The following is a 56,271-nucleotide window of genomic DNA, read 5'->3' on the forward strand; positions in this document are numbered from 1 at the left end:
GATGCCGGAGGCGGGAAGCGGGAGCGGGAACACGCTGCTGCCCTGGCAAGCTTAGAGGGGCGGGCGGAGCAGGGATTGAGCGCCTACTGTGTGCCTCAGCGCTTTCCAAAAGGATTTTCGTTAGATCTTCACTGCAGCGCTTGCCAGAGGGAGTTAACGTCCCATTTCAAGAGGAACAAGCTGAGCCTGAGAGGTCAAGTCACTCGCGAAAAATTGCACAGCCAGGATCAGCGTGACATCCCAAATCAGTGCTCAGTTACACCGAAGAGAGCACGACGAACTTGAACCACTTGTTGGCTGAGTCTTGTTCTTGCTCGTGGTGTGTGTAAGCACACAGTAGGTTCTCAGGAAAATATTGGAAGACCGGTAATGAGCTTTACAGCTCAGCCATGGGAACACCCGCCACTAATCCAGCCCAACCCTCGGGGCACCGGGTTTCCCCAGTGACCTCGGAAGGGAACACTTGCGCTGGGCGGACATCTCAGTTAAACACAGGCATTCGACCTACACGTGGTGGCGGACCCCCAGCCCTACCAGAGGACAGATCGGGTTCAAGTCCCCGCTCTGCCGCTTTCAGGCTGTGTGACTTTGGGCAAGTCACTTATCCGCCGGAACCAAAACTAATCTATTTATAAAATAAGATATTAACACCCACCCCCAAGGGTTGTGGGGAGGATTAAACGAAACAGTGTTCCTAATACACTTACTAAGTGCCCAAGTATCTCGCGTTCACCACACACTCTTCGGGCGCTGCACCCGCACGGGATGAGACCCAAACACAAAGCCTCCTCCGCCCCAGTGCCCACGTCGCCCGCCCCTGGATGCAGGGACCGATGGGCCTTCGAGTGACCCTCGTCCGGCGAAACCCGAAACTTTGGCCGCGGTTGGTCCCGAAAGCAAATATTCAAATATTCCGAAAATGGTGCATGGCTAGGGCTGACATTTTTGCGTTTAATTTTCTTCAAGTTTTATTCTTGTCAGTAAAAGTAATTCGTTAGAAACTCCTAAGTGAGACTTCTCGTCTTTTTCTTAACTTTTCGTATGAGCGAAGTTCACAAAGCGGACCAGGATACCGGCTTTTGGCAGTCCTCGCGGGGATCCCGGTCCTCGCAGGAATCCGGGTCCTCCGGCCGGCCCCGACAACCCCTAGCTCTCGGCCCCCTCCCCCAGGCACGGAAGCAGCGGAGACGGGCCTCCTCCCCGCCGCGCCCGTTTAGAGCTTCTACGTCCTGGCAGCCCTCCGGGATTCTTGGGTCCTCGCCGGAGTGAGGGAGGTGGAGGGCTGCAGCCCAGGGCTCAGCTTCCCCGACCTCCCCAAACGCCAGTGTCGCTGGGATTAGGGAGTAAATCCCTGACGCCAAAGACCAGGTCAAGGACAAGTTCTCCCCCGTCCTACTCCCCCCCCCCCCGTCCTGGGCGGGGATTCACCCCCCCCCCCCCCCCGCTTCCCGGATGAAAGGTACTAAATAGACGCGAGGGGAGGGGTGGCGGCGGGTCCTGGCCCCTTGATGTTCCGGTTGAACAGGTGCGGGTGAAAAGGAGGCGGTCCCGGCGGAAGAGTCGGCCAGGGGGGCAGTGCGCGGAAGAGGGGGGCAACCTCCTCCACCCTCAAGTACCCCTGCCGCTCTTCCCCTCTCCTCTCCGTCTGCCCCTCCCCCGCAGGAAGCGTTCCCGGGCGCAAGGTCTTTGAAGTGTCGCTGAAGCCCTCCGGACTGCCTTCTCCCCTCCGCCACCCCACCTCCCGCGGAGGGAGCGTGACCTTTGGTCCCTGAGGGCGTCCGTCCCCCCCTTTAGGAAGTGGGAAGGGGGATCAGACTGCGTCCCCCTGGTCCACTCCGGTGTTGGGATAAAGCCATCGGGCTGACGCCCCTCACTTCTTCCCAGACCCAATTTCAGGCTTTGATCCTTTGGGGGTACTGTGTGTGAGTTTATGTTGTGTGCTGGTGTGTGTGCCTAGAGGTCAAGTGTAACTGTGCTGTTTGCAGGCACTTCCGTAGTCGTGGGTCTTTAACTGGCGTGGGTCTATAAGCGTGCCTGCGGGGTCGGACCTGAGGTTTGTGTCTCTGGGAGAGTCCGGTGGTGTGGCTGGATGAGGCTGGGGGTGAGTTTGTGTGTCCGTGGGTGCCTCGGTGTGCCTCTAAGGGGTCTGAGTCCCTGTGCGCGCGCGCCTGAGTCTATAAGCTGGATCGGAAGCTCCCTGAGGGCAGGAATCTATACCTGTTTTGTATGTTGTTTCACTGCTCTATCTCAGCGGCTGCACACAGTAAGCATTCAATAAATATTTGTGTAATGAACAAACGTCTGCGTGTGAAAGTGTCTACCCTCCAGAGGGGCCTCCGAGGAAAGAGCCCACGAACGGCCACCCAAAGAGCACCCCCGACACGGAAGGGCAAGCGGCCCACGTAGCTCCTGTTCCTTCTAGCGCCCCTTCCTCCGATCTCCACCTCTGAGTTTCCTCGGGGTTCAAGAGAAGAGACGAAGGCAGGGGCGGAGGGGTATGGAGAATCGGGGACCCCGGCCCGAGACGCAAGGGCAGGCACAGGGAGAGCTCAGGCGCAACAACCGACAGCCACCGAAAGAAAAAGAAAGAGGGAAAATACGCGCGGAGCGAGCGAGCGAGTGAACGAGCGAAAAGCTCCCTACCAACCCAGGCTTTGTTCCCTGAACCTAAGACTTTACCCGGCGGCGGGCGGCGGGCGGGCCGGGAGCGAGCGAGCGGAGGCGCGCGGCCATGGCTGCCGCGGCCGGGCAGGGGGGCCGGGGGGGCGGCGCGTGAGCGGGCGGCGCGGGGCGGGCGCGGGGCGGGCGCGGGGCGGGCGGGCGCCCGCGATGTGCCACTCGGCGCCTCCCCCGCCGGGCCCGGGCTGTGCGGCGGCCGGGCGGCCCTGGTAGCCGGGCGCGCGGCGCGGAGGGGGCGAACCCGGCGCGCGGGTCTCATTGTTGCGGGGGGGGGGGCCCGTCGGGGCATGAGGGCGAGAGCACGGCGGGGGGGGCGGCCAGACAGAGCGAGCGAGGAGGAGGAGGAGGAGGACGCCGAGGAGGAGGAAGGAGGAGGCAAAGAAAAGAAGCGGCGGCGGCGGAGGAGGAGGAGGAGGGAGCGAGGAGGCGCGCGGCCCCCCGCTCCCTCCCTCCCCCCCTGACCCCCGACCCCCGCCGGCCGGCCCCCCGCCCCAGCCCCGGAGGGAGCTCATGGGAGTATGAAGGAGATGGTAGGAGGCTGCTGCGTATGTTCGGACGAGAGGGGCTGGGCCGAGAACCCGCTGGTCTACTGTGATGGGCACGCGTGCAGCGTGGCTGTCCACCAAGGTACGGGGGTGGCCCGCGGGGGGCGGCGGGACCCCGGGGGCGGCGCGAGCAGGGAGCCCCCGGCCGCGCCCTCCGGGGACCTCCTGGGGCTCGGGCGCCCCTCCCCCACCCCACCTGAAGGGAAGGGAGGCGTCAGGGGGCTCCCCCCGCCCGGTCCTGGAGGACCGGGTCAGGCATTGTTTTCTTGCCTATTGTTCCAGTCCCGCGCCCCCCACCCCAAGTTGAGGGAGTTTGGGGACAGACTAGGGGGCAGTGAGTGCACTCTCGGCGCCCCACACCGCCAGTGTCGGGGCTGCTGGGGGAATGTTTACCTGCGAGGTGTCCCCTCCCGCCCGGTTATTTTGGTCCCGGCTCCCGGAGGGAGAGGTCAAGGGGGGGTCATCCCCCCCTCCCGCTTCCGGATACTGGGAGGAGCGGAATTGGGAAGGGAGGAGAAGGGTCCCAGGGGAGAAGGGACTCCTAAAATCCTCCGGGAAGAGCTGCGGATAGGAGCGAGGTTGTGCAGGGGGCCGGGAAGAGAAGAGGGAGGTTTGGAGTTTCCCCCAACAGCACATGGTTCGGGAGTTAACTCCTTGAGGAGTCTTGCCGAGGGCGCAGGCTGGCATCTCCGGCTTGTCTGGCACAGCCAGCTGCCCCCCCCCCCCCCTTCCCGGGACAGCCCTTAATGCTATCGCTGCCCGCTCTTCCCGCCACTCTCCTATTGGTTACCTGCACTTGCACCTGCCCTTGGCCTTGCCTTTTGACCTGTACCTATTACAGTTACAGGCTTAAGATGAGGTCCCTGGACCCCCTACTTCCCCACCTCTTCTCTTACTGGCCCTTTAAGAAATGCCCCCCCCCTCCCCATAACAACAAAACGTGTTTGACTGTTGTAAATGTTGTCCCTCTGGTTTCCTCTATTCCTGATGATGAGGACTCTTCCCAGGCAGGAGTTGGGAAACAGGTCCAGAAAGAGCATGGGGTAGGGAGTCTTCTAGAAGTTTAAGGTCAAGGGCTCAGACTTCTCACCCCTGCCAGGAGTGTTTGGTTGTGTGGTTGAAGGCTGGCCATGTGCTGTGGGGCATTCCTTGTGGTCCTGCTGTCTAGTGAGTGATTCCAGACAGGGGAACAACAACACCCCCCCCCCCCACACGCAACCCTTAGAGTTACCCTCTTCCCCCAGTTGCTCTGGAAAAAACCAGGGCTGACTTGGCAATTCTTCTCCGCAACCCCCAGCTTGCTATGGCATCGTCCAGGTGCCAACGGGACCCTGGTTCTGCCGGAAATGTGAATCTCAGGAGCGAGCAGCCAGGGTGGTGAGTTTGAGACTCCCTCCCCACTTCTGTACACCTGAGCGTCTCCTCCCAGTTAAACTAGGGGACGCTGAGGCTGAGGCTGGGGTGGGACTGTCACACAGGACTTCCTGTTTCCTGCACATCTATCACCAACCCAGCTCTCCCGCAGCTCATCCTTCACTCTGCGCCACCTCCTGCACTGAGCTTTTTATTTTTGTTAGTTTGTTTGAACTTTTTATTATGGAAAGTTTCCAACATGTGCAAAAGTGGAGGGAATACTACAACGAACCTCCTGTCCCCATCACTCATCTCCGACAGTTACCACTCATGGGCAACCCCGTTTCTTCCAGATCCCTACACATCCCCCGTAGACAGCTTATTTCGTCCTGGGGCCCTCTGAGTGTGTTGAGGAAGGGCCCAGCTCAGCAGATCCCCCACTCCTTTTTGGAACCCCCCTCCAAATCCCTGTGCCCCCTTGCATTGGCAGAGGTGTGAGCTGTGCCCACACAAAGACGGGGCATTGAAGAGGACTGATAATGGAGGTGAGGGGGTCCCTGAGCCCCAGAGTTCATCGGTTGAGGTCAGCAAGGCCCCCTGAGCAGGGTCTGGGAAGTCAGGAGTGGACTGCAGGGGGGAGGGGGGCAGGGTGGGGATGGAGGTTGGAGTCTGATGGGAAGGCTGTGGAGGAGGGGACTGTCCGCAGTGTGGGGTTGTGAGGGGCCAGGGTCTGAGGCTTGCCATGGCAGCTGAGGCCAGCCCCCCGCCACCCCAGGCTGGGCCCACGTGGTATGTGCCCTCTACATCCCGGAGGTGCAGTTTGCCAACGTGCTCACCATGGAGCCCATCGTGCTGCAGTACGTGCCTCACGATCGCTTCAACAAGGTCAGCCGCCCGTGCCACGCCCTGTACCAGCCCCCGCTCCGCGCCCCGGCCCACCGTCCTTGGGTCCCTCCATTTCTCTCTCTCCATCCAGTGTCCTTTGATTCTGTCCAGCTGAAAGGGGGACTCAGGAGGTGGGTAGGCACCTGCCACTGACTGGCACGTGCTTATGCTCTGGGGCTCAAAGTGAAGCAGTAGCCTCCCTTGCGGTAATACTGCATGGTCCAGTGGGTGGACCTTAGCAAGCAGTTCACTTGCTCATTGGCTGGACACGTTTTACTCAGTGCCTACTATGTGCCCGAACCTGGGCTGAGGTACTCAAAACAGATGTGGTCCCTGCCCCATGGAACCCACACTTCTGTGTGGGAAGGCTGTAAATATCAATAAACAGGCAAATAAAAAAAAAACGCAGTTTGTGGTAAGTGCTGTGAAGAAAACAAACAAGGTACTGAAATAAATACCTTGTGGGGTGGGGGGGGGGCACTTACATCAGATAAATCATCGGCACTTACATCAGATAAATCGGTCAGGGAAAGCGACATTTAGGCTGAGGCCAGCCTTGAGGAGGATGGGGTTCCAGGTCCAGGCAGAAGGAACAACGTGCAGAGTCCCAGAGGTGGGCATAAGTTCCCTGTGAGCAAGGCAGACATAGTCCCCGGCCTTACAGGGCTCCCCGCCCAAGGACGGTGCCATCCAATCTAGTCTCCACCGGCTACATGTGGTGATGTAAACTAATTGAAATTAAACACAATTTAAAATTCAACTCCTCAGTCACACGAGCCACCTGTCAGTTGTTCAGTAGTCTGTGTGGTTCGTGGCTACTGTGTTGGACAGCAAGGTAGGGAAAATTTCCATCATCGCAAAATCTCCCACTGGATGGCACCGACCTAGGATCACGGGGAGAAAATAGAGTGGAGGAGAAGGCCAAGGGATCCCTCAGGGAGAAGGGAGGAGGGGACAATTGCACTGTGTCCTGCAGACCTGCTACATCTGCGAGGAGCAGGGCCGGGAGAGCAAGGCAGCCTCAGGAGCCTGTATGACCTGTAACCGCCATGGATGTCGGCAAGCTTTCCACGTCACCTGGTGAGACCCCTGCCCGTCCCGCACCCCCTCCAGGGTTCTCCGGGATCCCTGGCCGGCCGCATCGACCCGCTCCGAGGTTTGCCATGGACAACTGTCTCTTTGGTGGTGATGGCGGCGATTTCGCCGGATGGTCTGGGCCTCACCCTAGCGGTGGTCCTGGAGGGTGGGAAGAAGGCGGCTGGTCTGGTCTGTGGCCACACCCTTCTCAGGCTGACCTTTTTCCGGTTAGTGCCCAAATGGCAGGCCTGCTGTGCGAGGAGGAAGTGCTGGAGGTAGACAACGTCAAGTACTGTGGCTACTGCAAATACCACTTCAGCAAAATGGTGAGTCTCCTCGGCCAGGGCACGAGTGGGTCAGTCAGCCATACCCTCTAAGTCAGCTTTAGAGGGTGTGGGCTCTGGGCCAGGCCGGTGCGTGGCACTGGTAGGACAAAGGTGGAAGGAACCCAGCGTCTGCCCCGAGGAGCGTGCCACTGGATAAGGAACAGATTGAAGCCCAGCCCGAGGTGGGCGAAAGAGGGCTGAACCAGGCAGCCCGTTCCAGAAGACAAGGCTCAGACTCTGCCTGTCAGAGCCTGGGAGGTTTTAAGGAAGAGGCAGCATTTGAGCTGAGTGGAGGTGGAAGCAGTAAGAGCCGACATCCGAGGGGGTTACTGTGCCCCAGCCTCTGTCTCAGCTCTCTCCATGTGTCGTTTTATGTGGTCCTCCCCACAACCCGAAGAACTCGGTGTACCGTATCGTTCCAATGTACGGATGAGTAAACTAAGACCCACACTTAGGTTGTGCAACATCCCACAGCTAGTGTGTGGGAATCAGAACACACAGTTTGACTTGCAAGCTCCTTGGGGACCTGCCAAGCAAAGACAGAAAGAAATGAGTCCTAGGGGGAGGGACTGGCATGGGCAAAGTCCTGAGATGGAAAAGAGAACTTGTGAACAGAACACGGTGCTTGGTGAGGATGAGGCAGGAGGTGACCGGACGCTCAGGCAGGGCTGGAGCGGGGCCTGCTTCTGCCCTAGGCTTCAGGGGCCCAAGGAGTGGCTGGAGGAGGGGTTCTATTCCATGTTTGTGGAGAGACCTGTATGTTCCAGAAACTAGGGGGTATCCTGGCAAGGGAGGCTGCAGCCGGACTGTGAATGTAGCTTGGACCTCACCCCCAGGCCACAGGCTCGTAAGCAGGAGGGTAACATGATCAGGTTTGTTTTTTAGGAAGATTGCCCTGGCAAGCCACTGTGAAGCTGGATCCGAAGGGCTGAGGCTGGTGGCTGGGAGACAGCTGTGAGAAGGGGGGGGAGGGCAGGGCTGGAGGGGGGAGGCTGGACTCTAGAATGATTTCTAGGTAGACAGGCTCACATGTGGGGGTGGCTGAGAAGGAGGATTTCAGGGTACTATGTAGGATCCTGGCTCTCAGTGCTTGGACACCTGGGAATGCTATGAACAGGGGGTGCAGTGGCCTTCTGTAGGGTTGGCATGTCCTGTTCTGGCCTCGATAGTTCCATTTCATGCCCATCACCCCGGTGTAATTATTAATAGTTCCCCCTTTTGTTTTCAAAAGTGTCCTGGTTTGGATCATAAATCATACGGTCACCTTGGTTTCAGGGTTCGATGAGGACTTAGGACAAGGTAGGGAGCTCAGTGTGGCTAATAGGAGGTGCCAAATGGGGATGTTCGGCATTGGTGGCTGTCTGTCCCCCAGGCAGGGTAGTGGTGGCAGGCCCAAGTATAGAAGGCTGGGCTGGAATCCTCAAGTGCCCAGCAGGACGTGGTGGGGCAAGGTGTGATGGGGTCCGTGAAGGGGAGAGTCTAGTGCTTGGCGAGGTAGGCGCGGTACCCACCACGGGGGAGCAACCAGGTGGGACGGAGCCTGCAATTAGTCCTTGGATTTGGCAGTTGGGAGGTAGTGGGTGACCTTAGAGGAAACACCTGCAAGTCTGGCACAGGTGAAGCTGTCAGGCAGGGGGCAGTCATCAGCAGTGAAGGGAAGGAGGCGGCAGGCCCTGGCTGGGGGGAGAGGCAGCACGAGGATCATGTATCTGGGTTTTTGCTGTTGCATATGTTTACTTCCCCCTTCTTAGGGGCATCAGGTCCTTTGGGACGGAAGGAACCACTGTGTTTGGTGGAGGGGGAGGGCCAGGATCAAGAGAGAAAGAGCTGGTGGCTGGAGGGAAGTGTCTGGGCTGGTGGGGAGGAGGGGTATGGGGTTCAGGGGAGCAGGGACTCCCCGTGAGGGCCCCCCTCTGTCCTCTACCCCAGAGAAAGAGGCAGACCTGGGCCATGGCTCAGGCTGCCTGAGAGGGGTCGAGAGGCACCCTGGAAAGAGGAGGGTGGAAAATAAGAGCCCCAGGTCCTCGTCCTACCTGCAGTGGTACCTTGCTGGGGCCAAGACGCCTCTAGCTCTTCTGGGCCTCGGCTGCTGAATCTGCATTGGATAAGCCAGCTTGGGAAGCGCTGGCATTTAAGGCTAGAGGATGCCTTTTGCTGAGCAGAGCATCACTGAAGATACAAGGTCCTTTTAGTGACAAGGCGGGTGGGAAGAACTGGCCCCCGGGATCATTTGACTTTCAGGAATCTTCTCCTAAGCTATCGAAAGGAGGGTTTGGCATTTCCTCTCTATTCTTTCCCCAGAAGACATCCCGGCATGCCAGCGGGGGTGGCGGAGGAGCAGGAGGCGGTGGTACAGGGGCAGGTGGCAGCGGCTTTATTGCTGGCCGGAGAAGCCGGTCAGCCTCTCCGTCCACCCAGCAGGAGAAGCACCCTTCCCACCATGAAAGGGGCCAGAAGAAGGTAAATAAATGTCTTCTTCCTCTCCCCCTCCTGCCCACACTTGCAAACACATAACTTTTTTAAGAAGCCACCACAAGGTGCCCCTGTGCCCCCTTCCTTCTTCTGAGGCCACTGAGGGCCAGCAGGAGGCTGAGAAAGTGACACAGGAGGGGCATGGAGGGTAAGATGAGGGCGTGGCTTCTCTGGGGCTCTCCGTATCTCCATGTCCTCCCCGTGACGTGACAGTGTCTCCCAAGCCCTCAACACATGGCCCTGCACGTTTGCAGACACCTCCACAGTCTAGCCGTGTGTCAGCCCAGTTTTGTATGTCCCCTCGCGCCATATATCACGGTGCACCCGGTCCCCAACCCTCTGCACGGCTCCGCGCCCCAGGTGGACACCCTCACAGGTACACGCTCATGTGTGTGGTGCTCTGTGTCCCTGGCGTGATAATGGGACAGGCTATTTTTAGCAAGCAGTGAGGATGAGGGGGAGGGGCTGTTGGCTCTCAGAGCGACCTGCCTGAGCCGATCTCCTCCAGCCTAAGTCCCCCAGTCCCTCCACAGGGGGAGATGATGCCCACAAAGGCCATCCCTGAGAGGCGACCCCTCTCTTCATGCACATGTCATGTTTATCCTCCCCCAGACTGTCCCCCACAACCTGTATCTGGTCACTTCTCCCTCCCCAGAGTCGAAAGGACAAAGAACGCCTTAAACAGAAGCACAAGAAGCGGCCTGAGTCACCCCCCAGCATCCTCACCCCGCCTGTGGTCCCCACTGCTGACAAGGTACTGCTGCCCACACCCAGGAGGAACGGCCACGGTAGGGGAGGGAGGCACGCCGCGAGGGTCAGAGTGAGCCAGGGACTGTGGGCACTGCCTCAGCAGCTTCTGGTTAATGTGCCTCTACTGCCCACCCCACCCCACCCCTCTCCATTCCCCTATTCTAGCCCAGCGGGTGCCTGTGCTCCTCAGCCCCACCAACCACTGACCAACCAGGAGGGTAGGGGTGGGGTGGGGTGGGGGGTGCTGCCCTGCCTGCTGGCTGCCAGATGTTTACATCTGCCTGTGTCCAGACAGAGCCTCAGCCCTGAGCTGTTGTCTGCGGGCACCGTACTCAAGCTGGTTCTCCAAGCTCTGGGGCCCATTTCCCCAGAGATAGGCAGAGAGGACCCCTTCGCTTTCCCCCCTCCCCCACATCAGGACCCTGCCCAGAGCCTGGCTCCCAACCGAAATCCATGGTGGCATGGGGCAGGCCCATGGACAGCACCCCAAAACCCCCACTCTTCCCACCCTTCCCAGGGCTTGGTATGTCAGGCCTGTCTCCAGAAATGGGCAACATCTGGAGGAGCAACCGGCAGGCCCTACCCGAGGCTAGGGAGTCGCTAATCCAAGCCAGAGCAGCCCTTCCTTCCCCTCCTTCCAGCCACCGCCCCCCACAACCCACCACCCACAGAAGGAGCACAGGGGCCTGGAGAAAAGCTGCTTCTTCCTGTCACCACTAGGACCCACTCACCTCCACCTGCCTGAGGAGGTTGGCGGAACTCTGGGCATCTTAGCAGGAGGCTCAGGTGTCAGGTTTCCAGGGTGATGTTGTGGCAACTGTCCCTCCCGGTAACCCCCTCCCAGCCTGCTTTCCAGGGCTCACCTGGAAAAGCTTGTCATTCCTGCCCCCTGACCTTTCCCTGGGGCCTTTACGCAGGTGGAAATATGGCCAAAGATATGGGAGTTCCCAGTGGCCAGCTGTCCCCTTGGACATGTAGGAGCATTCTGCCCATCCCCCTCCACCCACCCCAGCATTTCAGCTACCCCTCCCCCTAGCCCCTCTCCTCCCTTGCTCTCAGAACCACATCTGGCTCCCTTCAGAACTCCAGCTGTTGAAAAGAACAAAGAGGAAGACAGAGACCAGGCCTCCACCCAGGGAAGGGTGGCTCTCATCGCCCTATCCATCCTTCCTCTAGCATTTGTTCATGTACTAAATACCTGGTCTCTACCAGGAGGAAACGCACCATCCCTGGCAGTAATACGAAGCCTTAACTCACTCACTCACCACATGCCAATGTCACTTCTAGAACAGGGGGATGGATGGAGTACGTGGGGATTATTAGCTCATTTCATCCTTAAAGTAATCCAATGAATTAGGTGTTTTGTTTTTTTAACCTTGTCCGATAAATGAAGAAGCTGAGGCACAGAGAAGTTAAGTAATTTACCTAAGAGCACACAGCTAGTAAGTAGTGGAGTCGCGATCTGAACACAGGCAGTCTTGAGGGCCTGTACTCTTAACCTACCACAGGACACTGTCTCTGCGGTATAATAATAGCAGCCACTGGCATCAGAGCCGTCATCATTATTGACCCCATACTACGTATCTGGCTCTGTGCTCCTCGTGACTCTCCAAAGAGGCATAGTTGGTCTGGTAAGGACACAAGCTCAGCGAGGTTGAGAGACCGAATAACGTAACAGCAGTCGATGGTAGAGCCCACGAGGCTCATAGCCAGCTCTGCCTGACCCCAGAGCCCATGCTCCTCCAGCCACTACCCTGCTGCCCTCAGAGGGGTTGCTGGAAGCCTCGGACACAGGGACTGTGTATTTCAGAACAGTGTGGCAACTGTTGACGTGGCTGATGTGAGTGCACAGAGCTCTGGAACTAAGGGATAAGAGTGACTGGGTCCACCCCAGGGATCCAGGTGGCCCCATGGAAGAATTTCATGAACTTCCAAGTTGAATTGGGAAGGATGAGAAGTTTTCCGGGGACAGCGAAGCCAGGCTGTCCTGGCAGAGGGCTGGGCACTGCAAGCTCAGGTGGTTTAGGAGGGGCACAAGCGTGGCCAGGAATCGGGGTATCTGCTGGGGTGCAGCTCAGGGTGTGCGGGGAGGGCAGGGTGGCGACTGGAGGCCTCAAGGATGGGGCCGGGGCAGTGGTCCCTCTCCCCAGCACAGGCCCATCCAAGTCCAGCCCTCTTGGCACCACTAAACGTTTCTTTAAAGGATGAATGATCAGATGGGCACATCAGTACAGGCTTGGGGACTATTTTCACTCTCCTCTGCCTCAGGTGAAGGATAGACCAACTCCTCTCTCCTCACACCCACTTCCCTGTTCTGGGCTCCCCACCCACAAGTCCTTTCCAAAGCAAACTTGGGCTCTCCCTGTAGAGCCTGAGCCCTGTGTTCTCCTGCCCCACTTCCGGGTTTGGGTGAGCGGGGACAGCGGGCCTTGAGCCTTCCCTCTCCTCCTTTCTCAGGTCCCCTCCTCAGCCTCCTCCTCCTCCCACCATGAGGCCAGCACTCAGGAGACCTCTGAGAGCAGCAGGGACTCGAAGGGGAAAAAGTCTTCCAGCCATAGCCTGAGTCACAAGGGGAAGAAACTGAGCAGTGGGAAAGGTGTGAGCAGTTTCACCTCCGCCTCTTCCTCCTCCTCCTCTTCCTCCTCCTCTTCCTCCTCCTCTGGGGGGCCCTTCCAGCCTGCAGGTGAGTGTGGGCATCCTGGAGGAAGCTGGGGGTGGGACAGCCTTCAGCCAGCCCAGAGCTTCTCTAGCAAGGGCCTCTGCATACTGGTTTGCATCTCATTTGCTTCTTAAATTGGTTAAAGATGGGAGATCCCCACCAAATGACTCCTCTCCAAACCGCCCCCCCCCCCCCCCCCCGCCAGCCGGTCCCTCTCAGGTCCCACTCCTCTGCTGCCCTAACAGTATGCACTTGTTATCCCCTTGTGCCATAAGGTGGCATTTTTAAAGTGTCAACACTAATGATCTCCTATAATCTCTACAGTACAGTGAGATCAGTTAGGCAGGAGTTCTTCTCCTTCTCTTTTATCACATGTGGGAAAGCCGGAGCTGGGGACACTTGTCCCAAGACATAGAGACAGCGGCAGAGCTGGGACAGGAACGGTGGCTTCCCCAATCCCTGCCCAGAGCTCTCTCCAGCTAGTGCCCTTGGGAGTGGGGTGGGAGGGACATGGGGCCCAGCTGTAACTCAGTTTTCCCTCTGTGCAGTCTCGTCCCTGCAGAGCTCTCCCGACTTTTCGGCATTCCCCAAGTTGGAGCAGCCAGAGGAGGACAAGTACTCCAAGCCCGCAGCCCCCACCCCTTCGGCTCCCCCCTCTCCCTCAGCCCCCGAGCCCCCCAAGGCTGATCTCTTTGAGCAGAAGGTGGTCTTCTCTGGCTTTGGGCCCATCATGCGCTTCTCCACCACCACGTCCAGCTCGGGCCGGGCCCGGGCCCCGTCCCCTGGAGACTATAAGTCTCCCCACGTGTCGGGGTCCGGGGCCTCAGCAGGCACCCACAAGCGGATGCCCACACTGAGTGCTGCCCCTGCGCCTGCTGAGGAGACCCCCGAGACAGGCCTGAAGGAGAAGAAGCACAAAGCTAGCAAGAGGAGCCGACATGGACCAGGACGTCCCAAGGGCAGCCGGAACAAGGAGGGGGCTGGGGGTCCAGCTGCTCCCTCGCTGCCCAGTGCCCAGCTGGCTGGCTTTACTGCCACTGCTGCTTCACCCTTCTCCGGAGGTTCCCTGGTCAGCTCTGGCCTGGGTGGTCTGGCTTCCCGCACCTTTGGGCCTTCAGGGAGCCTTCCCAGCCTGAGCCTGGAGTCTCCCCTGCTAGGGGCAGGTTAGTGACCCTTGGACATCTCAGGGCCCAGCCACTCTAGTGAGGGAACAGAGGCATAAACATGCAGTGAGAGGGAGATGATAGAAGCTGCTCCGAAAGACAGAGATAAAGGAGGGAAGAGATAGTCACCTCTAAGACACTCCCCCATACCCATCATCTGCAGGCTTGTCGTGAGAGAGTTTGGGGTAGACTGCCAACAGGACCTACCTAATAGAAAAGCCAGGACTCCCCCAGGTCTGGGCAGGGCAGTCTAATAAGCGGGTACATCAAGCAGACGTCACAGGCAGATGTGACATCTTTGTAGCGAGAGCATTAGACTGCTGTGTGTGGCCAGACCCAGGGGAGTGTTCTCTCTGGGGAGGGGCTGCCCCAGCCACCTGGTGGAGGAAGGGCGAGGGGGAATGGTGACTAAGCTTCCCTCTGTGTCCTCCTTCTGCCTGTAGGCATCTACACCAGTAATAAGGACCCCATCTCCCACGGCGGCAGTGGTGGAATGCTGCGAGCTGTCTGCAGCACCCCCCTCTCCTCCAGCCTGCTGGGGCCCCCAGGGACCTCGGCCCTGCCCCGCCTCAGCCGCTCCCCATTCACCAGCACCCTCCCCTCCTCCTCTGCTTCTATCTCCACCACTCAGGTGAGGCCTTACTCCTGGGTTCCTCCATCCCTAGACATGTGGGGGACAGGCTGCCTAGGACCCCAGGTCTCCATGGGGGAGATTGAGAATGTCTTCCTCTCACTGGCCCTCTCTCCTCCCCAGTACACCTACCTGATCCCCTCCTCCCCCGACACAGTTGTGCCCTAGATCCAAGAATAACCACCAGGCTGGACTATACCTCCTTTCCCTCAGGTGTTTTCTCTGGCTGGCTCTACCTTTAGCCTTCCTTCTACCCACATCTTTGGAACCCCCATGGGTGCCGTTAACCCCCTCCTCACCCAGGCCGAGAGCAGCCACACAGGTACGTGTCTCCGATCCCATTCCCCTTTCTTCCCAAAGACCAAAGGGGCACCCGTCACCTGCATGTCACCCCAGAAAGGATGGGAGGGCTTTCTGGCTGCCCCCTCCCTCTGGCCGTTGCCCACCCTGAAAAAAAAAAAAATCCACACACAGCAAACCAGGGTATACTTTCACGTTAAAATCCCCTGATGGGACGGGTAGGACCTGGCAGAATTAATTACTACTGCTCCATCTCACAGAAGAAAAAGGCTTAATGACTTGCTCAAGGCAGTTCAAGTAGAGAAGGGCAGAGCTGGAGCTCAATTCTGGTCCTGACTTCAAGCCCCGTTCTCTGGTCACTGCAGCGTAATTCCCCGCTGGCCTCTTAGTAAGTCCTTGGGATGGGCGTCTAGGGAGTCCACTAGCTGGGCAACCTGCTCTCCGGGTATTTAGGAGTTAAGGGGGAGGCTCACAAGCGCCCCTCCCTCTCCCGGGAGAGTTGTCCCAGCCCCAGAGAGCTGATTGGCACAGAGACACCACCTGGCCGGTTAGGGGGCGGAGCCTACCTCCCGGCCGCCAGTTCAGGTAAACTTTCTAAAAGGGGCCGAATCCGACTCCAGAATTAATGACCCGACAGCGCAGGGTGACTACATTTTCCAAACCGCACATTGGAATTCTGTGGCCCAACAAAAAGGTTTGGCAACCCAACTTGTGAGTTTATGAATGTGAAAAGTCGCACAAAACTATAATAGCTACAGTTATTACGGGCTTGCTGCAGGACAGCTAACACTTCACATTTATTACCTTATTGTTAATCTTCATCACAACCAATTCAGAGATTGTAGTTGCAGGCCCAAGGTCACAGAGCAAGTATCGGGCCCAAGTTCAATCCAAGACTGTGTAGACCCCGAATTTCTATAACCCTGAAAACACCAGGGAAGAAATTGGGAGGGGGTTCCAAAAGAAGCCAGGCAGCGGCCGCCTTTGTGCCTAGAGAAAGGGGAAGAGACCAGATCCCTTGGCTGTGCCTCCCAAGGGGCCAGGTTTCTAAGCCAGGGCTACCAGCGTCTTAAGAGCTAGAACTGCCAGTCTGGGGTTGGGGGAGATGCTGGGGGAAAGGGGTGTGCGGTCAAGTCCCAGATCCCGCACCACTTCCCAGGCGGGGACCGTGAGGCCGACGGCACCCCTTCCCCGCTGATCCCTGCTCCCCTTCTCCTTCCAAGAGCCAGACCTGGAGGACTGCAGCTTCCGGTGTCGGGGGACCTCCCCCCAGGAGAGTCTGTCTTCCATGTGAGGGAGGGGGCGGCGGCTTGGGGGAGGGGCTGGGAGCGGGGCTGGAGGGACACTGAGGGGAGGAGAGGGCGGAGAGAAGGGCGCCAGGAGAGGGTGGGGTCCAAAAGGGGACGACTGGAACCCCTGAGGGAGGAGGAGGGAGACAGGAGTGGGGACGTGAGGTAAGCCTGACCCTGGTTTTCTCTTCTGACCCCAGGTCCCCCATCAGCAGCCTCCCCGCACTCTTTGACCAGACAGCGTCTGCATCCTGCGGGGGCAGCCAATTAGACCCAGCAGCCCCCGGAACAACTAACATGGAGCAGCTGTTGGAGAAGCAGGGCGACGGCGAGGCCGGTGTCAACAGTGAGGAGGGGTGCAGCCGGGCTGGGAGACCTGCCCTAGGACCCCCAGACTCGGTCACCTTTTTCTCCGAGGTCCCCAGACCTTTTAAGATTCCGCATTTGGCCCCGCCTCGGCCTTAACTCTTGGCTACCCGGGCCTGATCTGTATTTAACCTTTGCTAGGCCCCGCACCTGGACCCGCCACCTGTGCACCCCGCCTTCGGCCCCCGCGGCCTCCTGGCCCTTACCTTCCTTTGCTCCAACTTCCTCCGGCCTCCACAACCCTTATCACAGCTTCTACCCGCGAACCTCAGGCCCCGCCCCCAGTCCTCACACCTCCGGCTCCCGAGGTCCCGCCTCTCCGAGCTCACCCAAGTCTCGCCGGCAGGCGCCTTGCCTTCTCTTTTTAGGTCTCAGACCGATTTCCTCCTCCAGGCCCCGCCCTCCAGGCCCCGCCTCCGGTTCTCTCGCCCCGCCCCCAGGCCTGGCCTCCCGTTTCCAGGCCTGCGGGCTCAGGCGCTCTCACCCTCTCTCCGCAGTCGTGGAGATGCTGAAGGCACTGCACGCGCTGCAGAAGGAAAACCAGCGGCTTCAGGAACAGATTCTGAGCCTGACGGCCAAGAAGGAGCGGCTGCAGATTCTCAACGTGCAGCTCTCTGTGCCCTTCCCCGCCCTGCCTGCCGCCCTGCCTGCCGCCAACGGCCCAGTCCCTGGGCCCTATGGCCTGCCTCCCCAAGGTAAGGGGACTCCCACCCAGTCTGGGAGTAGGGGCCTCTGCCGGGCGATGCGACGTGGCCCTGATTCCAGCCCTTGACCTCCTTCCCTGCTCCCCTCCCTCAGCCGGCAGCAGCGATTCCTTAAGCACCAGCAAGAGCCCCCCGGGGAAGAACAGCCTTGGCCTGGACAACTCTCTGTCCACGTCTTCCGAGGTGGGCGCCGCGGGGAGAGGCAAGGGGGGGGGGGCAGGAGGGGAAGCGCCAGGGCCTTCTGGTCTCATCTCCACCCTACAGCTATTGGAGGCTGGGCAGTGAAGTGATTGGCTGAGCAGTTGGTTGACTGATCCGTTCATTCCTTCAATAAATAATGATTATGAGGTGCCTACTTTTGATGCCAGGCACTGGCTACGCAATCAGTGAGCAAAACGGACGCAGTCCTGCTCCTGAAGGTAGACTGTAAATCCAAGAAAATGATAATCACGAACCAGGAAAGGGGCTAAAGTGGAAATAATTTGAGGGTGGTGAGGAAGAGTGGGGGTGGGGTTCTTCTGGAGTTATGAGGTGGTTAGGGAAGGCCCCTGAGAAGTATTTGTGAAGGGCTTATTACAGTGCCTCACACAAAACAATCCCTGTGTAATTGGTGGGGGTTGGGGTACCGGTCGCTATTGTTATGTGGTGGTTGCTACTGGAATCGAACTGGCTTCTTAACATACTTGCGCAATCACCATCATCATCATAGCGAATATTAATGACAGACTCCCCCTCTGAAATCACCTCCTGTGCTGAGGCTTTCAAAGCATTGGCTTGTTTAGCCCTCACAATAACCTTGTGGAGTAGGGACTGCCATCACCCCCCACGTTGTGAGTAAACTAACACAGAAGCCAGTGAAGCCATTGAATTGTGGACCGTAGAGTTTGAACCTGAGCCTTTCACTCCAGCCACTGCTCTCCTGCCTGCAGAGTTAACAGGGCCTGTCTAAGAATCAATGGCTTCACCCACGTGTGGGAATAACGAGATGGTACAGGTCACACATTGAACCCTGGCTCTGGTTCGCTAGATGGCCACCACCATCGTCACTGTTCATGATTAAACCAGGATTGCAAGGGGTGCTGGGCCCCCAGGAAGTGATTTGTAAACGTGATTTGTGAAGGACTCTTTGGATTCTTAGCCTTTATCCCTGGGCCTTGCTTCTCTCTCCTGGGTGGCTCTGCTGGGTGAGGTGGAGGGGGGCTGTGCTCTGTGAGAATGCTGGTGGGTGCTGGGCCGGGGGCCAGAGAGGTCATGCTGGCCCCCTGCCCCTCTGACCCCTCCCTTCCCCCTCCCTCCCCAGGACCCACACTCAGGCTGCCCCAGCCGCAGCAGCTCGTCGCTGTCCTTCCACAGCACGCCCCCACCGCTGCCCCTGCTCCAGCAGAGCCCTGCTACTCTGCCCCTGGCCCTGCCCGGGGCCCCTGCCCCGCTCCCGCCCCAGCCGCAGAACGGGCTGGGTCGGGCACCGGGGGCAGCGGGACTGGGGGCCATGCCCATGGCTGAGGGGCTGTTGGGGGGGCTGGCGGGCAGCGGGGCCCTGCCCCTCAATGGGCTCCTGGGGGGGTTGAATGGGGCTGCCGCCCCCAACCCTGCGGGCTTGAGCCAGGCTGGCGGGGCCCCCACGCTGCAGCTGCCAGGTTGTCTTAACAGGTGAGGGAGAGCTCAGCCTGGGGAAGGGAACGGGGAGGCTGGCTCTGGGAGGGACTCCCCCAAACACCCACAGTCCCCCTTAAAGGAAAAATGTTCTCCAGTCTCACAAGGTATAGAATCTAGTCACTTCTTGGTCCCAGGTACTCCCCAGATGTTAGATGTGAGTGCCCTCTGGATGGTAGCTCTCCAGGGACAAAGTCGCCGGTTTCTTTCTTGCACCCCCAATCTTGATTTCCCTTTTGGGAAAGCTCTTCCATCTGACTTGTATCCCTCCCAGGGCAGTATCTGAGCTCGCTCTGTTTCTCCTTAGCCCTCCAAAACCGCACATCCCTGCCTTTCTCCACCTGGGTCTGAGGGAGTCCGGGAACTTGGCGGGGAGGGGGGAGGCGTATGTCCCTGCCCCTTTCCATAGTGTGTGTTTTGTGCCCCTGTCTCAGCCTAACCGAGCAGCAGAGACATCTCCTGCAGCAGCAAGAGCAGCAGCTTCAGCAGCTCCAACAGCTCCTGGCCTCCCCACAGCTGACCCCGGTAATGCCCGCCCCTCCCAGCCTGCTCCAGCTCCGTGGGGAGGGCCCATGTCAGGGGCTGGGCCAGCCTGGGCCAGGCCGGCATAGAAGGAGGGAGGGCAGCCCCAGGCTGGGCCCCTGTGGGGCATGTGGGGGCAAAGGGGATGAGGGTTGCTCTCAGGCCCCTGGGCATTGCGGAAGGGGTGCTCCAGTGGCCCCAGATAACATCCTAGTGACAAGGTCTGGAGAGTGGTGGGTCCTCAGTTACTGAGCATTTCCAATCCCAGCCCCAAGGATCTTCAGGGGGATCTTCAGGGTCTGTGGCTGAGCAGGTGACACCCTCTCAACCGGAGCAGCCCCTTTTGGGTCTGTCTTACGTGCTGGGTTCTGCTAAGATTTCCTGTGGAGAAAAGGAGTTCTTCCTTTTAAAAAGGAGAGAGTTGAAAAAATAGAAAACATAATCGTTTTCCCCTAAAGAAACATTAGAAAGATACACAGGAAACCAATTCAGCTGGTTACCTATAGGGGCCCGATGGGAACAGGGGTGGGGGCAAGATCTCTTAAGGTAAACCTTGATATTTTGTTTTGGTTTTTGGAACACTGAAAATGCCTTGCCTGTTTAAAGCAAAAATAAATGAGTCTTAAATGAAACAAAACAAAACAAAACAAAACAAAAGGTGGGGGGGCTGGAATACTATTGACCTAGCTTAGTTATATCTCAACTTGGGGTCGTGCCACCCCTAGGGCATTTGTGGTTGTCATAACAACAGGAACTGATTCAGTGAGGGGGTGGGGCCAAGGATGTTAAACATTCTCCAGCACTTGGCCAGTAGTGCCCCAGTTGCCAAACACTGATGGCAGTGACTGCTTTCTGATCCAGATGGGAAGATTTGAGTCCCCAGGTAGGGAGATGGAAACAGAAACTTGACGGTCCCCCAGGTCTCCTTCCTCATAGTTCCAGGGTGATGGGATGGGGCCTGGGCCAAGCAGGGCAAGCTAGCCCTGGGGACCACTGGCCCATGAGTGGTGTGGCCCCCTTGCAGGAACACCAGACTGTTGTCTACCAGATGATCCAGCAGATCCAGCAGAAGCGGGAGCTGCAGCGGCTGCAGATGGCCGGGGGCTCCCAGCTGCCCATGGCCAGCCTGCTGGCAGGAAGCTCCACCCCGTTGCTGTCCGCGGGCACCCCTGGCCTGCTGCCCACGGCGTCTGCCCCACCTCTGCTGCCCGCCGGAGCCCTGGTGGCTCCCTCGCTTGGCAACAACACGAGTCTCATGGCTGCAGCAGCTGCGGCCGCAGCAGTAGCAGCAGCGGGCGGACCTCCAGTCCTCACTGCCCAGACCAACCCCTTCCTCAGCCTGTCGGGGGCGGACGGCAGTGGTCCCAAAGGAGGGGTGAGTAGGGGGCCCAAGGCCGTCCTCCTGTCTCCCTTCTCCGGGATGGGCAGAGGTGGAACATCAGAAGGTACATCATTAGATGTGTCATCAGAAGGAGGAAGGAAACTACCCCTAGGCCAGCAAAGTGCCCTGCCCCAGACCCCAGGGCCTGGGCTAGATCCACGATAAACTCTGAGCATGGGCTAACAGAAAAAGGACCAATTAGAAAATAGTGTTCCTCTGGGAAGACCAGTTAGAAAAGTCTGTTTCCTCTCTGAGTGGACCAGTTAGAAAAAGATGATGCTCTGGGTGGCCCATTTGGAGAAAGGTCCTCTCTTTTTCCTCTTAAGGTATACAGGCAGAGCCCAGGGTGCTGGTATTGGCTGGAACGTACCTGCTTAGCTGGGTGCCCTTGTGCAGGGCAACTTGCCCCCCCTCCCTGCTTCCCCCCCTCCCACACACATGAACACCCACGAAATAAAGAACACGTTAGCCCAAGAGCCCAGGGCAGGGGCTTCAGCGGGGCTCCCTCACTGTACCCTACAACAGCTTCCTTGACCCAGGCAGCTGTTCTCAACTGGGTGTTAGGACCAGACACCTCCTAAACCCCCAGCCTCCCTTCCTCTCTTTCCAGACCGCTGACAAAGGAACCTCAGCCAACCAGGAAAAAGGCTAAATCCACCCAGCCCCTCCTGACCCCCAGATGGAGGGGGCAGATCTTGGCCTGAGGGGTCCTAGCCTGGAGCAGGCACCTGCACCCAGACACTGGAGAGCCTCAGCCCAGATCATGTGCCGAGGCCTGGGGAGTGTGGGGTGCTCCTGGTGCCGAGGACTGAGACGGAGAGGGATGCCCCTTCCATTGGCCCCCTCTCCCCCTGCACTGACCCCTTTGTGAGGGGCTCAGAGGGAGGACAGGCTCCAAGCCCACCTAGGAGCCCCCACTCTCAGCAAATGTTTTGAGGTCCTCCAAGAGCAAAGTGGGCCATGGCATAAGTGGGGGGTTGGTTGGACCTTCCACATAAAATGGATCAGCACTTGAGTGGGGAGAGGCGGGGAGGGATAGGCCCTGGGCCTGCCCCTGCGCGGAAATCTCTTATGAAAGGAGTAGTCCTGCTTTACCTGCAGTTTCTTCCCAACTTGGGCAGGTGGCAGAAGAGATCCCTTGGACTGTGTCTCACCGGTCCCTTGCCCCTGCGCCCCAACAAGGGTTACAAGCTGAGCTTGGAAAAGCCCACAGACTAGGGAGCTGAGGAAGGGGCAGGATGGCATCAAACTCAGCCCAGGCCTCCCCACCTCTCTGGAGCCCCCAGTGACGGGCTGGGGAAGGGCAGGGGAGGAGGCCCAGCCCCCTTTAGTGCCCTGTCCCTTGTTTGCACTATTGGATTTAGGAGTGCGGAGGGTGGGAAGATGGAGCTGCCTGACTCAGAGAGCGTGTGCCTGTGAGCCTGTGCATGTGTGTCTGCGTGCGTGTGTGTATGTGTGTATGTGTGCTCGCGTCTGTCTGTCTGACTCCCCCTGGACCTGGGGCAGCCGAGGGCAGGGATAGGAGCAGTGCTCAGATGAGGCGGCACCAGAAGGGGGCTCCCAGCTTCTGTTTGCACCCTCCCCACCTCACCAACTTTGGTCCCTTTCTGGGGCGTGAATGGTTAACAAAACCAGAACAGTACTCCAATATTGGAGAGTAACCGGGGGCTGGGGGCTTTGAATCAGGGTAATATCCTGCCTTCCCTCCCCCAGACCCCACATGGTCTCAGTGCCCCCTCAAACCTCCCCTCTCCCCCCCCCCCACCGCCGCTGATGGTCTGTCCTGCTTCCCTGGCACGAAGGGAGTCCCAGGGATGGGGGGATGGGGCAAAGGGGGGGGGGGGTAAAGTGCCACTTCCTTTAGTGAAAACCTCCCTCCCTGAATTAGCCAGCTTGCTCCCCTGCACCCTACCCCCACCCCTGCCCCCACCAACCAGGGGAGCCTTCAGCTTGAGCTGACCTGACAACTGTCCCTTCACCCACCAGCTATTCCCCCCCTCAGGGTGTGGGGGCAATTCTCACCTTAAAGAGCCCCCACCTGCTCAGAGCCTTTGGTGGCAAAGGCTGAGTGAGGGGCCAGTAGGGCAGCCAGGAGAGAAGGGCAAGGGTGAAGCCTGTGTCTGTGTTTCAGTTGCACTGGGGTTGGAGCCAGGAGAAGGCTTTTCCAGCTTTCCCTGAAGCTCATGTCTCGTCAGTGTTTGCATGTGTGGATTTTTTTTGTGTGTGTGTTTCCGTTTGGGTTTTTGTTGTTGTTGGTTTTTTTTTTTTTTTAAATAAAGAAAAGAAGATGTGTATATTTTTGGCAACGACAGAAACGTAGTGCAGATATATTTTTGCCTGTGCTGCTCAACTGGTTTTTTTCTGATACTGAAAATAATATTAATATTCCTGTTGATAAGACTTTGTAAGATGTTAGGGAGCTGATAAAGGAGGGGGTGGGTGGGAATCCTTCAGAGGCAATTTCTTAGGCACTTGCAAGGGCTTGGGGGGAGGGGGGAAGGCAGTTGTGATGACCTCAGAAATACTCACTTTTTATTAATGCTAAATATCAATTAGGAAGAAACGATAGAATTCAGCATTTCATTCATCTTCATCTATTAAGCTCTCTAATTCCCTGCCCCCGAACCACTGAAAAGAAAAATAACCTTCAGAGGTTCTTAGAAGAGTTGCCCATTCACACTCACACCCTTGCCCAAGGCCGGCCCTCTAAGAACTGAAGTCAACTTCTGTTCTGGATGCTGAGGAAAGTAAACCCGCTCCAAGGCTGCTGGGGCAGAGAGTGAGAGGTCCCTATGATTTAGTGCACTGGAACCAAGACCTCCCCCCTCCCTCCCAGCACCCGAGAGTCTGGGGTTCTCATCTCCAAGAGTCTTTTGTTTTCCAGCTTTCCCCAGGCTGGGGTGCAGCACCAGGTAGGTTAGATTTGAAGAAGGGACCCAGGCTGGGTATGGATTGCTGTTGTCCCTCAGTTTGGGACAGAGGGGCATGAGAGAGAGAGAGTACATTTCCTTCTTCGGAGGGAGCTTTATAAGAAAGTTCTGGAGATCTTCAGGGTCCCAATGCAGGGGGAATGGCTATACTGACCTCACCCTCCTTTCCCAGCCTTGGTCCCTTTTTCCAGGACGAATTTGGATGGGGAGTGGGAAAAAGACACAGATTTGTATATCTCTACCTAGCAGAGCGAAAGGATGTGGTTTGCTGGGCGGAAATGAAGTCTGAAAATGCATGAGCAGAGCTTCGTGTGTAATCACGCTCAGTGTGGAGGTGTGAGGGCTGTGCATGCAGAACCCCTGTCCAGCTCCGAAGTCACGACTGGTGCATGAATGTCACAGCTGGAAGGGACCTGTCTTTAGGGGTGGTTTGAGCCAGTTCCTTGCTTCACAGGTGATAGCTCCAAGCCTAGGAGGGGCAGGGGCTCGGGCAGAGCCAGGACCAGCCCTCAGGACCCAGGCCTCCTGGTCCTGGGCTCTCTTGCCCCCCACTGCACCACCTCCATGTGGCTGTCTGTCTGTCCCTGTGTGTGTGAGTGCAGGGCTGTGCCCAGGTGGGAGGGTATCTATGTAGCACTGATTGTCTTAGCTCAGAGCTGATGGATCCTTTCCATAGACAATGACACTTTAAAGATTGCTTTTTTTTTTTTTTTTTTTTTTTTTTTTAAGTTTTTCCTATTTGTGTGTGTCTTCCCCTCAGGCTCCTGGGTCTGCTGCTGCCTCCTGGTGCCCTAACCTTGAGGCCGAGAGCACCCCACCCATTCCTGTACTGAGGGCTAGGGAAGTACTCCTGGGGAAGGCCTAGACAAGTGAGGGGAGCCAGAGCCAGGGCCAGCTCTGAGAAAGGGTAACCTCCACACTTCTCTTTCCCCCCTGAGCTGGAAATGCAGACAACTTTTCAGAGGCACGGGCTCCCCTTGGCCAACTTCGAGCATCTTCCCTGGTGAGCGGTGGGCCAAAGTTAGGAGTAGGCAGCTTGCTCCCAATTTTCCTCTATATCAATGTATTTTTCCTGGGGCGAGGTGCCCAGAGGGATTAAGGTCCCTTCAGTGGGGAATGTGGAGGGGGCAGGGCACAGTACCCTGGCTCCCTCCAGTCACATCAATCTGGATTCAAAGTGTGTCCAGCTCCCGACCACTTTGACTTGATCTACTGAAAAGTTGGGGACTGAGGGGTGCCTTCATTGTCCTTTGTTCACTTCCTCCAGCCCAACTTGGGACTCAGGTGGCAGGACTGGAGACCCAAACCCTGACTCCCAGCCCCATTTCCCTCTGTCCATCCCAGCCTGTCTCAATGTAGCAGACCCTTCCTAGGGGAGCAGGGAGGGGAAGCCAGAGTTTGCAAACCCAGGGGCTCCTTTTACATTCTTTCTAGAACCTCCTTTATATCCTCAGCCCGAAAGGCAATGCCCCCTCCTTTCACTTCCGAGCCTGGAATTGTGCATAACCCGGATCTTGTATCTTTGTATAACGGATGTTATTTGTACGAAGGGCAGTTCGTAAACAGCACTTGTTCTTTTAATAAAAGAATGTTTTACAAAAAAAAAAAAAAAAAATCCAAAGACCCCTGCATTGTCTGGCTTTATTGAAGGGAAAGGGAGGGGCGTGCCAACTGTGGGATCCTCGGGAGGGAGGCGGGGGCGGGGGGGGGTCGGTTCCATTTCTCTAAGCACTTAGAACGAGTAGTTCGCGCACCGGTATGCTCCAAAGACCCAAATACCTGTGCCCACCCACAGGGACGTGATGTGTACGCCTGGGCCAGGCGGGAATCTGTTGAAAAAGCAGGTTCCCTGGGTGAGGAGACGGAGCCGCTGCCTCGGCCTCCGCCAGAGAGGCCGGCTCCCGGGAGGTCCCCGCCCACACGGGGACGCCAGGAAGGCGGAGGCGAAGCTCCCCGCCGGTGGCTCCGCGCGCACGCAGCAACCGGAGCGGACGCCGGGACGGTCCCCGCCACACGCCCCCGAGGGGGCCGGGGAGGCTGCGGGGCGGGGCGGGGGGGTGGGGGGAGGGCGGCCTGGCTTCCGGCGGCGGCGGGCACCGGACCGCGCAGGCCCCGGCTCCCACCCGCGCGGAGCCCCGCGGCGTCTTCCGGGCCGCGGCGGGCTGGGCCGGCCGGGAGGGCGGGAGCGAGAGGTGACCCGGGCGCGGGGCGGAGCCGGCGCGGCGCAGCGGCGGGGACCGGCATGGGTGGCGTGGGGGCGCCCCTGCGGCTCGCGGCCTGGGTGAGCACCCCGAGCCCGCGCCGCCGGCCGCCTGCCCACCCCCGCCCCTTCGCCCCTCCAGGGCCCCGCCCCGCTGTCCCGCGTCTGCGCGTCCCCAAGTCCCGCTTCGCCTGGCGCCTTGTGGCCCTCCCCCGCTGAGCGCAGGCTGGGTGCCCCCCGCACCTTCCAGCAACTCCACTTCCTGTCTTGTGACCCCTTTTTCTTACTCTCTTATTTCTGCTACCTCCCCCTTCCCCCGCCGGGTCCTGTCGTCCCTCCCAGATGACCCTTTTGGAAGTCCAACGCTTTCCACTGACTTTTTCTTTCTTTTCTTTTTGTGTGTTTCCAAACCACCGTCTAGTCATGCCTACATACCTTGCAGACGCTGAATCAGAGGCGGGGCGTCTCCTCCTGGCTGGTAAGTACCCAGTTTCCCCTTACCTCCGCCCAAGTACCCCCAGTCCCAGAGACCCTAAAACTAGAGATCAGAGAAGGAACGAGAGAGTCAGCCCTGTTTCCCAGACTCCAACCTCAGAAAGCCCTGACTGTAGCCACCTTCCCACTGGCTCAGGGGAGGTAGGGTGACCAGAGGGCACAGGGCAGGGAGCCAGGCTTCCACGCTGGGAACAGCAGTGCCTGATAAACACAGCCCCAGGTGCAGGTGACCCTGCTTAGGCTGGCAGGATCCTGGCCCTTCCCTTCCTAGTCCCCAAGTGGGAGCCTGGAGTTGAAAGGAAGGTAGCTGGGCCCAGAAGCCAGCCGGAGCGCCTACATGGGCTTGAAATCTCTTCCCTGTCTGGAGCTCAGAGTCCTTATGGTGTCCTGTGGGAACCTGGGGGAATGTCCTTGTGGGGTGGCATCAGATCAGCCTCTTGCAGAGGAAGCCTGCCCTAAGCCACTGGGAAACTGGACAAGTCCAAAGGCAGGAAAGTGCTTGCTGGGCATGGGGCTGACCCCAAGCCCTTCATCTTCCCTTGCCGCAGGCCCGATGGTTCCCTAAAACGCCAGCCAAGTCCGTGGTGGCCTTGAAGACACCCATTAGGGTGGAGCTGGTGGCTGGGAAAACCTACAGGTGGTGTGTGTGTGGCCGCAGCAAGCAGCAGGTGAGAGACCCCTACCCCCTGTCATTAACATATGACACCCCTGGTTGGGACAACAGGTATCTCCTGGGAGCTCCTGCCCAAGACCTTCCTCTTCCTCCCGCCCACCCATACGCACACAAAAAGGGAGGCTGGGGGTGAAAGAATGCTGTCTGGCCAGCACCACCACCCACAGCCCTGAGCTCCCTGTTCTCTGTATCCACACTTTGACACAAGGCCAGAGAAACTCAGTCTCTCTGAATTCTGAGAGGGCTCTGCCCTCTTCTGGTGCGACCCCTCGGAGGCGTGGTCTGGACTCCCCCCCCCCCCCCCCCCCCCCCCCCCGCTCAAAGGAGGGAGGCTGGGTTGTCTTTCTCCCCCTCTCTTCCCCCTTCCAGGAAGCATCTGAGCCAAAGGTTCCCAGGCTTTGGACCCCAACATTGGGAAGACCCCCAGGTGCCCCTTGCCAGTGTCTTCTGCAAAGCCTCTAGTGATGGGGCTTCCTTGGTCGCCTTGCCTGCTCTCACCTTCCTCTCCTTTCCGCCCCAGGAGCCTTCCTTCCAGCAGGAACCTGACCCACATTCTTAGCCTCTGAGCCCCTTTCCTTCCTAAACTGAGCTCTGAACTGTGCGCCTCCAAGCGGTGTCATGTGGTGCCCCAGCCCAGGGTCCCAAGTCCTACTTTGCCACTCTCTTGACCCTGAGCGGGTCCTCGTGAGGGTGGAGCAGCTCTAGGGAATGCCAGCCATAGTGTGGCCTAGCACAAGTCTGGCACTCTGCCTTCTTGGCTTTTGCCCTCTGGGACAGGTTGCTGGGTTTTATTTGTATACTTCTCTCGTCTCCTACCCTACCCTAGGTCAGGAGGCCTGCCTAACTAGCAAGTCAAGGCAGGCCTCAGTTTCCATTACCCAGTCTCTGCTTGAGCAGCTTTCGGAAGGATGGGAAATATATTCCTGCAACAGGCAGCCAGTTCCCCGTGGGACATCCCCTTCCTCCCTGTAACATCGACTCCCTGTAACATGCGCCCATGTTTCCTGGAGCCGAACAAAACTGATACCCCAGTCTTAAAGCATTGTACATGGCAGGCTGTCTCCCACACGGAGAAGTTTTTACCCATAGAATATGTGGATGGAAATGAATTTCACGAGCCGGTGGAGACCCCGAGACATTTTACTTTATTATTTTTTTTAAGTTTACTTATTTTGAGAGAGAGAGAGTTGAGTGAGTGAGCACACAAGCTGGGGAGGGGCAGAGAGCGAGGGAGAGATGGAGACTCCCAAGCAAGCTCCATGCCGTGTGGGGCTCGAACTCTCGAACCTTGAGATCACGACCTGAGCCGAAACCAAGAGTTGGGACACTTAAGCGACTGAGCCACCCAAACTCCCCATCAGAGATGTTTTAGAAAAACCTATCAGTGGGGTTTTAACTGCTCAGTCAGTTAAGCATCGGACTTCAGTTCAGGTCATCATCTCACAGTTTGTGAGTTCGAGCCCTGCATCGGGAGAATTTGAGCTCCGAATTGGGTAAGTTTGAGCCCCACTTCGGGTGAGCCCAGCTTCTCTCTCTCTCTCCCCCTTTCTGCCCCCCCCCCTCACTTGTGCCCCATCTCTTTCTCAAAAATTAAATAAATAAATAAACCTTCAAAAATCAAAAAACCTATCAGTGCTGTTTCACCTTGAAAATTCTGCCCTTTTATCCTGGCCCTCTGGATCCCCCAGAGACTAATGCATTAAAGACTCCTACTTACCGAACGCTTCCTACAGGCAAAATGCAAAAGAACCATTATTTGTTTTACTGCCTAGGGACTGCTCTCCTATTACCTTCACACTGCAGATGAAGGAGGTAAAACTAGGGGGCCCAGGCAGTCTCATTCAGGAGCCTGAGCCCTAAACACTGTGCGCTATTCAGCCCAGCAGGTGGGGTTGCGTCTCTAACTTCTCTCTTTCCCTTACCAGCCCTTCTGTGATGGCTCCCACTTCTTCCAACGCACTGGCCTATCCCCACTCAAGTTCAAGGCCCAGGAGACCCGTGTAGTGGCCCTCTGTACCTGCAAGGCCACCCAGAAACCCCCGTACTGCGATGGCACTCACAGGAGTGAGCGGGTGCAGAAGGCAGAAGTGGGCTCCCCGCTCTGAGGGCGTGGCTCCCAGGCCTCTGACAGGTACCCCATTTGTGGGGAAGGAAACTGCTGAACCCAAGAAGGGACCACCCAGGGACCCCAGTACCCACTGCTGGCTTGTGAAGGGCTTGCTCCCAATACCTGAGGTCTCTTGGGCAGCCGGGGAACATGCCCCTGGTTCAACGCCTGCTGGTGAAAATGGCATTAAACAGAATACCCACCCAGAATGGTGCTCCTGTGGTCGCTGGCGTGAGGCGCGTGGCCTACCCCAGCTCGGGATCTTAACCTGGGATGGGGCATCCCAGTGGCCATAGGGAGGGAGCAGCTCACTTTCATTCCATACGGGGTCTCCCAAGGCAGGCTGAGCCCAGAGACGAGAGACACGAGGAGGAGGGCAAAGGACCCCCCCCCCCCGCCACTTTCCCTGTCCCCCAAAGAACTACAGGTCCAGAGAGTATGCAGCATTTATTACAAAGCCAGGAGATACAAATGTCCCAGGGCAGGAGGGTACAGTCACAGCACCTCAGACACAGGACAAGGTGCAAACACAGACAAACCTGATGGGGGGGGGGGGGCTCCCAACCCCAAACACCTAGGTTGCAAGGGAGTCTAGCCTCCTCACCTCCTCCCCGATCTGAGCTATGTACACTGGAGGGAAAACAGGTGGGCAGGAATCTGGTGGGGTCTGCCCTTCAGGGGGCAGTCCACTGACCTCGCGGGACGGAGCAGAGGTCAGAGCCTACAGGCTTCTGTCTTCTTGTGCTTTTAGATGCCTCTGTCGCTCTTTCTTGACTCTGCCTCAGCTGGGGGTGGGGAGGGGACTGGAGGGCTGCTGGCCTTTGGCACAATCTGGGGTCTGTGCTTGTCTGAGGTTAGCCCCACTCCGCCTCTCCACGGCACTCCAGGCCCCCAGATGGGACTTTCCTCCCAGCCTTGCTAGTCAGAGTTTCGGGGTGGGGTGGGGGGCAGGGGCAGAACGGGGTGAAGCAGTTCACATTGCTAAAGCCACAGTGGAATTTCAAGGGCTGAGGCCTCCCGTGGCCCGAATCTTCTCTTCCACGAGATAACGATGCAAAGGCCACACACACAGGAAAAAAAAGAAAATGGCAGAACTATCTATTCTTTGCACAAAGTTTCCACTGCAAGAGGAGGAGGTAAGGGAGATGCCATCTTCACCACCCACTCACTCCTCAGAACCAGGGGATAGACTGCATTTGTAAAAGGCACTGTCTTAGCAAGTCTCTGGACATTCAACAATGGGGGGGGAGGGTGCTGGTGGGGCCGGACAGCAGCCAAAATGGGGAAAGAGAGAGGGTAGACCCCGTTCACAGCCGGCTGGAGTTGTGCCTAAAGCTTTGGGGGCTGGTGGGGCTCCCCCAACATCCCATCTGCCTTGGGAAACAGGAGGATGGAGTAGAGCTTTACTGAGCCTCAAGTGGCCCTTCGGGTCCACCGCCAGACACCCCCCAAAATAAGAGCAGGGCAAATTACACAAGACCCCCTAAAAATGAACACTCCACCCCCCACACATACACACACACATAAAGTTTGTTTCCTGTGGCATTTAAATTAATCTGGTTGGTCCATAGAAAATAAGTATGTATATTTGGTTTTTCCTATGTACATATATATATAGATTTATTTATAAAACCCGCCCCCCACCCCTAAGGCGGGAGGAGCTGGGGCAAGTAGAAGAGGTGGAAAAGGGGCCCAGAAAAAGTGGAGGGGTGGAGAGGCATGGCTGGAAAAGGAGGGAGAGGGTCCCTTTCCTCAAGTTAAGGGGGGCACAGGAGCTCCGTTGACAGTCATCTTGCGCCCCCTGCTGGTGGAAGATGGTGTCTGCAGGCAGTTCGAGGTACCCCCGTTGGCAGCTGTGGTGGCCCCACTGGCTGTCGCAGGGGGAGTAGGGGAGGTAGGGTGGGTAGCCGGGGGCCCATGGGAGCTGGGAGAGCCATGGCAGGGGGTGGCTGGGCTGGGAAGGGAGGAGGAGGTGGCTGGCAGGGTGGCAGGGCTGGGAGCCTTGTCGCTGACTGACTCACACTCAGATGCCCCGCTGGTGTTGGTGCCCTCCGAGGGGGTGGGTGCTGTGGGCAAGGTGAGCCGCTTGCAGGCCGGCTGGACCCGATACTTGAGGGGGAGAGGGCCATTCTGCAGGGAGAGGGGGCAGAGAGGCAGTGAAGGGGAGGGTGTCGGGAGAAAGAGGCCACCAAGGAAGCTACCCAACCCTCACCCCACAGTGCCCAGATAGAGGAACGGGGTCCGGGCCTTGGAGAGGAGCAGATAGGCAAACAAGACTGACCAAGCAAGGCCAGAGATACAGGGGCACACAAAGACCCAGAGAGGCAGACAGAACGTGCAAGGCCAGAGACCGGAGAGGAGGCTGGAAGGCAGGAAGCAGCATCCGCTCCTCCACGGCCACCCGACCCTGCTTTCTGCCCCAAATCAGGGCATGTCATCTGCCAAAGGGTCCTTTTTCCCTTTAGAGTGTGGGAGGCCATCATCGGAAGACGGCTGGAAGCGGCCGGCCTGCTGTGGCAGACCACCCTGGACGTGCCCAGCTCATGGGACAAGGCATGAACCGTGATTACTGGTCACTATGTGGTCACTGTGGCCACAGACCAATGCCAGACCCTGCAGGGCTCCCCTCCCGGCCCTGTCCCCGCCCTGCACCGTCCCGCCCAGCTCACCCGCCGCCAGGGATAGATGTAGGCTATATCCATGAGAGTGTAGTACTCCTTCAGTGGCTCGTCCTCGTATAGAACCTCCACCTGGAGGAGGAGATGGAGAACACCATTACCCGGTTCAGGTTCAAGGCTCCAGCCATTTGGCAGAGAGGCTCCTAGCTAGGGGTAGGAAGTGGGGTGATGGGGAGGAGAGACTTGCAGGTATTCCCTTACTACTTTGGGGTTTCGTGGGGGGGTTTGACTTCCCGGTCAGGCTTGTCCCAACCGAACTCCAGACCACCAGACGGAGAAGGAAGGATCCAGAAAAGATACCCACATCATTAACAACCCCTGCCTCCCGCCACCCACACAGCTGTCTGAATCCCTCAATCTCTGGCAGGTCCTCTAGAAATAAAGGGGGGGCGGAGGGGGGGGCAAAGAAAAAGCCCAGGTGAGAAAGATCTCGCAGAGCACTGGCTCTTGCCCAGGCTGCAGTGGAATGACCCTGGACGCATTAAAAAAACACATGCTTGGGGCAGCTGGGTGGCTCAGTCGGTTGAGCGTCCGACTTCAACTCAGGTCATGATCTGGCCGCTCATGAGTTCAAGCCCCCTATCAGGCTCTGTGAGGACAGCTCAGAGCCTGGAGCCTGCTTCAGATTCTGCACCCCCTCTCTCTCTGTCCCTCCCCCCACGCACGCTCTGTGTCTCTCCCTCTCAAAAATAAACATTAACAAAAAATTAAAAAAAAACAACAACACATGCTTGGATCTCACCAGAGATTCTGATTTAATTGGTATGACATGAGTCAAGTTTTAAAGCCTCCCACACGATTCTGATCTGCAGCAAAGTTTGGGATCCGCTGTCCTACAGCCTTGATACCCAAAGTGTGGTACACAGACCAGTAGTATTGGCAACACCTGGGAACCTGCTAGAAATGCAGAACCTATCTATGCTTTAACAAGATCTTTAGAGAACCAGTGACATATTCGAATTTGAGAAGTACTGTCCAAGACCTCCAGTGGAATTTCAGACTGGCCTTCCTTCAGCCAGGTGGCCCCAGACAACCCCCTATATTTCTGCACACATACCTCTGCCACAGTTCTGAACATGCAACCATGCACATGTGCACACATATGCACACACACACACACACACACACACGTACACTCCGTCTTGGTTCCCGTGCATCTCTGCACACTGGCTTCAACAGACAAAGACTACTCCACCCTAATCTTGGTTTCAATTACCCTTCTGCTCAGCTCAATTACACAACCACGCAGGTCCTCGTGTCACCCAGCCTGCTCAAAACAGTGGCTGGGATGCACAGATTGCCAGATGCAGCCACACAACAGGCACTCGGTTTCTGAGAGGGCCCAGGGACTCACCTTGTATTTGCTGGGCACATCCATCTTGTTGCGAAGAAACTTGGCGAGATGCATGACGGTCATGGCTGCTGGGCATTGCAGGAACCGCACCCCTGTCTGCTGAGGGAGAAGCACCCAAGGGCTGGGGTCCGCCCCAGGCACTCTCTCCCAGTCCGCATCCCACCCCTAGGCAGGTCCCCAGCACTCACCTTCTCCTTGTCCCCATCCCCATTCTCCAGAGGACCTTTCTTTTCCTCCCGGTCCCTGGGGGAGGAGAAACAATGAAGCTAGGGAACCCCTGAAGCAGGCAGGATCCCCCAACACACACATCCAGAAGACCTTCCTGGAGACACCTTCTCCTGCTAGGGGAAGGGGGCCAGGGTGGGAGAGAGGGGCGACCCAACCTAGGACCCCCAAAACCAGGCGTGGCTCAGACTTGCCTGACACCTTCATAGAACTCGATGGAGAGGCTGACAATCTCGTTGTCGCTCAGAGCTCCCTTCTCCTGCTCCAGGACCTCGCCGCGGTCCTCATTGGAGCCGTTGGGGACTGCAGAAGGAGAGAGAGCTGAGGGGCTGGCCTCGGACGGGGACAGGAGCCCCACCAAGGACCCTGGATCTCACAGCTCGCGGGGGGGGGGGGGGTGGGGGTGGTGGTGAGCGCAACCATCCTCTGGGCCGGGGCGGTGACGCGGCGGCACGTGCAGGGCAGGCAGCCCAGGGCGGCACCACCTGCTCAGGGGAACAGGCAAGCGAACACGCTCACCTTCAGTCAGGGGGTACGCTGCATAGAAATCCCGCCGTCGTTTCATCTCATCTGGAAGAGGAAAGCAGGGTGAGGATGGAGCACTAGGCAGGGAAGCGTGGGGCCGTGGGCAGGATGAAACGGGGGTAGATACCTTTAAAAAGCCCAGGGACCAGTTTATAGACGATGTCTTGCAGGGTTTTGTCAGATCTGGAAAAAGCACGGAGTCCCGTCAGCAACCACCTCACCCTGCTCTCCCCAGCCAGGAACCCTTATTCCCACCTCCCCTCCTTAGATCCGGGGCACAGGCACCAGGGTCCCCGGAGGCACGGTCTTTACCCCTCTAGTACTTCTCAGCCTAGACAAGCCAGATAGGACACAGAGGGAGGGGAGGGGCCTTGCTTCTCCCCCACCTGCCACCTTGGCTATAGGATGCAAAGAGGGCTGAGGGACAGAGGGCAGATGACCCAGAGAGTCGGCGTGGGCGGGAGGGACAGTGCCGGGCCCACCTGATGCTCAGCAGCGGCCTGGTTTTGTGGACCTGCACATCACACATGGGGCAGTACTTGTTGGTCTCCAGGTAGCGCACGATGCAGGTTTTGCAGACTTGGGGGTGGGGGGTGGAGAAAGAAAGGAGAGTCAGAGCCCCCTTCGTAATCCAGGACCAGCCCCCGACGGCCTCTGCTCAGATTCAGGTATCCCTTCCTCTCCACCTTTCCCCGCAGCTCAGCCCATTCAAAGGCTCAACGTGGTCCTGGTCTCACCCCTCCTCCGTCCTTGGGGGAGGAGGGGCCGTGGGAGTGCGTGCGTGCGGGTGTCAGGCCAGTGTCATGTACCAAGCAGAAGGGGAGCCCCAAGTCCGATGGAGTACAAAACAACAGCCCGCCTGCTGGACACCTCCCAGGGTCCTGGACCTCTGCCACCAAGCCCAGTGTGCACGTGGGGGGGCACGTGCATCTTCAGGGGCTGCAGCTCCAGCCAGAGGATGGAGGAGGGAACCGAGGGGTCAGGTAGGTGAAAGCTCCTGAAATAAACCTCCGGGCTAACCCCTCCCGTCTCCCCCCTGCCCCTCAGGAGTCTCTCTGCGGCCAGGGGCCGCCACGGGGTGCACGGACGCGCGTGCTCTCCAGGGCAGGGCCTTGTGCTCTGCCCTCCCCAGGCAGTGCCCCTCCGACCTGGCCAAAGACTGCCCATCCTGAGCAGCGGCCCCTCTGCCCAACTCACAGGAATGCAAGCACTCCACGATGGTAGTGGCGTCGATGAAGTACCCCCCGCAGAGGGCACACATGAGGTGAGGGTTCAGCTCTGTGATTTTGATCCGTGTGGTCCGATGCATGATGCCGGGGTGGGGGGCAGGGGGCCTGGGGAGCGTCACGCTGAGAAATGAAAGTGGAATCAGAAACCCAGAGGCCCAAGAGCCCCTCCCACAGTCCACACCACCCAACGTCTGTCCCGAAGCGCAAGGCTTTTGCTCTCTGCCTCCGAGGCCAGACTGGCCACGTGCATGGGGTGGGCTCCTCCTGGCCCCTCTTGAGTATTCACCGGGTACGGGGGCTCTGGAGACGCGTGCCTCCTTGAGCGACACCATCGGGCTCCATCTCAAGAGCAGGAGGAAAGATGAAGTTAGACCAACTCTCCCGAGGAGGCAGGAAAATTGAAGAGAACAGAGTTTTTCAAAATGTCTCTGATCCCAATCCACATTCACTGAAGTGGGTGCTAGGAGCTGAGGACACTTAGACCCCCCCCTACCCAGGTGCAAGGCCCCTGCCTCGGTCTTTCTACTCCATCCTCCCCTCCTTCCACCCCATCACCCTTCCCCCAGGAAGGCAGTCCCGGAAACACTGTGGCCACGGGATACCCTAGGTTTAGAGGGAGCACCCCACCACCTCGTCCTCCTAGCTCTACATCCAGACTGGGCCCGGAGTGGCTCCCTGGAGGTCCACCATACCCTGGCCATGCAGGGTCCAGGCCTGGCGCTCAGGCAGGAAACACGGAGGATGGTCCTTACACGCCCGAAGTTGGGAGCACGCAGCTCCAGCCTGACCCCAGCCCCGACCCTGCAGGCAGTGGCAAAGAGCCTGGGCAAAAAAGACTGCTCTTGCCCCTTCTGCACAGTCCCCGCTGGACGGCCCACTGTGCAAGTCCCCCGGTCCCACACGCAGTCCGGGACCTCCCTCCCAGGCACACACAGCAATTTCTCCACGTGGACACTGCTGCCACTCCGGCTGCCTGTCCCCAGGCTGTCCAGTGACACATCACAGGCTCTCAGAGATATGCCCGCCAAAGCTGGGCAGAAAGTTCTCTCTGCAGCAGCCCCGAGCACCCAGCCAGGCCTTGGCAGGGACCTGGGAGGTCAGTCAGAGCCCAACTCTGAATTGGCTGATATGCCTAACTTCTCGGTATAAAAACCAAACCTGCCCCTAGAAGGGAAGGCCCTTCCCTCCCTCCCTCCCTCCCTCCTCTTTCCCAGAGTAAAAGCCCAAGGCGTGGGGCTTGGGAGAGTGGCCAAGCCCCAATGACTCCTTCACAACATACACCCTTCTCTCCTTTCCAGAGAGATTTCTAAAGCCACCATATTGGGTTTTCTAGGACCAGAAATTCACAGCCAGGATCAACAGTTTCTATAGAGACCCCAGGATGAGTTTGGCCAGGACCCAAACAGCCAACAGAGGCTGGCCAGAGACCCAAAGAGATGGAGAGACAGACACAAAGGCCACACGCGGGAGAGACACCAAGTCTGCAGGGCAGACAGAGGAGACCAAGCAAGCCGAGAGAGCCAGCGGAGACACAGCGGCCTAAGGAAGGAAAGGGGCTCCTGTCCCAAGGAGGGCGGCCTAGGCCGGCCTCCCTGCAAAGGTTCCCCCCTTGACAATTACGCAGAAGGCTTGCTGGCTACTCCACTGTTTGGTCGTTTCCATAGTAACCCTGTCCCTGGCAAGATGCCCAAATATTATTACAACCATCCAGAGGAGAGAACAAACTCCAAGTGGCTGTCTCGCTGAGTGTGTGTAATATCCATTGGATGTGTACGTGATGTCTGGGCTTCCAAAACTACTTTGTACGACTGCTTGACCTGTGCGTGCGTGCGTGCGTGTGTGTGTGTATCCAAATGAACCTCTGTGTGCATGCACAGACAGAAACAACACATTCTGGTCGATGCTGGTTGCTATCAGCGCATCTCACACCCGGCTCTGTCTCTCCCTCTCACGTACGCACGCGTACGTACACACAAAACACACAGGCGCTTCCCACTGCCTCGGTCACCTCATTCACACACTGGCTGGATTTTCACAACACACACTGGCTCTTAAGAACTTGCATGCAGTTCCTGCCGGGTAGACTGTGGCCTCAACACGCAGGAGTTCCTAGGCAAGGGGCCGTGACCTTTACCCTCTCACTTCCGTGAGCATTTGTGAGAATTCGGGCCAAGATCATCTCTCAGGCTCCTTTCTAGATGCGCGGGAGAAGGAAGGAGCTGTGGAGCTGACTGTATAGAAATATTCCTCCTCGTCTGGTGTAAGAGCAGGCCCCCCTCGCCTGCACTCCCAGCTCCCCCCACCCTATCCCCAGGGGCCTCAGACTGCTACCTCTGGGGCTGGGGGTGGGGAGAAGCACTGATTGGCTCCTCACCTGATTGCCATGGTTACCTGCAGGGCCCTGCCAGCAGGTGCCAAGAACAACTGTAAACAGGAGCTTGGTTCCCCCACTGTTCGCCCCCCACACCTGACACCCAATTCCTTCCCAGCTGCAACTGGCTGGTGTATCGCGGGAAGGAGACGGAAGAGGGGTGACGGTGGCTGGACTTCTGGCTGTCATCACGTTAGGGAAGAGGTTGGGAGATGGGAAACAGCATGAGGGAGAAAGACAGAGAAGTTCCGTGAGGCAGAAAAGGGAGCCAAGGGCCATTTGGAAGTGGCCTCTGTGGAGCTCTGGGGGCCGTAACAGGTCAGTCCCACTGACACCACCACAGCGGACCTGTGCCCTGTCCCCCATGCCCAACTGCAGCCAAGTCATTCAACACCTTTTGTCCTGAAACCACTGTTCTTTGCAAGGGCATGATGGCTGGGGAGCCCATCCTGGCCCCTGGGGATCCGGGTCTTGGCCACAGTGGCAAGAAAGGAGTTCGGGTCAGCACCCAGCGCCAGCTCCTCCTTGCGAGTCAAGCCTGACCTTTGTCTTTCCTCTTCTTCAAAGCCCCTACTAATTAGAGACCACCCCCATCTCTCCATTCTAGCCAGTCTTTTTCTGGAAGCTCTCTGCACTTTAGGGCTCTCTTGTTTTTGTTTTGTGTTGTTTTGATTTTCTTCTGCAAAACCGGCTGTCTTTGATAACCCAGAGGTCTCTGCTCCTTCAGATGCCCCACGACAGCATTCTCTGCTCTGCCTTTCCTGCACATGAAATTAGCCCCACTCCCCACTAGAAAATCACCAGGTCTTAGGAAAAGTCACTCAAGGTCACATGCAGACACCTAGAACTGCGGAAGTAGAAGGGATCTTAGAAGGCGTCTTGTCCAATCCTTTCATTTTCCAGATGAAGAAATTCGGAAAGAAGTGACTTAGCTAAGGTCATGCAGTAACGCAGTGGCAGTCCTAGGAGTAGAAACTGCCTGGCTCCTGTTCCAGTGCTCTCTACACACTGGCACCCAGGCCAGGCTCCCCTCTCATCTAAGAAACCAATAAGCCTGGCCTGACTCCATCCAGGCAGGTGGAAGGCAGAAGGACTCCAGGTTCCTTAGAAGACTGCTCAGTGAGCCTTCTGGGGGAGGTCAGAGTCTGGCCCAAACATGACCATCAGCACACATTCTCACCTTGAAGTAGGAAGAGGGACAGAGACTAATTGCCTCACCCCACTTCCATGGAACAGTTAGAGAAACTGAGGCTCCATGGAAGCACAGTGAGCCAGAATGTACTAGGTGCATTCCTCTGGTAGCTGTGTGGGTCCAACTGCACAAGCTCTGTGTATTTGTGTACGGAGGGGGAGCACAGGGGTCCGCCTGGGGACAATGTCAACCTCTCAATGTTCCCTGATCCTTGACCCCGGGACCTGCCCTTCCTTTGACAGCGGCGTCAAAAACATCCTCTAGTCTCCTGAAGCCGGGCTCATTGTCCCCTCTCTGCTCTCCCCCCTCAGCTTCCTAAGATCAAACAAAGACAAAACCCAAAATATACACCCAGAGCTACACATTGCCGAATATACACAGAGGCACACAAAGCCAGACACACCCCCTCCATCTCTCTCACACAACACACAAGGCCAGACAGACACTACACGCGCACACAGACACACACACACACACACACACCAGGCCAGACACACCCCATCACACATACAGCCAGACCAGAGCCAGGCCCACACTTCCCAGATGTATAAGCCACCCCCACCCACCCCAGCAGCACACCGTCTGACATCCCTGCCTGAAACCAGAGCTGGAAATACACACTAACCTTTTGTGCATCCCCGGTCCACCCAGGATAAATTATAACAGAAGTCTTCCAGCAACAAAGGCAGTGCAGCTCCCAACCTCCACTCGGGGGGCCAGAGGCTGGAGGAGTAGGGTGGGCATCTGACCTGCACAAAGATGTAGCCTCTTCCTGTTCAGGCTGTCTCCATTTCCATGGCAACAGCTCCATCAACCTAGACCTCTCAGGCAAGGCCAGGGGCAGCAGAGAGCCCCCCCCCCCCGGCCCTCCTGCCCCCCCCCCCCAAGACTCCAACTTGAACTCCACTCAAGCCACACAGGGTGGATACTGAGTCCCAGGTCTCACCTGGGGTCTGTTTCCGGCCTCATTCCAAAGACAGCTCTAAGGCCACAACCTCCAACTCCAAACCAGGGAGCCCCTGGGAAAACCTCCCTACCCAAAAGCTGCAACAGAGCCGGCTTTATGCTCCTTCTCCAAGTACTAACACCTTGGAACAGAGTGGAGACGGGGAGAAGAGAAATGAGTTTCAGGAACAGATACAAACTGCGAGAGGCCCAGAGAAGGAGGCATCAGAAGACAGCGGGAGACAACCAGGAGACAAACCCCCTACTTCCCCCCCTCTCGCCCCCCAAGCAACAGGGAGCTCAGGAGAGACTGAGGCATATATACGTATGGTGGGGGTTCCTCTAAGAGACAAAGACCAGGAAGAAGCGCGGGGTAACACGTCCACGATATTTACAGGCAAATCCACCACCCCCAGGCCTCTTCCTTCCCCACCTCAAGCCATCCGAAGCAATTCTGGGCAGATGGGGGCAGTGGGGGAGGGGGAGAGGCATGCCTAGGCCCACTGTGGAGACAGGAGGGCCAGGGGTGTCTGCTGGCCAAGAGGTCCCACCCCCTCAGAGCTAGAGGAAGGAGGGCCAGGGGAGGGAGGGGGCAGCCCGGCTCCTCGGTGGAAGAGGGGCCAGTCGGTCAGACCCCTCCTGCCTCCGCTGGCGATGGGAAATATCGCGATAACTCTCCCCCCTTCTCCCTTCTACTCCCTCCTCCCGGGCTTCCCCCGGAGCCTGGGTCAGAGGATCAGGGACCTCAGTTACCGGGTGGCCGTTCCTACCTTCCCTAGAGTCAAACTTTCGGCGGAGCCCAAGGAGGGGTGTTCCGGAGAAAGAGGCTCTGCCCGGGTGGCTCGGGGAGGGGGCGGGGCGCCCAGTCCGGGGCTGGGGGGAAAGGGACCCGCTGGGGGAGGTGCCCGAGAGGCCGGGGACCCGGGCATGGAGGAGCGCCCTCCCCCGGCCCCGCAGCGATCAAAAAGGCATGTCGCTTTCCTCCCGGTCTCAAGTCCCTGCGCGTCCACGACGCCCCAGTGCCCACGGAAGAAGCAGAGAGCGACCCCTCCCCAGACCGAAAGGGGTAGTGGGGCAGGGCCAGAGGCCGCTCTGGCTCGTGGGGCGGGCGAGGGGGGCAGAGATCCGGCCCCGCGCGCAGCCCACAGCCCTGGTGGCTGCCTCGGACCCTCCCCCTCGCTACCTCAGGAGCAGGTCTGCGAGGGGGCTGCGGCACAAAGAGGTGGTGGTCGAGGGAGACGCCAAATCGCTAAAAGGGGGAATCCATTTCGGCCATCTTGGAAGGGAGGAAAGGGAAAAGGGGAGAGAAAAGGGAGAAAGAAAGGCGGACGGGGCGAGCTAGGATAGGGGCTGGCGGGGTGGGGCGGGGACGCGAGAAGCAGGCCCGGTTCGGAGTCTCCCCCTCCCGCAGGGGTGTGTAAGGAGGGATGGACCGGCCCCCCAGCCCCGTTCCAGTTGCGGAGAAGGAAAGGACAGGGAGTCTGCCTCCACTTACCTGGGTTCGGGGTCCGGTGGGTCTCGGGGAGGGGGGGATGGGAGGGAGGGAGGGAAGGGGGGGGAGGGGGGCCGCAGCCGTGTCGCTCGCTCTGGCGGCGGGAGGGGAGAAACCTACGGTAAGAAAGGAGTTTGTGAAAGCGGCTTGGGGTGGGAGGGAGAGAGGGGAGGGGAGGGGACGGAGGGGGGAGGGGAGGGACCGGGGCTGGGGGGGTACAAAATGGCTTTTTTTCCTCCAGACAAGAGTAGGTCCCGCCCACTACTCACCCACGTGACCTCATTCCTTCAGGGTGTTTGCGGAGAGGGGAAGAGGAGGAGGGGGAGAGGCTAACGCGGCTGCCCCCACACCGGGTGCCGGGCCCCCTAAACTCGGACGCGACCTCACTCTTCCCAAACAGACCCTGACCCTGGAGGATGTATCCTCTTCTCTGTTAACCTCTGCAATTAACCCTCCCCCCCCCAAGTTGTGTGTGTGCCCCCCAACCCCCTGACCCTGCGATCCCCGCCCCTAAGCTGGGGCGCCTGGAAAATGGTGAAATGAGGGGGACCGGGCTGAGATGTGGTTCGTTCTGCAGTCCTACACGGCCTGGACCAAAGGGCGCTGGGTTCCGGCGGGGGACCCGACACCTCCGGCCACGCGTCCAGGGTATTTTCATTCACTCTAAGTGACACTCCCTTAAAATTAACAACTGCAACGGTGGGAAGAGAGCGTGTCCTCCCCACCCCCCTGGCCCCTCTCGGCGGCGGGATCACTGGCTCTAAAACGCCACCGCCCGGGACCCAGCCAGGGCGCCCCGGGGAAGCGAACTGCCGGGGGACGGAGGGAGAGGCCGAGGGGGTAGTCTGAGTGGGGGGGGGGGGGTCGGTTTGCTGGGGTGGAGGCTGGCGCCTCCCGCGTGCTCGCGCGGAGAAGAATGGAACGTAACCTGGGCTGGGAGACCATCTGAAGACCGGGACTCACTCCCGGTCCGGGACACAATAACCCGCTCGAGTGCAAGAGGCCCGACTGGACTAGAAAACCAGGCGCCGGGGCCCGAAAGCGGGCCCGCGCTTTTTCTCCTCCCCTGCGCTGCTTCCCGCATTTTTTGCCGGGGCGCTCCGAGCTCTGCGCGGTTGGTGCGCCTCCCTCGCCCCGGCGGCGGGAGGAGCCGGGCGAGCGCAAAGGCGGCTGGTGCCAGTCCGCCTCCGACCGTCGCTCCCGGCTCCTCCCAGCGCTCGGGCTCCCGTCCCCAGTGGCTCCCGCTGGGAGGGGAAAACGAAGAGGGAGGCTTGGAAAGGCAGGGAGGAGCGGCTGAGGCTGGCGCCGGGAAAGCCAATCGATGCTCCGTTACGGCGACGACCCGGGCCCTGCCTCATTAGGACGGTCGATTCGCTTATTCGTTATTCAAGATTTATTAGAGATGGTCACCGGGTCTGTCCCTCCAGAGAGCTTGATTATCCGGCCAGAAGGGCCATTAAGCGCACTGGCGGTGGGTGGCTCGAGTGAGGAAATTAGGAGACAAATATTCCGCAAGCTTCGTAGCGCCTGCCTCCTGCTTCCTTAAGCGCTCGCATCTCAGGCCGCCCCGAAGCCGGGCCCCCCTGGACTGAATGCCTTCACCCTTTGGCCGGCGACAAGGAGACCTGCGGACATTGGCCGCCAAGTGACCTCAGAAGCTTCAGCCTTCAGCCCACAGCAGCCAAATGGGGCGGAGAGGAAGAGGATGGGCGGGAGAGATTTCCTCTTAGAGGGGGTGCTCGGAGAACCCGCGGGAGAAGATGCGGGGAGGGGTTAGAGAGCCCGGTCACCTACTCCCCTGCCCTTACGCGGGAATACCAGGAGTTTGCCGCCCCTCTTGGAAAGGGGGCTTTTGGCATGGACACACCCACTGTCCCCAGGGCAAGTGGGTCGACAGCAACCCGAATTCTGCCAGGGAAGACTCGCGCATCCTCTACTGTCCCCCAGTTGCCTTGTGGGGAGGGGAGCGCAGCAGGGAGTGTCACTCCTTTCCTGCTAAAAGATTCCTGGGGCAAGAGAAACCTGTAGGGGCTTCCCGAAGACCTCCATCCTACACACGATCCACAGGGGCACCTAGGGCTGCCTTCCAAGTGTGTGTACCGGGGGGGGGGGGGGGGGGGGGGGGGGGGGGGGGGGGATGGTGGGGGACACGTATCAGCCAGGAGGAGGAGGGCTGGTAAATCCACACTTTGGTCCTTTCATCCTGGAGTGTTGCAGCTAGGGGGCCCATCACACTCACGCGGGTCCATCCACTCTTTCCTCAGAGAGTTATTGTGTCAGTTACTAGCAAACCACAAGACAGAGGGATGAACACCCCACTACTCACTAAAACTTCGTTTTAATCGTTTCCATCCTGGGCAACCAGTCCCCACCTCCCTGGCCTTTCTGACTTATCAGGAGAACTTTCTGAGAGCCAATCTTTCTCACATGTGAAGCTCTCTGGTCTCTTGACAAAGAAGCACCTGTCATGTACCAATGTGAAATACTGTACTAGGTACTGGAGACCTAAAGCTGATGAGCCAGGCTTTAGCCTGCAAGGAGCTCACGGCCCAGTGGGTTTACATAGCCTGTCCCGTTAGCTTCCATGGCACTGGGTATCCCTCCAGGTTGCCCGCACCAGCCCTGTGAGCACCTGGTAAGGGTGGGTAAGCACTGGGGAAGGTTTTCACAAGAGGTGTCCTTTGGGCCCAATCTTGAGGAGAAGCCAGATATCCAAGAGAACTGCCTGAGTCCTTTGCTTAGCTCTTCCTCCTGGAATGTGCCTCCGGCTGCCATTAGGTGCCAATGCTTCCCCTGCCTTCTGTGCTAGTTGTACGACCTCACAGGGGTCTCTAGCTGACGACTTCTCATCAGAAGAATGAATCACTGTGTCTGGCGCAGACTAGAAGCCTCCAGAGGGCAGGAACCCTGGGAAATCTAATTAATTATTTCTGGCACATGCCAAGAGCTACTGTGAAATTGAGATCCCCTAGAAGATGATGACAAGGGCAGGAGAGGGTGGCTCCTCTAATGATTTTATGACTGTCTTTGCCTCTGTGTCCTTCGCTCCTTCTCTCTCCCCAAGACAATGTCGTTTGTCAGTTTCTGCTTCTATTTCTCCTCTGCCCCACTGCTCTGTATTTCTAGAAAAAATAGTTTTGTTGTTGTTGTTTTCCTTTTTTGGAGGCTTCACGTATGAACTGCTTCTCTTTTCCCTCCATTTTCTTGGTGTCTTCCTTCCACTCACCGCACCTATTTCCCTGTCATCTCCCTTTTCTGTCTCTCTGTATCACCGCTCTGTTGTCTCTCACCTTTTGCTTCATCCCACAATTTCTCCCTGCCTTTGTCTCTGGCGCCACTTTCTTCCCTTCCAAACATAATATTTCGAGAGGGTAACATCGATTGAGGCAGACAAGGGAAAACTGTCCCACCTCCACTGTAAATTCATTCTTAATCCTACGAAAAATGCAACCTGAAACGTATTGCACAGCGAGACAAAAACCTCTGTCTTTGCCTTTCCTGCAATCCAGCCTGGGGGCGGGGTGGGAGGTAGGCGGTGGAGGAAAGTGCTGGAGAAATAATCCCATCATTGACTGAACATCAAGGAATTTTCAATCACAATGACCCTCCGACTTGCTACAGATAAAAACATCTGCCGTTTCAAAACGGAATTTGGCATCTTAGATGTTGGGAGGATACCGCTTAGGTTTTTCTTTTAGTAGAAGGGGGGAAAAAAAAGGCAGCGTCCCTGGGTGGGCTCGAACCACCAACCTTTCGGTTAACAGCCGAACGCGCTAACCGATTGCGCCACAGAGACTGCGACAACTGCCAGCGTGGCGGTGAGCCGAGTCAATGGGAGCGAGCCTATGACGGCGCAGGAATCCAACGGAAACCCTGCAATCGGGTGAAAGCAGTCAGGCCCTGGGGAGAAAGGAAAGGGTCCCAATCAAGGAAAGGGAGGAGGAGGGACCTTTACGTCCCTCCTCTATTGGTTCTGGGAGGGGTAGTCGGGGCTTCCTCTGGATCGCTCTTAGGGGAAGATAAGAAGATGGAAAAGCCCGAAACGTCCTTTTTTTAGGGTGACCTGAGTCTTGGGGATACGTGGGGAGGGGGGTCTCAAAAAGCATAACCACCTTTGGTCTCCAAACCTCCCCTTTGAACCTGAACCCCTGCAGCCGCAGCCCATCCGCGACGCCCTCCCTTTGCCCCTCCCCCCTCGAAACATTCAATATGTACTGAATCGGCGCCTCCTAAATACCAGGCACCGTTCTAGGCCAGCGAATGTGCAGAGCCTAGCATAGTACCTGGCACATAAGAGACGGAAGGATTTCTGGAAAGAATAAGTGAAACAAGCTAGCGTAAAACACCCGAGCCACACGGCGCGATCACAACACCGTGGTCCTTCAGCCACACGGCGCGATCACAACACGGCGCGATCACAACACCGTGGTCCCTATTCTGGGCTTCACCAGCCCACGTGCACACAGGTCCCAGCCCAGGTCCTCCGAGCCGGGAGTCCCGGTCCGCCGCGATCCCAGCTTGCACCGCGGCGCCAGGCTCTTCCGCACTCAACAGTGACTTTTCACTTTCCGCCTTCCCATTCTGGGTTTTGGCTTCTCAACCAAACTCCGGTTCTGATGACTGACAGATAGTCACAGCCAGTAGGAAGTCAAAATGTCCCGGAAGGGTCGGCCTTTGGGCGCACAGGGAAAAGGCAGCAAGAGTGGTTGTGCAGTGGGGGGCCTCAGCCGGTTGAGTGGAATTGTGGCGATTGCAGGTCCCAGTACGCCGCAGTCATGGTGAGAAGGGGAGCGAGGAGAAGGGACGCGGGGTAGGGATTGAAGAACGGGGAGGGGGCACGGGAGCTTTGGGAGGCGGAGAGGGCCTGGTGGTCGTTTGAAGGGAAGCCGCCCGCGGTGAGGACCAGGGGTTCGAAGGCGGCTCCCCGCAGCTGCACAGCGCTAATGTCACAGCTGGGCTTCGGGGTGTCCAGGCGCCTCCAGAGGGGAGGACGGTGCACATAGGAGCCTTCGGATCAGGGGCTGCACCGGGGGCTCTGGCCGCATTTGGCCCGTCACGCTGAGTTCCTCCGCTCTGTCTGCCGCAGTCTATTATGTCCTATAACGGAGGGGCCGTCATGGCCATGAAGGGGAAGAACTGTGTGGCCATCGCTGCCGACAGGCGCTTCGGGATCCAGGCCCAGATGGTGACCACGGACTTCCAGAAGATCTTTCCCATGGGCGATCGGCTGTACATAGGTCTGGCCGGACTGGCCACCGATGTCCAGACTGTGTAAGTGTCGGGGGTCCCCGCCCCCACGCACGCCTCTTCTTGGACTAGCCTTGCCTGGTGTCTTGAGTGGCCCAGGTGTCAGTCATCTACCCCAGTGAATCAGAGACTTTGCCGGACACACCGTAAGCCATAAAGAATTGTACCCTAGCCAGCTTTCACCAGCATTTACTCATTTTCTCTGCACGGAGCACCTTACATGCAGGGACTCATTTAAACCGCTTAAGTACATTACCATGCTGCCGTCCCATTTTGCAGATGAAGAAACTGAAGGTCTTAGAGTTTCTTGCCCAAGGTGCAAGTTGATGAATGTCACTCAGGATCTCAATGCAGGTCTTCCTGGGGCTTGTGCTCAGTCCCTAAATAACTTCAGGTCTAGTTGGGAAAGGGATACAGAAAGATACCTGGTCCAAGATGAGTGCATATTAACTGCTAGGTTCCTCATCTAGTGGATAGAAGCCCTGGGATTTAAGAGGAAGAGGAGTCTGGGAGATGAAAGAGGTAGCTATTGTGTTGGTCCAAAAGAAAAAAAAAAAAAGGTATGAGGGTTATTGTCCTAATGGGATGGTAGTGATGGGAAAGGAAAGAAGGCATTTCTGAGAGTTTAGCAGCCTTAGTGGCTGCTTGGCTATTGTGAGGCCAAAGAGTCATTCACTGAGGGTGGGCTCTGTGTCTTTTTCATCTACTAGTGTCTAGATTACTACTTGGCATATAGGTGATCCAGAAATGTCTGCAAGATGATTTTTGATTTGAGCGTGTTGACCGAAATCCAGAAATTCGGGCGGGCTAGTTTTAGGGGAAGGTGATGACTGATTTTTGACACCAATTTTGAAGGGACGAGGCGACCTAAGGAACATCTTTCGGGCACTTGGGAACTTGAAATCGTATCTCGGGGCTAGAGAGGCATCGGTGATCTTTTAAACCTCTGGGAACAGATTTTGGACAGAATGTGTAGAGAAAAATTAGCTGCCGTTCGAGAGCTGAACTGGACATTTAGTGGTGGGGGAAGATGAGAGGCCAGAGGAAAAGGATCAGGTTAGGGTTTCAAGAGGGAAGATGTCACAAGTGGCAGGTCCTCCAGGAAGCTGGTGGCCCAAAGAACAGCAGTTCCTGGACTTAGTTCTTAGAAGATCAAGAGACTAGTTCACTAATGTGGGTGGAAGTTGGTCAGAACGTGTTCTCTCGTTTCCCTCGAAGCTCCCTAAGTCTCAAGAACACGTGACTTGGAAATGCTTCCTTCTGGCATCAGGGCAACAGCTTCAAGTTGCCGTCACTGTAAAGGCCTCCATCGGCCTTCCTCTCCGCCCCTCACACCGTTTCCTTTTCTTCTGGAGGCTTTCTCACCGCCTTTGTAGGCTTGTGGGAGGTAACTGCTAATTTTGCAAGGCCTCAGTTTCCTCACCTGTAAGAGAAGCTCAGGTTGTGTGTAAGGCTCTTTGTTCTGGCGTCCTTTGACCCACTCAGCAGCTTTGCTTCTGGCATTGGTCTGCTCCTCCTCCCTGCCGGGGCCTGTCCTGGGCTCAGAGCTGTGGCACTGGTGGCCTTTGTTGGGCAAGTCTGAAACGTGGACATGAGGCCGGACTTCTGGTGGGAAAATCACCGGGAGAGGAAGAGGGGAGTCTTGCTTGGCAAGGGCGGCGATTGTGTGTTTCCCTACGTACCTCCTGCCCTCCGCAGAGTGGACACTCGGGCACCTTCAGGAGTGACGTCCTAACTCCTTTCTCCTCCTGTCACAGTGCCCAGCGCCTCAAGTTCCGGCTGAACCTGTATGAGCTGAAGGAAGGTCGGCAGATCAAGCCTTACACCCTCATGAGCATGGTGGCCAACCTCTTATATGAGAAACGGTGAGCGGAAGTGTAGCCCGGGACTTTGTGGCCACGTGGTCATGGCTGGAGGATGATTCCTCCTCCTCCCTCTCCCATTTCTTATTTGCAGGGTGATAACCCTGTTTTATGGGTCTGTTTTCTGTGGGCCTGACGACCAACCAGGAAAGAAAGGGCTACTTCAGAAGAAGGCAGGGAACGCACACAGCAGACAAACTTGCTTCCAGGCAGCAGAATTGACCCCAGCAAAGTGTGCCCTAGAGTCTCAGGACCTAGGAATTGGGTACCTGAATTTCGTCCGTTTTCTTTGAAGACTTTGTGACGAGGAAAGCAGAGGCCTAGCTCTAGAATCCAGTGCAGAAGCTGGGATGGAAGCAAAGGAGAGCCCCACAGGGATTTTCCTTTTCTCTTTCTTTTTGTTAAATTTTTTTACTGTTTATTTATTTTTGAGAGAGAGAGAGAGAGAGAGAGAGAGAGACAGAGTGCGAGCAGGGGAGCGGCAGAGAGAGAGGGAGACACAGAATCCGACGCAGGCTCCAGGCTCTGAGCTGTCAGCACAGAGCCCGACACGGGGCTCGAACCCACAAACCGTGAGATCATGACCTGAGCCGAAGTCGGACGCTTAACCCACTGAGCCACCCAGGCGCCCCCCACAGGGACTTTTCTACTCATCTCTGGGCACAGCTGGGTAGCAAAATGACAAGTGGAGTTCTTTTTTTTTTTCCCCCTTTCTTTCTTTTTAAATCATTTAGTTTGAAATAATTTTGAACTTTATGGAAGGAGTCACAGAAGTACTCTTTAGCTTTCAAAGCGGAGGCGTTGCCATTTTCATACCTGGATCGATACTGTTGCCTTTGTGGCGTTAAAAAGCTAAAAGCTGTAAGAAGGGTTACCTTTTTTTGGGTGTATTTTAATATCCTCAGCTGTGAATTGCCTGCCACACGTAACTGTGTTTATCAAAATCCCGAACTGAAAAAGGTTTAAATGATTTCTGTCTTAAGTTTGTATTTAAGTAATCTCTACACCTGATGTGGGGCTCCAACTCACAACCCCAAGATCAAGAGTAGCACGCCACTCTGATTGAGGCAGCTAGGTGCTCCTTAGATGTCTCTTTAGAGTGTGGTGCCTGGGTGAGCCCAGTTGTGTAAGTGTTCGACTTCGGCTCAGGTCACGATCTCACATTTTGTGGGTTCGAGCCCCGCATCGGGCTCCGTGCTGACGGCTCAGAGCCTGGAGCCTGCTTCGGATTCTGTCTCCCTTTCTCTCTGCCCCTCCCCCACTCATGCTCTGTCTCTCCAAAGTGAATAAATGTTTTAAAAAAATTAAACTTTATTTTACAGAGAGCAGGGAGAAGGGGCAGAGGGGGAGAGGGAGACTCTTGAGCAGGCTCCACACTCAGCGTAGAGCCCAATGAAGGGCTCGATCCCATGACCCCGGGATCATGACCTGAGCCGGATTCGAGAGTTGGATGTTCAACGGATTGCACCACCCAGGTGCCCCTAAACAATTTTTTAAACTGATTGTAGATGGGGGAAATGTCTTTCACACCTGTAAAAATTACCTCACATTTAAGTATATGAATAATGGCTCATGTTGTTTTTTAGAATGTTTATGTATTTGTTTTGAGAGAGAGAGTAGGGGAGGGACAGAGAGAGAGAGAGAGAGAGAGAGAGAGAGAGAGAGAGAGAGAGAAAGAATCCCGAGTAGACTCCGTACCGTCAGCACAGGACAAGCAAACTTTACACCCAGCACGGGGCTTGAACTCACAACCAAGGTAGTGAGGTCAAGCCCCGGGCTGGGTACAGAGATTACTTAAAATCAGTAAGTAAACTTAAAAAAGAAAAGAGTCACATGCTCTACTGACTGAGCCAGTGCCCCATCGTGTTTATTGGGAATAAAAATACGGGGGCACCTGGCTGGCTCAGGCGGTACGGCTCTTGATCTCAGGGTCATGAGTCCGCGTCCCATGCTGCGCGTAGAGGTAACTTAAAACAATCTTTTGGGGCGCCTGGGTGGCGCAGTCGGTTAAGCGTCCGACTTCAGCCAGGTCACAATCTCGCGGTCTGTGAGTTCGAGCCCCGCGTCGGGCTCTGGGCCGATGGCTCAGAGCCTGGAGCCTGTTTCCGATTCTGTGTCTCCCTCTCTCTCTGCCCCTCCCCCGTTCATGCTCTGTCTCTCTCTGTCCCAAAAATAAATAAAAAACGTTGAAAGAAAAAAAATTTAAAAAAAACAATCTTTTAACAAGAAAAAGAAAACTACAGGATTTTTGAGGCTGACCTGGTAAGTCCTAGCTTCTCAGCTAACTGGGAGCTTTCTGTACAAGCCCACCTGAAGTCAGGGATTTTCTAGCAGGATCGACTAATTCTGTGATTTGCAAACTTGAGCAGTGGACAGAACCTTTTTTTTTTTTTTTTAATTATCTTTTACCGAGCTATAATTTAAGGTCATGCTCTCAGGTATTACTGAGAGCCAATATAAGACATGGGTAAATAAAGACAAGATGGGACGACTGGGTGGTTCAGTCAGTTAAGTGTCCGACTCTTGATTTCAGCTCAGTTCATCATCTCAGTTCGTGAGATCTAGCCTGATGTTGGTCTCTGCACTGTCAGCGGGGAGTCTGCTCGGGATTCTCTCTCTTTCCTTCTCTCTCTGCCCCTCCCCTGCTCGTGCTTGCTCTCTCTCTCTCTCTCTCTCTCTCTCTCTCTCAAAACAAATACATAAACATTTTTTAAAAATAAAGATAAGACATCTTTACTTACTATTTTTATTGAGAATAACGGCCATTAGCTTTTGCGGATTTTTTTTTGGTTTAATGTTTATTTTTGAGAGAGAGAGAGACACAGTATGAGTGGGGGAGGGGCAGTGAGAGAGGGAGACACAGAACCTGAAGCAGGCTCTGGGCTCTGGGCTGGAACTCACAAACTGCAAGATCATGACCTGACCCGAAGTCGGATGCTTAACTGAGCCCCCCAGGTGTCCCAGCTTTTGAGTATTTTATGATAGATTTCTGAGATTAGTTCTACTCAGAGCTCAGGGTCTAGGACAAATGTCCGATAATCTATTTCCTGTAGGCAGACAACAAAAATAACCCAGCTTCCTGAGTATCCTTCTTTGCCTTATCTGCCAAGAGACTCAGAACAAAACTTTGTGTTCAGTCTGGGTGTCTTGTTATTGTTTTAATGATTTTTATTTTTTAGTGTGTTTCCTATAAACTGCTTCAAGTCCGTTTTCGAAAGGAGTGGAGGTATAGGTAGATACATGAATAGAGAATTGAATGGTAGTAGGACTTTGGTGAGGATAGGGAAGAGTAGAAGAACTCAGAATTCCCAAAAATAGGAAGTGGAAGAGAGGGTCAGGGGGGCGGAGGCTATGAAGGCAGGTGTCAGGGAAAAGAAGTCTTAAAGCACTGTCAGATGGCAGGAGGTGGGGAAGGGTGAATCAAAGCTGGCCCTATGGGAGGCAGCTGGCTGGCTGAGTCAGCAGAACATGTGACTCTTAGAGTCTTGAGGGGCGCCCGGGTGGCTCAGTCAGTTAAGCGACCGACTTTGGCTCGGGTCGTGATCTCACAGTTTGTGAGTTCGAGCCCCGCGTCGGGCTCTGTGCTGGCAGCTTGGAGCCTGGAGCCTGCTTCGGGTTCTGTGTCTCCCTCCCTCCTTCTCTCTCTCTCTCTCTCTCTCTCTCTCTCTTTCTCTGCCCCTCTCCCACTCATGCTCGCTTGCTCTCTCAAAAATAAATAAACATTAAAAAAAAAAAAGTCTTCTGGGTAGGTCTGAACAAGAAGGCGATTGTTCTTGAGTCCTGGTTTCTCTCTGCTCCTGGCCTGCACAGGTTTGGCCCCTACTACACAGAGCCAGTCATCGCCGGGTTGGACCCGAAGACCTTCAAGCCCTTCATCTGCTCCCTAGACCTCATCGGCTGCCCCATGGTGACTGACGACTTTGTGGTCAGCGGCACCTGCTCCGAACAAATGTATGGGATGTGCGAGTCCCTCTGGGAGCCCAACATGGTGAGTTGGTGGCATGGAGTGGGGCCGGGCTCCGAGGTGTCCACCCCTTGGCCATCGGGGAAAAATGTGTTTATGTGGCACACGATGAAGAGAGTGACGCGGGTAGGAGAGAGCCACAGCTGCTTGGCCTCGGGACGGTGTCCAGAAACGGCCGGGCCTTGGTGCAGGCTGGCTCCAGGGAGAACAGCATCTGTCAGGAGACCCCGGTCAGATATTTGCCGCAACAGCAGATGGTTCCTTACCTTGGAGTAACTCCTTACGGGCTTTGCACACCCGTTCATTGAACAAACATTTAACCAGGTGTAGGGTCACAGCCGAGGCGGGTCAGCGGAATGGGCTCTGGAGCCGGGTTGTCTGGGCTGGAAACCTGGATCCACCCGTCACTTAGTTATGCTCTCAGGTATGTCACTTTGTCTCTTTGTGCCTCCATGACCTCGGCTGTGGAATGGGGATAATGGCGTAGTCTACCTTAGGAGGGGCAGTGTGAGGGAAACACATGAAGACTGGAACGGTCCCTGACAGGAAGGGTTGGCTGTTGTGCCAGCTCTGCCGGGCCCCGCTGGCCTGTCTTCAAGGGCTCACTGCAGTCTGGTGAAGCAAGACAGACCCCCAAACGCGCGTTAAAAAATGCAGTTTGCCAGGATGAGAGGAAACAAAAGGTCTGATTGGCGGAAGAAACAGCCTGTGCCAAGGTACCAGAGGGGCGCGTGTGTTCGGTGATGAGAGAGCTTGCTGTGGCTGCTCTGTGGGGGGAGATGATGGCGGAGAGCAAGAGTGGGCTGCGACTTCAAAAGGCCTGGAATGCCGTTCCAGAGTCTGAACTTTTCCCCGGTACCCGATGTCAAAGGTAGGTAGGAACCGGCACCCGCAGGTAGATGCCATAGGCTCTCGTGCTCGCCTGCAGGAGGCGCTGAGCGAGGCCTGAGCAAAGATCGTCAGGGGAGGGGCAGGGGTGCCTCTGGCGTCTAGAGCATTTGGTCACTTCAACCAGAAGTGAGGGAGGTGGAGACAATGAGGGTGTCGTGAGTTTTCTCACGAAGCCAACCCAGATGGAGGACGTAGGAGAAGGAGAAGGTTGGGGGGCTGGGGAGTGGGTTGACGGTTGGACAGATCGAGTTTTGAGGTACCTGTGTGACACCCAGGAGGAGAGCCCATAGACAACTCCTAAAGCACGTGGAAGTCAAATAGGGATTCTCCCCATTTGACAGAAGGGGGATTGAACTTAGCGAAGGAACATGTGACTTGTCCAGGGTCACACTGCTGGTTAGTAGAGGCAGTTCAGGGCTTCGCTTTCCCTTACGTAACCTGCTTCCTTCTGAGCAGCCGAGGGGGCTTCCCACATCCTGGGAACCGTCCCTCACTTCAGGCGTGAGGGTGGCCAGAGTTGGGGATCTTGAGCCTAGAAAAGAGAGAGTTAAAGGGTTCAACCAAGTTAGGGTCTGAGGCTTCTGCTTGTTGGCAGGATCCAGAACACCTGTTTGAAACCATCTCACAAGCCATGCTGAATGCCGTGGATCGGGATGCAGTGTCAGGCATGGGAGTCATTGTCCACGTCATGTGAGTACGAGCTGGAAAAAGTCTAGAAGCTTTGCGTACACCAGCCTCTCCCCTCCCCCACAAACACCCCATCTTCCCATCCCCCTGATCAGGAGTGAGGGAGGAAAGGTGCTTGTGGCAGGCTTGGGATAGCAGAAATCCATGCTTCTCCAAGGGTGGCGGCAAGGAGCCTCTTGCGGTTCCCCTGGCCTCTGTCAGGTGAGGCTCCGTGACCCTGAGTTTCCTCCCTACTTGCTCACAGTAGGAAGTGTCCCCAAAGTCTCAGGGACCTGTGTGGGGATGAGCCACAGCAGCGCTACTGCAGACTGGTCAAGACTCTAGGTGACTCCCTCCTCTCCCAACTCCCGCCTCTGGGTGACATTCTGAGCCACACGACTGGCTGGTGCTCCGGGCGCAGGGAATGATTTTCCAGCCCCAGCCGGCTCCCTAACTGCCATCCCCTTTCCTCTCATCTGGAGCTGTCACCAGGAACCCGAATGGATGAAGTAGATGTCCTCCCGACAGCTTTCCTTGGGCACATCCCCAAATAAGCATTTGGACCCTTTAGTTATGGGGTAGCTTGCTCAATTATCACGAAAAACAGACTGGGGCTGATAGCAGACAATTCACCCTCGGGTTCTTTTATGTTCCTTGGGATGAAACGTCCTTCCTAAATGACTGGTCCTCCGGGCCTGGGGGAGCTCCTGCCCTTCTTCGGCGGGCTGTGCAGTCAGGCCGTCCTCTTACTCTTGGTGGTTCCCGCCCTGGAGAGCTGTCACTAGTCTCCTGTCTTTCCCCCCTTCCTCATCCCAGGCTGAGCAGACAGGCTAAGGTTAGTGCAACATGAGCAAGACAGTCAAACCTAGAATTGGCTGGACAGCTCCGTTCTGCAGTCTAGAATGGCGTAGATGTTTTGTGACTTTTCTCCCTCTGCAGTGAGAAGGACAGGATTACCACCAGGACACTGAAGGCCCGCATGGACTAACCCTCTATTCTCAGAGCCTACTTTTTTTTTTTTTTTTTTTTTTAAATAAAATAGTTTTTTTCTTTCACTTCTGCTTCTTTGTCTTTGGGACTTTTACCCGAGATCTTTGATCCCCGCTAGGCACTTACAGATAGCTCCTTAGGGTGTAGCTCAGCCCTTGGGTTTTCTTCTGGACTTGCAGCCAACTCTACCGGTACACCAGCGGGGAGAACATCGACGCGTCACTTGCTGAGTGTCTGCTGTATGGTAGGCCCGGCACAAAGTGCTTTACACATTCTAGAATTTAATCATCATGGTGACTTAAGGCAGCTGACGTAATCTTCTTTTATGGGCAGTTAACTTGTTCAGGGTGACTTTAATAAATGGTAAAGCAAAGATGTAAACCCATATTCTATTTGACCCCAAAGCCTAGAATGCTTTGCACTCAATTCTACAGGAAAACTTTTTTTTTTTTCCCTTGAGAGAGAGAGAAAGTGAGCACATGAGCGGGGGGGGGGGGTGGGGGGGTGGGCAGAGAGAATCCCAAGAAGGCTCCGCACTGTAACAAGCCTGACCCAGGGCTCCAACACACAAACCATGAGAACGTGACCTGAGCTGAAATCAAGAGTCAGACCCTTAACCAACTGAGCCACCCAGGCACCCCTATAGGAAAACTCTTAAATCTTTCATAGTTTCAGGTAGAAATTTGGCTAAGTAACTACAAGTAATAGGCTTATGGATCAGTGTTTTGTTTTTTATTAAAATGTTTGCTTATTTTTGAAAGAGAGCGAGAATACAAGCAGGGGAAAGGGAAAGAGAGAGGGAGACAGAATCCGAAGCAGGCTCCAGGCTCCGAGATGTCCACAAAGAGCCCGACGTGGGGCTCGAACCCACAAATTGGAGATCATGACCTGAGCCGAGGTCGGACGCTTAACCGACTGAGCCACCCAGGTGTCTTTTAACCTTGGGTGCACATTAGCCACAAAGATGCTTTGATACCATCCTTCAAGATTCTGATTTAACTGGCTTTTAAAGGCCTGGGTGCCTGTCTTTCCAAAAAGCTCCCCAAATTATTCCAGCTTCCAACCTGTGGTGGCGGCTCCCAAACTTGAGCCTCCATCAGAATCTCCTGGAGGACCTGTTAAAACTCTGATTCACCTGAAACCATTATTACACCTCATGTTTGGATTTAAATAGAATTAAATTAAAAAAAAAAAACTTTCTGATTCAGATCTGCAGAGGGACCCGGAATTTCTGATTCCCAGGCGCTGCTGATCCTGCTCACCCAGAACCACACCGGGAGGATCACTAGATTTTTAAGCTCAATCTAAATGGAGAACATGAGGTACACAGAGGTCACCTGTTCAAAGTCAGCCACATAGCCAGTCAAGGGAGAGCTGGGACAGGGGTGGTAGTTGTGTGTGGCTCTTAGCCAGTGCTGGTTTTATGTAGTTAAGAGAGGCGAGAAGCGGGTGGTTTGTCCATTTCTCAATGTGCGCAGTA

The 56,271-nt window shown here is 56.7% G+C and overlaps 3 protein-coding genes and 1 non-coding gene across 16 annotated transcripts; 2 read left to right on the forward strand and 2 right to left on the reverse strand.

Annotated features, from left to right (window-relative positions):
• Positions 1–3,109: 3,109 nt before the first annotated feature.
• Positions 3,110–29,369, forward strand: MLLT6 (MLLT6, PHD finger containing). 6 transcript variants are annotated; one of them, XM_043584247.1, is made up of 22 exons: positions 3,112–3,306; positions 4,522–4,601; positions 5,068–5,122; positions 5,353–5,462; positions 6,439–6,542; positions 6,772–6,865; positions 9,167–9,325; positions 9,993–10,091; positions 12,545–12,770; positions 13,295–13,909; positions 14,353–14,540; positions 14,754–14,862; positions 16,064–16,130; positions 16,330–16,475; positions 16,993–17,190; positions 17,294–17,382; positions 18,500–18,849; positions 19,287–19,377; positions 20,399–20,749; positions 26,307–26,363; positions 26,929–27,048; positions 28,979–29,369. In XM_043584247.1, exons 1-22 carry the CDS (start codon positions 3,198–3,200, stop codon positions 29,156–29,158), a joined length of 3,597 nt encoding a protein of 1,198 aa, XP_043440182.1. In that variant the 5' UTR covers positions 3,112–3,197; the 3' UTR covers positions 29,159–29,369. The 6 variants fall into 6 exon arrangements, 5 of the variants coding, with proteins under 5 accessions (XP_043440185.1, XP_043440186.1, XP_043440182.1 ...); XM_043584249.1 differs by having other exon boundaries at positions 12,545–12,683; XM_043584248.1 differs by having other exon boundaries at positions 9,170–9,325.
• Positions 29,370–29,592: 223 nt separating this feature from the next.
• Positions 29,593–41,360, reverse strand: PCGF2 (polycomb group ring finger 2). 8 transcript variants are annotated; one of them, XM_043584258.1, is made up of 12 exons: positions 40,450–40,818; positions 35,458–35,513; positions 35,140–35,291; positions 34,425–34,521; positions 34,070–34,125; positions 33,937–33,987; positions 33,612–33,720; positions 33,381–33,435; positions 33,193–33,291; positions 31,830–31,910; positions 31,182–31,290; positions 29,593–30,961 (listed from the first exon to the last, which is right to left on the reverse strand). In XM_043584258.1, the coding sequence occupies exons 1-12, from the start codon at positions 40,606–40,608 to the stop codon at positions 30,948–30,950; spliced, it is 1,038 nt and encodes a 345-aa protein (XP_043440193.1). In that variant the 5' UTR covers positions 40,609–40,818; the 3' UTR covers positions 29,593–30,947. The 8 variants fall into 8 exon arrangements, with proteins under 8 accessions (XP_043440193.1, XP_043440190.1, XP_043440191.1 ...); XM_043584255.1 differs by lacking the exon at positions 40,450–40,818 and adding an exon at positions 41,175–41,360 and having other exon boundaries at positions 29,593–31,290; positions 33,193–33,288; XM_043584256.1 differs by lacking the exons at positions 35,458–35,513; positions 40,450–40,818 and adding an exon at positions 41,175–41,360 and having other exon boundaries at positions 29,593–31,290.
• A 3,533-nt stretch (positions 41,361–44,893) lies between these two features.
• TRNAN-GUU lies at positions 44,894–44,967 on the reverse strand. Its single transcript has one exon. It is a non-coding gene; the product is annotated as a tRNA-Asn (tRNA).
• Positions 44,968–45,811: 844 nt separating this feature from the next.
• On the forward strand, positions 45,812–54,854 carry PSMB3 (proteasome 20S subunit beta 3). The gene is made up of 6 exons (XM_043584261.1): positions 45,812–45,949; positions 46,258–46,442; positions 48,176–48,283; positions 52,091–52,268; positions 53,731–53,825; positions 54,741–54,854. The coding sequence occupies exons 1-6, from the start codon at positions 45,947–45,949 to the stop codon at positions 54,787–54,789; spliced, it is 618 nt and encodes a 205-aa protein (XP_043440196.1). The 5' UTR covers positions 45,812–45,946; the 3' UTR covers positions 54,790–54,854.
• The last annotated feature ends 1,417 nt before the right edge of the window (positions 54,855–56,271 follow it).

Source organism: Prionailurus bengalensis, chromosome E1 (genome assembly GCF_016509475.1).
Source record: "Prionailurus bengalensis isolate Pbe53 chromosome E1, Fcat_Pben_1.1_paternal_pri, whole genome shotgun sequence".
NCBI classification, from domain to species: domain Eukaryota; kingdom Metazoa; phylum Chordata; class Mammalia; order Carnivora; family Felidae; genus Prionailurus; species Prionailurus bengalensis.

Bases quoted from the DNA above. Each gene is read 5' to 3' on its own strand.
- MLLT6 (XM_043584247.1), top strand. From the start codon at position 3,198: ATGAAGGAGATGGTAGGAGGCTGCTGCGTATGTTCGGACGAGAGGGGC. The intron at 3,307-4,521 runs GTACGGGGGTGG...CGCAACCCCCAG, and splicing joins CAGCGTGGCTGTCCACCAAG to CTTGCTATGGCATCGTCCAG. The intron at 12,771-13,294 runs GTGAGTGTGGGC...CCCTCTGTGCAG, and splicing joins GGGGCCCTTCCAGCCTGCAG to TCTCGTCCCTGCAGAGCTCT.
- PCGF2 (XM_043584253.1), bottom strand. From the start codon at position 35,503: ATGGTGTCGCTCAAGGAGGCACGCGTCTCCAGAGCCCCCGTACCCGGT. The intron at 31,911-33,192 runs GTGAGTCCCTGG...CTCCTCCTCCAG, and splicing joins ATGTGCCCAGCAAATACAAG to GTGGAGGTTCTATACGAGGA. The intron at 31,291-31,829 runs GTGAGCTGGGCG...CTCTCCCTGCAG, and splicing joins ACATCTATCCCTGGCGGCGG to AATGGCCCTCTCCCCCTCAA.
- PSMB3 (XM_043584261.1), top strand. The intron at 46,443-48,175 runs GTAAGTGTCGGG...CTCCTGTCACAG, and splicing joins GCCACCGATGTCCAGACTGT to TGCCCAGCGCCTCAAGTTCC. The intron at 48,284-52,090 runs GTGAGCGGAAGT...TGGCCTGCACAG, and splicing joins AACCTCTTATATGAGAAACG to GTTTGGCCCCTACTACACAG.